Genomic DNA, 72089 nt, shown 5'->3' on the forward strand with positions numbered 1-72089 from the left:
GTGACATTTCTTCCAGTATGGTCCAGAGACTTTGCTTTTCCTCATAACGGGTCATTCAGTGTCGACATTAAATTTTTTTACTTTTAAGAGAGAAACTCCTCGAGAAAGAGGAAGAATCAAAAAAAAAAAAAAAAAGGGCAACAAAAAATAACATAAATAAAGAGTGTAGGGACAGAAAACGATAATTTAAAGGTCGTTTTCTGTCTAAGGTTGACAAGAAGGAAAGTGATAATGTTGGAAAGAATGTTGAAAAGTAATCATATAGATCTCTGTATTCTCCTTTTGAAAGGGTGTGGCAGTCCTCTTCTCAACGCCTGCCTTCTCTTCACCAACGACAAAACCCTCCTCCACATGATGCAGAGACCAGACTCCACCAATCAACGCTCAGGCCCATCTCAGACGCCACCCACCGCTCTCCCAGTCTATGGAGACGGGGCAGCGGGAGGACTGAATCATGACGCCACCTCTTCCTCATCCTTAGGCCCCACTGACTTTGCAAAGATGTGTCCGCACTGTGGGGGAGATCTCTGTCTGACTCCACCAGACTGGGATGATGCGGGTAATGCAACATACGTCAACGCTCTCAACACACTCCTCAACGCCCTGAGGACCGCCTTCCCCAATAAAAGTGACATGTCCAAAATAACGGGGTGCAAACAACAACCAGACGAAATCGTAGGAGATTTCCTCACAAGTCTGACTGTCCTGTTTAATCAACACAGCGTTATGATGCAGGCTGTGTCCACCCTGTCAAGGCTAAGCAGACAAGATAGCACTGCTAGCAGAGCCAACTTCACTGAACCAGGAAGAGGGGGGCGTGGCCGTGGGAGAAGCTTCTCTCGACGACCCAAAATTCACAAAGATGAGTGTTTCATCTGCAGAGGAAAAGGACACTGGGCAACGAAATGCCCCCAACGGCGAGGGGACGGGGAGACAAGAACTTTCACTGCCGACTGAACTTTGCAGAAAGTGAGGGGGGGGCAGACGGGGAGGAGACGTCCAGCCTACCCACCGAGGATCAGAGAAGGGAAGGGAAACCCACACACAGAAGCTCCAGCACACACACAAATACATGCCACTGCAAAGAAGTATCAGCTTGCATTACTAACCGCACACACACACACACACACACACACACACACACACACCAGATTACACACAACTTTGTGGTTCTTATGTTAAGTACAATAGTAATGCCTTTAAGAAAATGCCTTAACTCCAAGTTAACGGTCACAAACTTAATGTAATGGTCGACTCTGGTGCAGGTTATTCTGTGGTTAGGATGTCAGATTTGCCCACATCTCCTGAGCTGAATGGTCGCTTTATATTCTTTCAAATGCGCCGCTCAGTTAGACAAACATCCCATAAGGTTTGAACATGATTTTCTGTTGTCTACCTGTTGGCCAGTTAATCTATTAGGAAGAGATTTGATGATTGTGTTAGGCCTCAATTTAGTATCCTCCCCTGATGGAGTGACGGTTACACACAATTCTTCTTCACCCACCTTCACAATGTCACAGACCACACATGAGCAGCTGTTTGCATATCAGTTGCAACTTCCTATAAATGCCTCCACTGATCTGCTCTCCACGTCACACTCTCTTATCACCCTTTTTTCTGATGTTATGCACACGGATTCATTGCACTGCACTTCACATGTGACAGACACATGCTCATTTGTTGTGACTGAAAATCACCTTCATTCTTATGCGATGTTGACCAGCCCCTCTGATGTTTCTCCTCTACTTTCAGATCTGCCTGAAACATTGTAGGTAAAGGACAAATCTGATGTGGGCCTCATCAGAAACTGTGATCCAGTCAAAATCACTCCAAAATCTGATTATAGACCATGTAAACAACAATATCCACTCAGACAAGAAGCAGTGGAGGGTATAAGTCCTGTTTCTGAATCTTTTTTGCAGGCTGGTGTAAATGTCCCCTTCCCTGATGCACCGGTCCACACTCCACTGTTCCCAGTTAAGAAGATCAGAGACAAAAGCCTCAGAGGCTCACTATTCGTGTTATCCATGATCTCCTTAATTATTGTTTTTCCAATTATTTTGTCGAGACACCCTCCTAGAAAAGCTTCTGATGATCTAACAAACTCCTCTTTACCTACAGTGTCCTCTCAGACCCGTCCAGCACATGCAAATTTACTAGACACGAGAAAAGTGATTCAGGTCCCCTTGATCTGTAACCTATTCCACATCACTACTTACCTGGACACTGACAGCACAGATGATTCTGATGACGATACTCAAATTTAGTTTTATTTTACTCTTTTTATTTTTCATTTTCATTTTCATTTTTATGTTATTTTCTCCCTCCAGCTTGCTTATGTGTTTCTTAGTGATTTCACTAGACAACAAACAGCTACTGCAATTATCCTTTCAACTTCATATTTTCTGATGCCTTAATTTAAATCTCTGAATTTTTAAGGTTGATGTGTTACTTTATGAAGTTTGTACATACTTAATAATATATACATACCACTTCTGTCCGTCCTGGGTGAGGAATCCCTCACATGTGGCTCTCTCTAAGGTTTCTACTTATTTTTCACCCTGTGAAAAGGGTTTTTTGAGTAGTTTTCTTCCTTACGCTTTATGAGGGTTAAGAGCAGAAGATGTCACACCATGTTAAAGGCCTATGATATTTTCAACCTTAGATATACTTTATGTTGACATTTAACGTTTTATTACATTTTAATATGAGTTACTTTTGCCAATCAATACAGTGTGTTACATTTTGATAATGGTTAATGAGAAAATGATTTTGTTTGACCTGATTTCCTTCCATATTTTTTTCATTTTGGACGCTTGCTCCATTACAGGGAAAGAACTTTTTTTTTTTTGTTTCCTTTCCACAAAACAGCAGTGGCTACCTATTGTGGCCTCATCGCCAGTGATTCTGTATGTATGCAAGGTACCAGGGTTGCAGACTCGTCGATTTTTCTTCTATGATTTGATGTTTGTTATTGATAATGATTATGATGTTTCTTGATTATTTTCGTTAGTGATCATATTTTTATTGATGATCAAATGGGGGAGTGTGAGGGAAAATTCAACAGACCAGGTGTCTCACTACTGTGGCCTTGGCAAACTGGGAGTTTGCTACAGCGGACGGACACAGCAGATGAGCACTGAGGAGGATTTCATATCTTTTTCATATTAAGTTTTATGAAGCTCCTCTTTGTATTAATTCTGGCATGTCTTCTTTTTCTCATGCTGTCTTGTGAAACACCTCTTTGTATAAGTCCTGGCTTTTTCACCTTCGCAGCCAGTTGTTCCATCCTGAGCACCCGTGCTTGTTGTGTATCTCTGCAGAGATTACTATTATAAAGACTCAATGGCAACTCCAGTCTGATTTCATTATTTCAAATCTCAAGATGAATTTCCATCACAGACACAAAACCATGAATGAATTAATGCTTAATTAATGCTTAATTGCAATGTTAAGGGCAAAACTCGGACACTCAAATTGTAGGTCAATATCAGTCAGCAGAGTAAAAACCACAAGATGAGATGATAAACAACTTTTGAAAAAGTTTTTTCATCAGATTCAGACAGGATTAGATTAAGATATTTTTTTATCTCAGAAACCTACCAGGCATGTTTCTGCTCTATTGACTTTCTTGGGGATTTCTTGGCCCAGCTCACCCTCCGGCACTTTAAGATAATGTTTGGTATCATCTTCCTTCATGCACATCAAGTAACCGTCCTGAACACAGACAACCTGAATGCGCCATTAGAAAAGGGGAAACAAGGATAAACGTTTAAAACATTTACATCGTCGTTTAAAAAGTAAATAAAAGTAGAGACCACTAATGACTAACCAGTACCAGTAAAGTAGCTATACAAAAGAAGCTCCGTCACGTGACCTCTGGGGACCTTAAATACTAAACTGAGAATATCGATCCTAAACCAACATTGATGAGCAGACTTGTTGTAAAATTATCACAAGATCCCTGCCGGCCCGCCATCCATTTTAAATTGGCCCGCCTCAAAAAAATTTAAATTTTTTTTTAAAACTAATAATTTTGTAGCACTTAAATGGCACCTACTTATAGCACTTTGTAGTTTTGCTCTATTTTTGAAGAAATTGTACTTTTTTGATTCTTGTTGTCTCGGGTAGGGGAGAGCAGGGTAATATGAGAATTTTTTTACATTTGCTCCCCTCCAGGCGAGCTAAAATTATATATCAGTAAAATTTACACATTTCCCATTAATTCAGGATGTTTCCTAGCAATGGAAATTATCAGAATGTATTCAGGACAAAGGGCAGTGAAAATATGATTGTTTTTAAAAAGTGGTCTTGTTTCTCACTTTACCCCAGCTTAGGGGTAAAGTGAGACAGACCAGAGAAATCAAGGGGGTAAAGTGATCCACTTACTTTTTCCACTTAAAAACTACCATAACAACACATATTGTAATAGGTCAATTAAGCACATTTATGATTATTATGATTCATGTGATCTCTTGCACACCCTAGCTTACCTGCACATTGCTTCTCTGTCCAATTGGCAGGGACAGGGATATTGTTTTTCTCTGCATTTTCAAATGCCAGTTCACGGCACTTAACTGGAGCAAGGCCATGGAACTGGTCAGCTAGTTGTTTCAAGTGATTGGCAAGCTCCTCCTCCATCTCATCTGTGAATATTCTCTTTGCCTCAGTTACTGCACCCAAGGCTACTGATTTTACTTCCCCTTTCTCTTTTTTCTTTATGAATCTTTTGAGGGTTGTCTTTTCAATATTTCTATCCCGTCCAGCTTTTCTTAAGGACTTCTTTCCTTGCAGGACCTCAGCAGCTACACTCTCCATCTCTGCGAGGGGTGTTTGGCCCCAGGTTGTCTTCCTGGTGTAGTTTCTAGGCATTATGGCTTTTATACAATGTTTATGGCATTAAAAATAAAACATATGTAATGTAATATTACACTAAAGTATGTTTAAGACTAAACCTAACTTGTGCTACATGTCTCACCTTACCCCACAGCATTTGTCTCACTTTACCCCACAGCCAACATTTTAGAAAAAACAACATCTCTTAGCAATTCAGGCTAATCTTCAGCTAGCATCAATCAAATGATTTTATATGTTGGAAGTTCACCAACATGTATGATATAAGTTTTTCTACCTGAATCTATTTGTTTTGACACAACAGTTGATGCAAGAAAATTTACTTTTACATGCAAAAAGCACATTTTTGTGAAAAAACATTCTAACCACAGCACCTGCACCAACTTCTCCTTCATGGCAAGGGTGGAATGGGAGGGGCTTGAAAACATAATGATCACATAACCACAATTGTGTCCGTTGCCTAGATACAGGGGGTGTCTCACATTACCCCGCTCTCCCCTTCCCTTGAATGCATTGATTGCAAATCGCTTTGGATAAAAGCGTCAGCTAAATGAATTGTAATGTAATGGACTATGGCCGACTGTATTGTACTTCTCAGTTTTGACACTAGGTGGTGCCACGCCCCCCGCCCTAAGCAACGCGATTGAGGCGCACTTTCAACAGTCCGCTCCAGGGCAGGGGGGCGTGGCGGCGTGAGTGGCCCAGACCTTCACATTTTTTTTGAATGTGGCCCTCGGGACAAAAAGTTTGGACACCCCTGATCTACACGATCTTGCAGGGACGATCTTTAATCATCAAAAATCCATTCATCTCCAGAGAAGAACACTGCTTGGGGTATGTAGTAGAAGCCCATGAGTCTCCTGAGGTGAATTCCTCCTCTGCCACAGCTCTGCCTTCCGAGGAAAACACCTTCCTTGGCACATCCGCCCCCTCCGGCAGGCTTTTGTTCAGGTTGCCTCAAGGAGCGCCCCCCACTGTTTTCCACTTCCCGAAGCGCCCCAGGGCTCAGTTACCAGGAGCGAACACCAACGGCCACCAACTTTGAGGTTAGAGAGTTGGAAAGCATGCACAGCGTCCCCCCGTTACAACGGCCTCATCGCTTCCCGTGCAGAGGGAGAGTCGGCCCAGGTGGTACGGGAAGAAATATGAGCTCTATTCAACAAAAGTGCCATATGAATAGTGCCACAAAAGCAGAGAGTGGAGGATTTCTACTCAAGGTATTTCCTGGTCCCATCGTGGAGCTTCAAATTTTTAACTCGTATATCATGAGATACAGGTTTTGCATGCTAACACACACAACGCTGATACGTTTGATCCGGCCGGGGGACTGGTTCCCATCAATCGATCTGAAAGATGCATATTTTCACATTCCCATTTATCTTCAACACAGGAAATATCTGAGGTTCGCTTTTCAGGACACAGTGTACGAGTACCTAGTACTCCAATTTGGCCTGTCACTGAGCTCAAGGGTGTTTGTGAAATGTGTCGACGCCGCTATAGCCCCCCTCAGGGAGCGGGGTATACGCGTGGCCACTTATCTGGAAGACTGGCTGCTGCCGACGCGCTCATAGCAAGACGCTGCTGCACACACGGGCATTGTACTGACACACCTGGCCGATCTGGGTTTTGTGGTGAACAGAGAAAAGAGCGTGTTAACACCGAGACAGGACATTGCCTTTCTGGGTCTCACGTTAAATTCGCTGACCTACACGGCTCGCCTTTCAGCCGAGAGAGTGTACGTCGGGTCACGTATGGACTGTGCCTCAGGTTACTGGGACTGATGGCCTCAACAATATTGGTGGTGAGGCTGGGCAGGCTGTACATGAGAGACTTCAAGCATTTGGTGGCTTCTCTCGGACTGGATCCTGGGCGCCACAGACGCTGCAGTGTAACGGTTTGCACGTCTTGGGTCATTGCGCTGCAACCATGGCAACAGCCACCTTTTTTTACAGCAGGGGTGCGCATGGGCGCAATATCTGCCAGAAACGTGGTGACAACGGACGCCAGCCTGTCAGCCTGGGGCGGTGTGTTCGAGGGCAGATCCGCGAATGGGATGTGGAGCACGGACCTCAAACAAGCTCATATAAATTATCTGGAGTTGATTTAAGTGTTTCTGACGCTGAAACATTTTCTGCCTCTCTTCCGGGGACATCATGTGTTAGTAAGGAAGGACAATACGAACACGGTGGCAATCGTCAGGGGTGTCTACGTTCTTTACAGTTACGCACTCTTGCTAGCAGACTGTTATTATGGGGCGAGGTGCATCTCCTCTTTGTGAGAGCGACCAGGGTTCCCGTAATTGAAAATGTGGGTGCAGAACTTTTGTCCAGGGAGAATCCTTTCTGCGCGGAGTGGACACTTCACCCGGTTGTAGTATCTCAGATTTGGTCACATTTCGGCCTTGCGACAGTGAATCTGTTTGTGTCGAGGGGGAACGCACAGTGCCCACTGTTCTTCTCCCTGCACGACCAGAGCACACTGCTGGGGGTGGATGCGTTCTGAGGGCTTGGCCCCGTGAGTGGTTAAATCTGAGCCTGACTGGATTATAACAGAGTGTTGTTAACACAATTCAGAATACCAGAGCCTCAACCAGTGTTTGAGGATTGGTGTGCTAAGGCACAGGAAATCCCTTTTCAATGTCCAGTTGGTACAATCCTGTCCTTCCTGCAGGACTTGATTGATCAAAAGAGTGCATTTTCTACTGTCAAAGGTTACATGGCAGCTATTTCTGCTTGCCATGTTGGATTTGATGGAAAACCATTGGGCCAACACCCCCTGGTTTGTCGTTTTATGAAGGGTGCACGGAGGTATGCGGTTCACCCCGGGGAACATTGGAGTGACGCTGAGGCTAATCCTGCATTTGTTCCAAAGATTGTTAAACCATGCTCCACAGTGGAACTGTCAGCTTTTCAGCCACCTCCCTATGGTTCTGCAGAACAGAAGGGGTTACACATGCTGTGCCCTGTCCGTGCCTTACACACATACAGTGCCTTGCATAAGTATTCACCCCCCTTGGACTTTTTCCCATTATGTACTGTTACTAACTGGAATTCAAATAGACTTAAATAAACGTTTTCCCGTTTGATCAACAAAACATGCATAGTACTTTGGAGGTGCAAAATAAATTTTATTGTGACACAAACAATAATGAGAACAAAAAAGTTGACATCTGTTGGGTGCATAAGTATTCACACCCCTGTGTCAATAATTGGTAGAACCCCCTTTCGCTGCAATTACAGCTGCAAGTCTTTTGGGGTATGTCTCTACCAGCTTTACACATCTAGAGATGGAAAGGTTTGTCCATTCTCCTTGGCAAAAAAGATGAAGCTCAGTCAGATTGGATGGAGACCGTCTGTGAACCGCAATCTTCAAGTCTTGCCATAGATTCTCTATTGGATTGAGGTCTGGGCTTTTACTGGGCCATTTTAAGACATTAACATTCTTTAATCCAAACCATTCCTTTGTAGCTCTGGCTGTATGTTTAGGGTCATTGTCCTGCTGGAAGATGAACCTCCGCCCCAGTCTCAAGTCTTTTGCAGACTGCATCAGATTTTCTTCAAGGATTTCCCTGTATTTGGCTCCATCCATCTTTCCCTCTATTCTGACCAGTTTCCCTGTACCTGCTGAAGAGAAGCATCCCCACAGCATGATGCTACCACCACCATGTTTCACTGTTGGGATGGTGTGCTCAGGGTGATGGGCAGTGTTGGGTTTTCGCCACACATAGCGTTTTGCATTGAGGCCAAAAAGTTCAATTTTGGTCTCATCTGACCAGAGCACCTTCTTCCACATGTTTGCTGTGTCTCCCACATGGCTTCTGGCAAACTCCAAACGGGATTTTTTATGGATCCCTTTCAACAATGGCTTTCTTCTTGCCACTCTTCCATAAAGGCCAGATTTGTGGAGTAGACGACTAATAGTTGTCCTTTGGACAGATTCTCCCACCTCAGCTGTGGATCTCTGCAACTCCTCCAGAGTAACCATGGGCCTCCTGGTTGTTTCTCTGATTAATTTTCTCCTTGTCCGACTCTTCAGTTTGGGTGGACGGCCTCCTCTTGGTAGGTTTGCGGTTGTGCCATATTCTTTCCATTTTCTTATGATGGATTTTATGGTGCTCAGAGAGATGTTCAAAGCTCTGGATATTTTTTTATAACCTAACCCTGCTTCATATTTCTCCACAACTTTATCCCTGACCTGTTTGGTGAGCTCCTTGGTCTTCATGATGCTGTTTGTTCAGTAATGATCTCCAACAAACTCTGAGTCCGTCACAGAACAGGTGTATTTATACTGAGATTAAATTGCAGACAGGTGGACCCTATTTACTAATTATGTGACTTGCAAATGTGACTTGTGAATGCAATTGGTCGCACCAGATCTTTGTTAGGGGTTTCACAGTAAAGGGGGTGAATACATATGCACTCAACACTTTTCAGATTTTTATTTGTAAATAATTGTGAAATCCATGTAATATTTCCCCCCACTTCCAAATGATGCACTATTTTGTGTTGGTCCATTACATAAACTCACGATGAAATAAATTTTAATCTGTGGTTATACCATGACAAAATGTAGAAAAGTCCAAAGGGGGTGAATACTTATGCAAGGCACTGTATGTGGAAAGGACAAGGAGCTTTAGGAAAGGGGATCAGTTATCCCCTCTTGGGCCCTGCTCAAGGGAGTCTCTATACAAGACATCTGCGCTGCAACTAGCTGGTCTTCTCACCTCACATTTGCGAGGGTCCACAGGTTGGATGTTACATCCCCTGGCCTGACCCACGCTGTCTTGAGTGTGGCCTCCAATGTGGATCTCACTTCTAAGTGAAGGGGGGACTGGCGGACAGTCACCGAGATCAGCTTGTCTGGCAACACGGGAGTCTCCATATCCCATAGGGAGACATTGAAACGAATGCTAAGAAAGAGAACTTTAGGTTACTGTCGTAACCACTGTTCTCTGAGTAGCATGAGTGAGATGTCTCACCAGACCGCCCTTCTTGCTATTGGGTGAAGCGAGAAGAGGTGTGCTTGTTTTGAATCACGTGTGACGCCGCGTTCACCGTATTAAAGGTGCGGCACCTTAACGCGGACGTCACGACTGCCAGCTAATCAGGGCTGGCCGATTGGTATAAGTGCTTCTGTAAATACGCGCGAGGGGCTTATCCCATAGTGAGACATCTCACTCATGCTACTCAGAGAACAAGGATTACGACAGTAGCCTAAAGTTATCAAAAGTTAGGAAAGTTGATGTTGAAATCCGAGCCTTCCGAGCAGAGTGGATAAAAAAGTTTGTGTTTGTTCTTCGTGCAGTGAGCTCAACGAGACCGGTGCATCTCATTTGCTCTGAGTCGATTGCGGTTGTCAAAAGCGGCAATTTAAAACATCATTATGAAACCAAACACAGACACTTTGAAGACTCATACTCGCAGCTTTCCAAGGTAAGGACGCGGAAAACGAATGAGCTCCAAGCCCAGTATGAGCGATCTGATCGGGGTCCTCTCTCATTCCCTCTCCGCACAAATGCGGACATACAAGTGTTCGCTGACAATACAGTGGATTTTGGAATCCATAAAAAGCCCTTTACAGATGGGAGCATTGTTAAAGATTGCATGAATGCTGTCTCCGAAACAATTCTGGATGGAAAGGAAAGACGTGAACTGCCAGAAAGAATTCAACAAATCACCCTCTCAGCCACAAGACGCACAGAAATATTATGTAACCCACATGGGAACCAGACCCATGTATGTCATTTAGAGAGAGTTTAAGCACTTCTAATGTTGTGTGTTTAAATGGGTAATATTTGAATCAGGTTTGGTTTATCTAAATGTGAGTGCTATAATTGATATTAGTTTAGGATTAGTGGATTTAAATTGTTGTTCGGATTTTTGACCTAGAGTTTGAGTGAGATTTTAACTATTATCAATTAGTAGGATTAAGATATAGTGTAACCCACATGGGTACCAGATCCATGTATGTCATTTAGAGTGAGTTTACCGGGCCCCACCACAAGGTGGGGCGCTAGCCCTGCATTCATGGTCACGACCACAGAGCCCGTGCTCGTCCTTTGACTCACCTGAGAAGTTGACTGTGAGTGCCGCTCGTTGAGTGAGCTGACGAACCTGGGTATGAAACGTGATGTAAACCTCATAAATCAATGATTAATCCCCACGTGGTATATTGATAAATGTCTTGTTTATTAGGAGAGAGCTTTGTGTGTTGTGAGAGAGAGAGAGAGAGAGAGCGGAGCTGCTTCAGCCGTGTAAGCCTCTGTTGGACTCCGGTAAGAGCATTGCTACATGCTAAGAGGCTAAGCCTCGTTATTAGCTTGTTGATGTTAGCTCAGATGAACATGCTGCTTACTGAGATACTTTCGTAAAACCAATCGGAGTTAAAGGAATGTTTCCAAATGTTTTAACCCACCGTGGTACTATTGTATCATTGTGATATGTGGAAAATGACTTCTAAAAGATCGCTAGCTAACGCTAGTCGCGGTTAGCATTGCTAAGTTAGCTCAGATGTACTGTGGTGTTCCAATATAGCTAATGTGTAGCTGGCTAAACTACCATGCCACCACCATATTTAATGATAGAGACAGGGGGGACTATGATGTCAGGTTTTAATAATATTGATCTGATATAATTTACTGTGTACATAATGTGATTAATTCATGGAGGTCATTTAAATATTCATGTTGAGTAAAAAGGAGTGAATTGATACAGTTCATTTACAGTTAAAAATATAAATATTGCTTAAGAATATAAACACTGCTTATAGAGATAAATAAGTATATTTATGTTAAATACAAGTACATGATGAATAATTGTGTTAAAATATTTGTACTGTAAATGTGTACATCGCCATTTACAATGATTGGAACAATGTACTGCATTTGGTTATGTATATGCAGAGAATCAGAGTAAGAGTAGTAGAAGTCTAGCCTGGATGCCAGACGAATTTAGCCCCACCCACAACATTTTTGGTCGGGCAGTTCGGTCTGGAGTCGCTCCATTGGGAAAAAATTATGGGGCGTGTTTCAACTGACCAGGAAGTAAAATTCCTCTTCGCTCAATTGGATAGACCTACAACCAATCAGAGCAACGTAGTATGTGACGTATGCTAAGCAACGCATTGTGAGTTATTTATTAACGCCGGGTTCACACCGGACGCTTCAGCGCCAAGCCTTAAATAACAGCTGGCTCCCATCCACTCCCATGTTAAAACTTTGTGCCGGTCACACCGGAGGCTGAAGCACCGCGAGGCAGCCTTGGCGCAGCGCGGTGCTTCAGCCTCCGCTGTGACTGGCACAAAGCCGTGCAGCGATCTACTGGATCAACGGATATTATTAGCGCTGCCCGGCGGTTCAGCGTCGCTTCAGCGTCCGTTGTGAACAGCCAAGCGCCGGGGCGATAGGTATTAGCGCGGTGCTTTGGCGTCGCCTCCACGTTCTGAGTTCCTCTTTCAAAATGAATGCGCTGTCGATGTCTTCTAAAACAGACTCAATGGCAGCATCTACACATCTCAGCTCGCCAGCGGCAGGCATGTTTGTTGAAAACGAATTCAACCAAAGGGCACTTGATGACGTGGTTGATTACGTCACCGTTGATCATCTGTCAATCATCAATATAAAGCCCGCCCTGACAATCTGATTGGCCCGGTCGGGCCATCATTTTTTCCCAATGGAGCGACTCCAGACCGAACTGCCCGACCAAAAATGTTGTGGGCGGGGCTAAGTTCGTCTGGCATCCAGGCTAGTAGAAGTCATGTGATGAATATGGATAATTGAAATCTATTTTCTGCACCATGCGTGTAGATTGTTTTTTTTGCTAGATCAGGGATTGATCGGTATTCTGAACCTTTGGTGGTTCAGTGGTGAGCCAGGCGATTGACGGGATCCACTCCGAAGACCAAAGACATCTATTCACCTTCCTTTGATACAGATAAGAACGTTCACCATAAAACCTACCCGGGTAGTAGAAAGAACACAGGGTTGAAACCCCATCTTCTGATATAGAAGAAAGGACACTTTTCTTTGAACTTTATATTATTATTATATTTTTTTTGTTTTATTGAAAGAGCTCTATTTTTTAATTCCATGCACTGCAAAATAATAATTGCTTGTGAGGCAATAAATGATCACTGTTCAACTTCCAGTCAGAGTCCAGCTTATGAACCTAGGGGAATGTGGGTGGCTTTCTTTCATTAAGGTTAAAGGCGCTACAATTAGGAGAAGATGTTAAGTCACAGCTCACTGCTGCTATTACGAGTGTACCTTGCATAGCCTTAGAAAATGTATGAATCAACTGATATTAGTGACAATGCTCAACTTTCAGTATATGTCAGTTTTTACCACGCTGAGAGGAAAGATTTCTGTGAGGATATTTTAGGCATTACAGCACTTACAACGCACACCAGAGGGGAAGACATATACTTCGCTTTAAAAGAAATGTTAACAGAGAGGTATCCGTATGAAAGATTTGTGCATCACCACAGATGGAGCTCCCTCAATGATGGGGAAATAAAAAGGAGCAGTAACTTGAATGAGAGAGGACAATCCAGAGCTCTCCTCATATCACTGCATTATCCACCAGTCTGTTCTGTGCTCTACTCTTTCAGAATAGTATGCAGAGGTTATGAATACTGTGATGAAACTTATCAACTTTCTCAGGGCATCGTCGTCACATAAACATCCCCCGCTTCGAGAATTCCTCATGGGAGTTGGTGCAAATTCAAATGACCTACTGCAATGTTAGAGGGTTGAGCAAAGGCAGAGTTCTAGCACGCGTTTCGGCCATTCGAAATGAAATAAAAATGTTCCTGGAACAACAGAAGAATCACAAGGCCAGACAGATTGCTCAGTTTTTGGAAGATGAGAGAGAAAAAACTTTTTTATGGCCTTCTTAGTTCACATAACCTCACACATAAATCACCTCAACTTAAAACTGCAGGGCAAGATCAACTCTGTCTGTGATTTGGTAGCAGCTGTCCTTCCAGCGGAAGTTGGAGATTTTCAAAGTGGATCTTTAAGAGAACTTTACACATTTTCCAGCAATGAAGCAAATTCAGGGTGAGAGAAATATTTCTTCTCATGTTGAGTTCATACAAAAACTGATTGGAAACTTTAGTGATTGTTTTGATGACTTCTGCCTGGAAGAACAGGTCCTCCTTGGCTCCACATAAGTTGCGAATCCGCATTCTCAACATTTAACATTATCAAGGCCAAATACCGTTCAAGAATAACAATCTTTTACATTTACATTCCTGTTTGAAAATGAAACAGTCATTCAGTTCAACCTAAAGCACTTTATGTTTGTCTTTGAGGATGTTTCATCATTGATGGTTAAAAGTTATTTTGGCCTATATGCAAATTCCAAGACAGAATGTTTATTTAATTTTTTTTCATGTTTGTCCAGAATAGGCATTGTATTTTTGCCAGTTTGCGTTGGATTTTGTATTGTTACAAAAATAACGCTGTGCATAAAAATGTTAATTAAGATGATTTAGTCAGAGCCCATATTTGTATGTCTCTAATTATCCGGACCCCAGAAGGGGAGGAGGGTTGATGTCTGGGCCTCTTGCAATTTTAGTTGAAGACCCCTGGTCTAGTGTGTAAGATTTAGGGTACAAGGGATCTATGGGCAGAAATTGAATAAAAAAATAATCAGGCAGATTTTTTCACTTGTGTGTTTCATCTAAATTGTATGAATTGTTTTTTCAAACCTAGAATGGGCCTTTATATTTAAATATTACATTACATGTCATTTGGCTGACGCTTTTGTCCAAAGTGACTTACAATTAGTACACTCAATATTTATGAGGCGCTATTTAGGGGTTCAGTATCTTGCCAAGGACACTTCGGCATGCAGATTGGGAAGAGTGGGGTTTGAACCGGGAACCTTCTTGTTGGAGAACAACCACTCTACCCCGTAGGCCACAGCGCCCCTTAATACTTTCTATTACAGCTCCAGGGCTCTCCCTGTTGTTGCCTCCCAGGATTCCAGCATCCCCATACCAGAGTACTACTCCGGTGAGTTGGGGCCTTGCAGACGATTTTTGCTCCAGTGCTCTCGTGTTCGATCATAAATCCTGCATGTACAATTCTGATCGAGTTAAAATAGCTTTTGTCATGAGATCTCCTCTCGGGTCAGGCAGCTCAGTGGGCCACAGGATTCTCGCCACGGAGAGCGGCTTGAATACAGAGTGTTTTTTCCAAGGGTCTACTAGAAAATAAGAAAGATGAGCTAGCTGTCGAGGTTTCTGATATCCATGGATGGATTGGTTTCCTTAGCCACTATACGAGACAATCGCATTAGAAAGAGAAAGCGAGAGACAGCATGTTGCCTGCAAACCCCAGCTTCACTGTCTCGAACCCCACTATGTTCACTGGCCCCTGATCCAGCCCCTGCTCTACCTCTAACGAACCCATTGAGAAGCCCATGCAACTAGGGAGGGCTCGGCTCAAGGCAACTGAATGACAGTTAAGATTCAGGGAATGTCTCTGCCTTTACTGCGGCCAGCTTGGCCAAACTCTTGTCCAGTGCCGTAGCTGGCCCATCGATTAGGCTCATCAATCAGAGGAGGAACCCTGTTGAGGCTGTGACGACCCTCATTCTACCTGCCTGTGTGCCTTGGTCAGTGCTGGTAGGTGGAGCTTCAGCCACTTACCTGCCCAACTGGGTGGGCAGTCCCAGAGAGTATAAAGGACTGCTCTTCTGGGAGTGTCTCTCTCTCTCTCAGCAGGACCTGCTGCACCAGCCTGATCCTTTATCCTTTTGTCTCAGTAAAATAAATTCGATTTGATTTAAAGCTCTGTGTGTGGATCTCCCTTTTTGTTGCCATCCTTGAGCCAGGTGGTAACAAATGGGGGCTCGACCGAGATTGGAACTAATTAGTATTAGAGTATTAGTATATATAAATATAGCTTTTGTTAAAGGGAGTTTTGCCACACAAATGTTTGGTTGAATTGTAGTTTCCTGAAACTGCTGGGAGAGGTAAGGGCTGTTAATTCATTTGGAACCCTTTTCCCTGTTAGGAATAAGCAATGAAGGGCACTAGCTGTCTCTCATTGAACCTTTTTTAGTTTTAGTTTGTTATTTTTGTGCAGTACGTGGTTAGAGCAGTTGCTCAGGGGCACTTCCATGACTGTCTAGGTGACTTTGAGCGTGCTGATGGTTACCCGGGTTACTGAGTTTCGTGCTTAATTTATCCTGCCACTAACCTGCATGAAGACTAGGGATGAGTTACTTAGTTAGAACTGGTTAGGCAGTTAGTCAGAGGGATGGGGTTCCTTGTTTAAAGCAGCCTGTCACCCTGTTAGTTAGTAATTAGGTTTTGGCAATTGCTTGTTTGAGGTTGCAGGTAAACTGGTGAAATGGCTTCCATTGACAACTTTGTTAATTCTCCATGCGATGAGTTGCTTAACTCTTACAGAAAAGATCAGCTTGTGAAGGTGGCTGAACACTACGGTGTTGAATTTCCAAAAAAGTTTAATAAAGATGAATTGTTGACCACCTTAAAGGACCAATTGGTTGAGAAAGAGGTTTTGCCTGTCCCAGTGGGGAGTTTTATAACACACGTAGATAAGTATAGTGTTTTGGATGTAGACTCCACCAGGGTAACTGAGACAGTAAAATTGTCCAAAATGGCTCCTGGTTTGACTGGACTTGGTTTTCCATTTGAGGTTAACCCTATTACTTCAATGTGTGCTCACTGGCAAGGCCCAGGAGGCTTTATCAGCCTTGACTGTTACTGATAGTGGTAGCTACCAGTCGGTTAAAGCTGCTGTACTTAGAACATATGAATTGGTACCGGAAGCTTATCGTCAGCGTTTCAGATTACTCAGAAAAGAGAAGCAGTACACTGTACAGTGTACCTCTGTACACTGAGTTTGTTCGCGAGTTATCCACTCACTTTAGTCGCTGGTGTGCTGCTTCTCAGGTTAATACTATGGAGGATCTTCAAGGATTAATCTTGCTTGAACAGTTCAAAAATACTTTGCCTGACCGGGTTGTTACCTAGATTCAGGAAAAGCAAGTAAGCAGGGTTACAGATGCTGCTAGATTGGCAGATGAGTTTGTCCTGACGCATAAAGGTTTTTTTTGGTGAGAGCCGTGGTCGTGGAGATTCTGGCCCCCGAGAGAGCATTGTTGGAGTTAACTCCCGTAAGTTTTGGTCCGAACGGACAGAAAGAATTTCAGGTAAAGCTGAGCAGGGTTTAAGGGGAAAGCTGGACCCAAATCGCATCTGTAATTACTGTCATGGAAAGGGTCACTGGCGAAATGAGTGTCCAGCCCTGAAGAAAAAATCAATGCCTGTTTATTTCCCAGCAAAACCATCTGCGGCTGCTATGTCTCTTCATGCCGAAGAAAGAAGTCGTGTCATTGCCGCCGTGCAGGCACACACTAAACCGCCTTCGTTAAAGTCAATAATTGAGGTTCCGTTTTGGGCTCAAGAACAGCCGTGTTCCTCATCTCATGAGGACGTTAATCCTGGTTTTGCTGTATTTGTTTCTAAAGGTTATGTTTCACTGGTCGGAAGTGATAGAAAAGTACCTGTCAAGATATTAAGAGATTCAGCGGCTCTTGACTCTTATATTGTGGAATCTGTGTTGCCATTCTCTCCTGAGACAGACACTGGTTCTAGTGTTGAGGTCAGAGGGATGGGTTTGACTGTCTTCTCTGTTCCTCAGCATAAACTGACACTTGTCTCAAGTCTGGTGCAAGGTGATGTGATCATGGGAGTGCGTCCTTCTTTGCCATGGGGGGAGTGCAGGTCATCTTAGGAAATGACCTAGCTGGTGGTCGAGTCTGGCCTGAGGTGCCAGTGGACCCTCTATCCTCCCAGGTAGGAGAATCTGAGTCCCCCAAAACCCCTTCTGTGGTACTTCCCACCTGTGCAGTGACACACGCAATGAGCCGTGCCAGTGGTGATTTCTGTTCTGAACATTCCGAGAAGAAAAGAAAGTCTGTATCTTTTGTGCCTGTTTTCCCCTTGCCTGTGTCTTGCAGTGACCTTGTGAAAGAGCAACAAGATGACCCAACCCTTCAGGCTCTGTACAACCAGGTGCTTCCAGATGATGAGGTGGAGAGTGCAGCCCATGGTTATTTTCTCCAAGATGGCCTGTTGGTAAGAAAATGGGTTCCCCAGGGGGAATGTTTTATGGGGGATGAAACTTTACAAATTGTTCTGCCCTCTACTGCAAGACTCTCTGTACTTCAGACTGCTCATGATGGCGTTGCAGGTCATTTAGGGGTAAGAAAAACCTATGATAGAGTTAGGAGACATTTTTACTGGCCTCTTTTGAAAAGAGACATTTCTGCTTTCATCAAAACTTGCCATACAGTTAGGTCCATAAATATTTGGACATTGACACAATTTTCCTAATTTTGGCTCTGTACACCACCACATTGGATTTGAAATGAAACAATCAAGATGTGCGTTAAGTGCATACTTTCAGCTTTAATTTGAGGATATTTACATCCGAATCAGTGAACAGTGTAGGAATTACAATACATTTTATATGTGGCCCTCCCTTTTTAAGGGACCAAAAGTAATTGGACAAACTAACATAATCATAAATGTAATTGTCACTTTTAATATTTGGTTGCAAATCCTTTGCAGTCAATGACAGCCTGAAGTCTGGAACCCATAGACATCACCAGACAATGGGTTTCGTCCCTGGTGATGCTTTGCCAGGCCACTAATGCAACTGTCTTCAGTTCCTGCTTGTTCTTGGGGCATTTTCCCTTCAGTTTTGTCTTCAGCAAGTGAAATGCATGCTCAATTGGATTCAGGTCAGGAGATTGACTTGGGCATGGCAGAACATTCCACTTCTTTGCCTTAAAAACTCTTTTGTTGCTTTCGCAGTATGCTTCGGGTCATTGTCCATCTGCACTGTGAAGCGCAGTCCAATGAGTTCTGAAGCATTTGGCTGAATATGAGCAGATAATATTTCCCGAAACACTTCAGAATTCATCCTACTGCTTTTGTCAGCAGTCACATCATCAATAAATACAAGGGAACCAGTTCCATTGGCAGCCATACATACCCACGCCATAACACTACCTCTACCATGCTTCACTGATGAGATGGTATGCTTTGGATCATGAGCAGTTACTTCCCTTCTCCATACTCTTCTCTTCCCATCATTCTGGTACAAGTTGATGTTTGTCTCATCTGTCCATAGGATGTTGTTCCAGAACTGTACAGGCTCTTTTAAATGTCGTTTGGCAAACTCTAATCTGGTCTTCCTGTTTTTGAGGCTCACCAATGGTTTACATCTTGTGGTGAACCCTCTGTATTTGCTCTGGTGAAGTCTTCTCTTGATTGTTGACTTTGACACAGAAACGCATACCTCCTGCAGGGTTTCCCCCAGAAAACTTGCTAAGCCTGGTGGTAGGGCCGCTAGAGAAGCCGACCGGCGGCCGACAAAAAAATGTTCAAAGTTGACAGGAATTTTGAAATTATGACAATTGTTATTTTAAGACATTTATTAACAATACTTATTAATATTACATAATACAGTTTACAAAAAATAATAAATAAAATAAAAATAAATATTATCAATTAGTAAAATCTAAATGAATCTAAAAAAACTAGCCATTTCTGGTCACATTTAAAAGTAAAATAAATTAACATAAATAAAAAAGTGCAAACATGGCCAAGGGGGAACAGGGAACTCAGGGCCTGAAGAGGTATGCTGTGTGACCTCTTTTACTTCTTGCAAGTGATCCGTCTCGGCTTCTGAAATAACTCCTCCAGAGCCTTACTGTAGTCAAGATCAGCCATAGAGGGACCATTTATTGTTATACAGAGGCAACCTGTTCCTGAGGTCTTTGGGTTAAATCCACTACTTGGATGTTTCCCATCGCGACTCGCAGCAGGCTGCTCCGACGTGCTAATATCCGACATGCTAACATCCGCGCTAACTAGCTCTGGCTCTGCCTCATCATCGAGCCCACGGCTCGGTCGGCTCGCTGGCGATGCTCTCCGCTTGGCCTGGGGCTGAACGAGCGGCCTCCCCCGACTCCGGAAAAAGAAAGAGTCCAAGGTTTTTGTTACCCTTTCTCCGTGACATGTCGCGTGAAAGTTGTTGCGTGGTAGAGACGGGTCGTGGTTTTGGAGGTTCAGGTGATGGAAAATAAACCTGACCTCTTACCTTATGGGTTCACATACTGACCATAAGATGTCGCCATTGCGGTTTCAACCATATCACCAGATGCGGTTAAAAGCGCAATGCCGTCTTTGGTATCATGTTTCTGGTGCATAACATTTTTTTTTTTTTTAATAAATAAACAAGCGACGCTTAGCCTGGCGGGGGTGGGAGAAAAGCCTGGCGGCCAGCCAGGCCTATAAAGCACTGGGGGAAACCCTGCTCCTGGAGAGTGTTCTTGATCTGGCCAACTGTTGTGAAGGGGTTTTTCTTCACCAGGGAAATAATTATTCTGTCATCCACCATAGATGTTTTCCGTGGTCTTCCGGGTCTTTTGGTGTTGCTGAGCTCACCAGTGCGTTCTTTCTTTTTAAGAATGTACCAAACAGTTGATTTTGGCCACACCCAAAGTTTTTGCTATCTCTCTGATAGGTTTGTTTTGATTTTTTAGCCTAATGATGGCTTGCTTCACTGATAGTGACAGCTCTTTGGACTTCATAATTAGAGATGACAGCAACAGATTCCAAACATAAATACTTCACTTGAAATTAACTCTAGACCTTTTATCTGCTCCTTGTCAATGAAATAACGAGGGAATAACACACACCTTGCCATGGAACAGCTGAGCAGCCAATTGTCCAATTACTTTTGGTCCATTAAAAAGGGGGGTGCCACATATGAAATGTGTTGTAATTCCTACACCGTTCACCTGATTTGGATGTAAATACCCTAAAATTAAAGCTGAAAGTCTGCACTTAAAGCAAATCTTGATTGTTTCATTTAAAATCCATTATGGTGGTGTACTAGGGCTGCACGATATGGGCAAAATATGATATCCCGATATTTTTTGGCTGAATGGCGATATACGATATATATATATATTTTCTATAGAGTGGATTAGATGTTTTTAAGTCAAAAGCCACATGTGAGACGTTGCAAGCACTTTTAATAAAACACAGATCAGTATGACTGCAACATATATCAACATGTGATTTTGTATAGTCATTTTCACCAGAATGGAACATGGAACTCTGGCTGGCACATGTGCCAAGTGCAAGAAAGGTAAATTTAATGAACACATGAACATATGAGCAGAACAGTTTTTATGCTTCTTAACAAAATAAATAAAATCTTTAAATCTCTGACAAATTATGTGGTGCCAACATCTAACATTGTGTGAAATAACAAATATATTAAATAGTTTTAATTAAATGAAAAGGGTTAAGATTTTTCTTCTCCTACAGCTGTGCAAAGAACAAGAATGTAAACAGAACAAAATTACCAACAGAACAGGCCAAAAAAACGTTTCTCATTTGCAGTGCTCTTATATTTTACAGGTTTTGTGCAAGGAAAACTAGTCTATCAACCGCCTCAGGCTTCAGGGATGCCCTGTGACAGTTGACAATGTTGCCGCTGCAACTGAAAACCCTTTCAGAAGGGGAACTGGTTGCTGGTGCGCAAAGGTACTTTTTTGCCAGGAGGCTCAGTGCTGGAAAAATATCGGCATGCATCTTCCACCATTGGAGAGGATCTGTGTCGTGGTCGATGATAGCTGACTGTAAGTAGCTTGTAAGCTCACTTTCAATCGCCTCCCTCTGTGTCAGCCTGGTGTTGGTGGCTGTGCTCTGCTTGAAGAAGCTGGCCAGTGACTTCTTCTTTGTGGATGGTGGTGGCATTCCTGGTTCCTCTGGCACAGGGCCAGCCGGGTCCGGCTTACCGCCGCCCAAATCAGCCTGCAAGGCCTCCACCTCCAACACAGCTCTGTGTTTCAGTGCCTCAACTCTTTCACCTGGGATGTATTGGACCCTGAAACGTGGATCCGCAAGTGATGCCATATCCAAAAGGTCACTTGTGTCTGGGTCAGCATACTTGGCATTAAGGTAATCCAAGATTCTGGTCTTGATCGACCTACACAGCTCACTATCACCCTCTTCCTGTATTAGGAGACTTGAGTTGAAGAGGTGTAGCACAGGCCTGACGTAGGAGAGGGTGACATACTCTTCACCGGAGAGAGCGTCTGTGAAGTCATGAAGGGGCTTCAGGACTTTCTGGACTGCCTGCAGGACCTCTACGTCCTGCCAGTTAAGGACAAGATGTCTCGACTTCTTGTCAGCAAACAGGACTTTGGAGAGGGCTGCCTCTTGCTCCAGGACCCTGCTGATCATCTGCTGTCTTGATCCCCAACGTGTGGCTGACTCTGTGATGAGCTGGTGAGTCGGTAGACCCAGCTGAATCTGCACCTCAGCCAATTCTCTCCTCCGTTTCCAGCTATAGGAAAAGCTGCTGACCATTTTCTTGCACAGCGCAATGCACCTTGTGATGCGGTGATCATCCATGCCATGTCCTGAAATAAAATTGTTAAATATTTTAAATCATTTACTTTTTCATTTAACCTTTTAATTTAAACAATGTCTTAGAAACCTGTTAAGTAGAGTACGCCGTGTTATTTTATTTTGTTTTTGTATTCACTTTTTCAATTTTGTGTTCATGTTCTTTAATAGAAAACATTTAAAATAAAAGTATTTAAAAAATGTAATTCTTCTTTGATTTTTATTATCTAAAAAAGGAAGATCACCTGTGTTTAAGAGGGAGGTGTGTGATTTAGATTTTATGTCAAATTCAAACACCATTTAACTGTGTGAAAAAGTTGTTATGGCAAACAACCGTTTTAAAGCATGCACACATTTTCTCTTCCCTGTAACTATTACTTTGCCATTGTACTCACCAATGGCCAAATGAAGTCGGTGACCAAAGCATTGCATCCTCAGCCATTTTAGCAGTTGGGCCGCTTTAACAACGTTGCTCCCGTTGTCGGTGGTTATGGCCACCAGACGCTTTTCCTCCAGCTTCCAGTTTGAGAGCGCATCCTGCAGGGCTTCAGCGATGTGCTCTCCGGTGTGATCTTGAGGAAAGTAGCTGGTTTGGAGGCACGCCGACTCCATTCTCCAGTCCTCGATAAAATGAACTGTCAATGACATATACGGCTCGCAGGTCCTACTGGACCACATGTCGGTAGTGACCGCAAAATATTTTACTGTTGCGAGCCGGGCTGTCAGCTTTTGCCTGAGAGTGGTGTACATCTCTGGCAGCACTTCTTCAGAGAAATAGTTTCGATTTGGCAAATTGTACCTTGGGTCCATTGTTCGGAGCAACTTTTTGAAACCATCCTGGGCGACCGTTGCGACCGGGACCATGTCTTTTGCAATGTGGTAGGCTACCGCTTTAGTGATCTCACGCCACTTTGCGGTTTTCTTGTCATATGGCTCACCACGAGTGAAGGATTCTTGCAATAGACATTGTTTTGGGGCAGCCGCAGAAGATGCTTTCGCGGTCGGTGATGCAGCAGCAGCAGCACAGCCACGGAGTTTCACACATTCCTCGTATTGCACTTTGTGCCGCTGCTGCAAATGGTGGAAAAGATTGGTCGTGCTTCCACTTTTGGACGCAACTGTTTTGTTGCATTCCCTACAGATGACCTGCAGCTGCTGCTCATCTTTTTTTTTAAAACCAAACCATTTCCATATGATGGAGCCGTTGTTTCTCCTTTTAGAAACAATTTCGTCTCGCTCCGCCGTCTCGTTTTTTTTATTGGGATCCTCCATGCTTGATTTGTTGTGAGGGGGTGGTGGGGGCGGGAAAGACGCGTCTTTGCAATCGGCACGTTCGGAACGACAGAGTGGGAGGGGTCGCGGTTGCGCTCACAGTCTCCCAAGGCAAACGCAGACGCTTGAGGCGAAACTGACCATTTTAACGCATATATCGATATAAACGATATTGTCAAATCTTGTATCCCCGTGGAAATTATATCGATATATCCTACATAGCCGATATATCCTGCAGCCCTATGGTGTACAGAGCCGAAAGGATGAAAATTGTGTCAATGTCCAAATATTTATGGACCTAACTGTATATGTCAATTGACGGGAAAACCAAATCAGATAATTAAGCCTGCCCCTCTGTATCCCATACCAGTTGCTGAACGACCATTTGAGCATCTGATCATTGACTGCGTTGGTGATCAGCTGATGAACAGCCTACTTCAGTTAAATTGTTGTTTTCAATAAATTGCCTGCTCACAACTTTTTGGCTCTTGTTCCCATTTCTTCTTTTTGCATTTTGAAACTCTACTTAGAACCTTCCTAAGATTCAAAAGTGCAAAATGCAAATTCATGAAATTTTTTAACTGGTCTTAAGATTTTGATCAGGAGTGTATATTGTTGAACTGAGAAGCTAAATATTGTACATTGAAAATATAAAGTTGTATAACTGATTTTCTTTGTGTATATTTATGCTCGTACATTCAGCCGTTTACAGAAATTATAAAAATAATAAACATGACCCTTGTAAGTCTGGTTTTTGGAAGATGTCAGGGTGGTAGATCTTGGTTTGGGGTTGGGATTAAAAAATTATCTAATGCTTGAAAAGGTTGGTGACCACTGCAATAGACCATCTTCATCCCCTGTGGGGGCCAGTTTCTTCTTTGTTAAAAAGAAATATGGCTCCCTGCGACCCTGTATTGACCTTCGAGCCCTCAACAATCTCACCGTTAAAAATAAGTATCCACATCCCCTGATTGATTCAGCATTTGGTCCCCTGCATGAAGCCTGCATCTAGGCGGGCGATGAGTGGAAAATGGCCTTCAATACCCCCCTGGGATACTTTGAGATCCGGGTGATGCCGTTCAGCCTCACAAATGCCCTTGTTGTTTTCCAAAATTTTGTAAATGTTGTTCTCCGTGATATGCTTAATCAATTTGTGTTTGTGTATTAAGATGATATCCTCATCTTCTCCAGGAGTTTGCAAGACCATAAACAACAGGTCAGGTTGGTGCTTAATAAACAACCTGTTCTCCAACAGGTTGTTTATTAAGGCAGAGAAATGCTCTTTCCACACACCGTCTGTCACTTTTCCCAGCTACATCGTGGAGAGGGGTCAAGTAAGGGAAGACCCCACCAAAGTGAAGAATGTGATGGAATTGACTCATCGTCTATCTCCAGATGAACAGAATTATGATGTAGTTAAGCAGGAGCTACTGGTGGTGGTACTTCCATTCATAGTGTGAACTGATCACAAGAACCTGGCTTATCTTCAGTCAGCTTGTCCTCCGGTTATCACTTCCATCCAACAGGCAGACCAAGCGGGCCAACCAGGATTTGGAAGCGTGTTACGCTGTGTAACTGCCCGACATCCCTTATCCTGGAGTTTCCATCTAGCTTGGGTTGAATATGCCCATAATCCCCTCACCAGCTCTTCCACAGGTATGACTCCGTTCAACATTATATATGGATTCCAACCCCCTTTGTTTCCCTCTCAGGAGGAGGACGTGGCTGTCCCCTCAGTTCAGTCCCACCTAGGGTGACATTGGTCCGCACAGCCACCAGGAATGGGAGGATGGCCAACCGCAGATGCATCCCCGTTCCCACATACATGCAAGGACAAAAGGTATGGCTGAAATACACATCACTGTCAGCTAAAACTAGTTACTAGACTAGGGTCTAGTAAACTGACCAACACATTCAACAATGATATGGCTCACCAACAGCAGGGAGAGGGTGCATATGGGAGGAGGCACTATCTGGTTTGGTTTACCCATAACTTGGTAAGTGCTGCAAGTCTTACAGAAACTCATCACATCAGGTTTCATTCCTGACCAGAATAAATGCTTCAGGATCTGGTCATATGTCCTAGTGACACCTAGATGACCAGACAATGGATGTCCATGGGCTAATGCTAGCACTTGCTGCAAACAAACACCAGGAATAACTATCTGGTAAACTGTGTCCCAGTCCACACCTGAATCAACTGCTGCCTGACCAGACTGTGCAACACACTTGTGCATCAAAACATCAGATGAGCCTCACAGTGACACTGCAGGAGCAGTAATTGAGTGTCAATTCTTTTGGGTCTGTTGAGGTACTGTCCACTGACCAACTAACAGGAGGAGACTTGTCTTCGGACAAAACAGAAACAAAGAGCAATCCAATGAAGTCAACATCCTGAGCCATTTTACGGGCCTGGGCTCTTGTCAGAAAGCTAACGTCTGCATCATAGACGATGTGTCCCTGTCATGTGCTTTTGACATCCTTTGGATCGAGAGTCTGTGCAGAAGTGATCTTGGAGTGGAGCAGTGGTATCAACCAGTGGCAGCTTGTGATAAAATGTATTGGGGGGGGCATTGCTGGGGGTGTGGGGGTGCCTATTGGGGGAAAAAAATTGAATCCAGAGTCTAATAAAACAACCTCACACAATATTTCAATCCTGCGGCCTTCTTCGAACTGCTCAGCAATGCTAAGCCTGCCGCAAAATGTGTCTAAATGACTGTGGCAACAAGCCGTTTGCATTTTTCAGAGAGATTATTAGGTCTCATACTCACAGCAAACCGGTTAAGCAATAAAATACATCACTTATAACACATCCAGCTAGCCACCTCTGTTTCTCATAATAAGAGCAGGTGAAGCTCCGGGTTTAAGCTCATCCCTGATCACCTGCTGCTGATTCTGTAAATCTGATTGATCCGGATCAAGTTACGTTTTTTCTTAAGGCCAATTTATGCTTCTCCGTTTTGACGGACACGGACCGATAGGACCGCCTTCTTTGCCGTGGAACGCCTTCTCCGGGCTCCGCGGAGAGCTTTTCGTGCAGCTCTGATTTTTCTAACTACATGTCGGCATGGCGGAGAGCCTACGGATAGCCATTGGCTGTGATTGGTCCGCTAACGACAGTATTTCGGAACGACATCATTTCCGGACCTCAAACTTCCTGTCTCATTTCCTATATCACAATAAACCCAAACACAACTACGATTCTACGATTAATGTGACAAGTGTGTTAAGCCAGCGGAGTTGTCCGGCTGACGGTGGCTGGTTAGAGCCCTGACGGCATGTGTGTACGGTCACATACGGTTATAACGAACTTTCATAACCGCGCTAGCGTCCTAGCCACCATGCTAACTGCGGTGGTAACAGCGCAAAAACCTGCTGTCACGACTTTAATTCCACGGCTATCATGACACTGTTTCTCAAACACCGACAGGTTAGAAGCAAACACTTGGTAGTAGTTAGTATCGGGAGTCCCTGCTGACTGTGTGTGGAAGCTGGGGGGGGGGAGCTAGCTGCCTCCGTGTAGCTTCAAGCTGCTGAATTAGCAACGCAGTTCGGAAAAAACTAAATCGGGGAACCGTCAGCAACAGAGAACTATAAATCAAAAAGTGTCCGTCCGATCCGTCCGTCCGTCCGTCCTTAACGGACTCAGAGAAGCATACATTGGCCTTTAGAGTGAGCCTCTGAATTCGCTGCAGCTCCACCTGAAATGGCCGTATCTTTGTAACTTTTTGGAGTCAGCATAAATTATTTAATTTAAAGGTAATGGCTAAGTGTTGTCTAGGTTATAATCAATGCTGCTACACTCATGTGGCTCCAAAAAAAATCTTTAATCAATACATGTTGGCTCCTTAGACAGCTTTGGATGCATAACATTTATTATGTTCTGATTATATACATTATAAACAAATTACAATAAATAATTCACTATAAGAATAAAAACTAATTTAGTTGATAATAAATTTGATCTCAGCAAATCAATGGTAGTTGTATAAGTGCTTGTGCTTATAAAAATCTCAATTCATGAATCTCTATATGAGGAAGCTGGTGTGTGTATTTTGGCAGGCAGTAGACACACCCAGTGTTTGTGTGTAAAGGCATGGAGAGACACTCCCACTACAGACTCAGTCTGTCAGTCCTTAGAAAACAGAGCAGCAGTGTGTTCCCTTTCCTCTCACCCTCCTCTCTCCTCAACAGGGATCCTCACTCGTCCTCAGAGCCTTATAGCAGCGGCAGACATGGTGCTCCACCACAAAGAGTTCACAAGTGCAGGCAAGGCAACCGGGCTGCAAATTTGGAGGATCGAAAACCTAGAGCTGGTCCCTGTGTCCGAGAGCTTACATGGAAACTTTTACACCGGAGATGCTTATGTGATTCTCAGCACTGTTGCACAGAGAAACAGCTTCTCCTACAACCTGCACTACTGGCTGGGTAAGTGTCCCTGGACCTTCTCTTCTGGGTCCACTTCTTTTTCCATCTTTTTTTCCAGAGGTGAAATGAGTGACACTCAGACCTAAAAGCGTTTAAGGCCATTTGAATGCAATGGGAGCAAGTGGTTTGGAAAAAGTCCTCCAGGTTGAGAGAGACAGTGGCTTCCTCAGACTAATCCAAAGAAATGCAACATGGAGATAGTGTGACTAAGAAGAAATGATCGTCATGCAGTCCTGCTGGAGTGTATCTTCAGTGACTCGGGTTGAAATTTCTACCAAGAAGTGATGTTTGCAGCTAAGGCAAACTTTGGTGTCTGCTTTTCCAGTTTGACTGCACCCTCACTGATCCTTGGGATGCAGTCAGGGTGACACAACAACACACTGACAAGTGTCCTGTGAGCTGTTTTTACAGTTAGCTTACTTTGAAAGCAAATCAGCTCCGGGTCCGTGTGTTAGAACAAGTGCAGACTGTTTGTACTGTGTTACTCTCAGTGGAAAAGTACTCACCTCAGTTATTTGCATTACAAAACAAAAAAGGACTTCTTGTATAAAGATCATGCACATGTGATACAATTTTATTTGTTTTCACTAGAGCTGTGAAAAATAACGCGTTAACGCGTTATGATTAAATTACAGGATTAATTCGTTTTTTTTTTTTAACGCATTTAACGCATGCGCAGAAGGACCTTCCAATTCCGCCGCCTCTGCACTAGTCGCCGCTCTAATGCAGTCAGACGGCAGCTGCCATTCAAACAAACAAACAACATGGATAATTCTGATGAACCTGAGGACCTTCTGGACGGGAAGATCGTGTTCCAAAAAAACAAAGATCGAACATTCAGTAAAACCAAGGTGATATGCACACTCTGCGAGAAGACGTTATCGTTTCACCGTAGCAATACCCGCCTAACCACCGCAACGCGAAGCATGTGTTGCGGCGAGGGGCGTTCAAGTGGAATGCGCCAAACCAGACTCACTCGCCGGACACATTGTGCAAAAGAAGCGGTCAGCTTTACTGTCAGAGAATTTGAACAAGTTAGTTTGCCTCACCAACTGGCTAAAGACTGAGTAGCTAAGAGGGCCTTTAGAGGCATTAGATTGTATCATGGTGTGGTTAATGGTTGTGTGACAAAAAATATAAAAAATGTCAACCATCCTATGGCTAAGAAGCTCAAATAATTTCTGTTTAATTTAAAAAAAAAAGTTTTATTCAACCACACAATGGCTAAGGAACCCGAATTCTGTTTAGGATGAAGATTATATTAATGTTCCATATGGAAAAGCAATGATAACTGCTGAAGAACTGCTGAGTTGCAGCACAAAAGAAAAGTTAAATGTCATAAATCTTGTTTTCACAAAAATATTCCGAAAAAATCGGTAATGTGATTAATCATGATTAATCCATAGAAACCTGTGATTAATTTGATTAAAAATTTTAATCATTTCACAGCCCTAGTTTTCACCTCTGGGAGAATAACATCAATACAGCCAAGATGTTCACTTGCTCTTGTCTTCAGTCTAAGAACCCATCAGCATCAATCAATAACCATCATGCAAATGGAAATGCACCCTTGCTTCCTGTGTGAAGTCCCACAGGAAGACCAAACACTTTGCCCACAGCTGGTGTAAATGCATAGTGACTGAGAAAAAGCGGAACTGTGCTGAAACAGCAGTCACCCACAACCCACTAGCATCGTGGGCAATAGTTTCTGCATCATCATTTCTCCATTTGTCTCATAAAACTTCAGATGAGGGAATTTCACACAACATATTATTCACAATTATAAAGATGCATTCATTAAATCAAGTAATTTAAAGCTAGTTATTTTAAATGTATTTTATACTCTTTAGTTGATAGAATATGATCCCTAAGATACTTCTCGAAAGGAGATAAAAAAGAGGTATCCCTCAGCTTTACAATGACCACTGTAAACACACCCATCCCATCCTACCCCAGTCTCAACATCTCAAATTGATAACACTAAGTTGGAAAATTAAATATAATAGTCATTGAGAATTCTTGAGTTTTTCCCTTGAGCAGGAATATTATATTCACAGCACCAGTGTGTATGGGATTTAGTGAAATCCATTGGTGAGGTAGCCGATTGCAACTATCTGAATACCTCACTCTCCCCATTAGTCTATGCCTTCAAATCTACGGTGGCCTGCAGGGGCAATTAAAAGGTAACTGTCTAAATCTTACACACTGATCTTTTAAAATTATGTTTTCTAGATTCATTTAGTTTTTTAATGGAAGTCTAATTGTGTCTGCAGCCTCTGACATGAATTAAGCCTTATAGGTTGTGTGTAAGATTCAGGTGAAAGCCATGTTTTTTCCAGTAGGCCAAACTGGACAAACTAAAAACCTTTTGAATTTTTATTACAATTGGAAGCTACCACAGGTTTCTCATGTTTGGAAGGGGAGGGTGAGGTGAGGGGGAATCAGCTGCAACATACAAGTTCAAACTCAATTCTACACACTGAATCTTTAACTCAGGTTTTCCAGGTACCAGAGAACTGTCTCACTGTTAACCAGATAGGTCACCTTAGTAACATATGCTACCTGACTAACCTCCCCCCAACTTCAGAAGATTCGCATTAAAATCTGCCTGATGACTGACTAAATCTGATCAATGGAAAAACCGCATCATCATTCCTATGAAAAAAGTTAACAATATTTTGCAACATATATCTTTTATGGATAAGTTGAATGGATTCCATGTGTCCACTAACAAACTGAGAGAGAGTTTATCATACTCATAAAGACAGATAATTGGAAATTAAGTAATTTTGGCATATCATTTAATACTTTATCTTAGTTTTTTTCCAATATGTTAATATTCTGAATGAAGCCTTTTGGGTACACATGCAGCCATTTACCACCCATCACAATGCCCCATCCCCATGTATGTTTTTCTTATTGACTAGAAAATAGACACAGCATAGTATTTGGTGTTTTTTGGCGGTGGTGGTAGGTTTTTAAGCTTTGGACTGAATCTGATGCTGCATGGTCAGCACATAGCTCCATAACGTCTTTGTGTTTAAGGAAGTTACTAAGTACAGTGGTAACCAAAATATTGAGACATATTTGTTTGCGTTTGCATTTCTGGTTTTGTCACGCGGACAATGTTCCTGTTATTTCACTCCCATATGACAGTGCAGCTTTGTCAAACCCTGTTCGGTTTCTCAATTAAAGTGTGTGACCAATTAATCTGTTAACACTGCTTGAACACCAGCTGTTTTTATTCCTACCAAAAGTAACAAAGTTTTGTGTCTTGTCTCCAAAAAATACAAGAAATAAGGTCACTGCACAAGCTCAAGATCAGCTTCTCATATACACTGCATCTCAAGCGGAATCTGATTATTGTCCTCAGTTTCTGAGTGAGCCTGTGTTTGGTCTTTAAAGGAAAGGAGTGCAGTCAGGATGAGAGCGCCGCTGCAGCCATCTTCACTGTGCAGCTGGACGACTACCTGGGTGGAAAGGCGGTGCAGTACAGAGAACTGCAGGGTGTTGAATCCACGGCCTTCACCAGCTACTTCAAGGGAGGAATCACTTACCAAGTATGGATCCAATTTATTCTTAAAATCGTGTTAACTGAGAAGTGTGTTTAGCTGTGACTGAACCTTTTTACCTATAAGGCTAATGCCCCACTTGAACAGATACAATGTTCATTGCATTCCATATTACAAGTTTCAGGGTACACACTTAACCTTTTTATGGCAATCCGTCCATTGCATCTGAAATGCTCCAAGATTCGTGTCTGATGGTGTTGTTAAAGGAAAGGTCATCGGATTGCCATCACATCAGGAATACTTATTTTTCATTCTCACACAAAATGTGGCAGTCTAGACATTAGTTACTGAGAAATTTTCCTCATGATCAAAGTTTGTGTAAAACAGCACAGATTCAGATCTTGACAACTTAAGTGGGACTGTATTTTATTCCACAACTATTGAGGGACTGAACATACTCATGAAGACATGAAAAATCCTTAGCTTACCTTTCTGACTAGATGCAGTATGCAGCCTGTTGGCTGCACAAGTATAAGCAAGTTCAAGGGTTTGTCAGTCCTCCACTCTGATCTCTCAAAAAACATAAAACGGATCACAAACATTCACTACACCTTCAGGATAAATAGCTAAAGTTTGGGGTTCGCCCAAATTCTACTATACTTCCATTATCAGATTCAAATTTAAGTTTGTCCTTTGGTTGATGACAACCTGCTAAATAAATTTTCATTCCCATCAGTGCCTGCTGTAATCTGTGTTTAGCACCAATAAGCAAATATTAGGATGCTGAGCAAGTTTAAGCAGAATCATTAAGTTCATAGATCACCACAAATTAATAACTATCTTCATCTTAAATGCAAAAATCCTTAACATTATGTTTATTAAAGTTTGAATCAAGGTTGAAGCAAAGCTTTTCCCCTCCATTAATCCCATTACAGTATCATACTTGACTAGAGGGAACACTGACTCATGGGCAATGAGGGGAAGTTGGAGTCTAAGTGTCTGGGAGAAACTGAAAGCATTTTGTTTTTTCTTCCCCTCAGACAGGAGGTGTTGCCTCAGGATTCCACCATGTGGTCACCAATGACCTTTCAGCTCAGAGACTCCTCCACATCAAGGGCCGGCGCGTGGTCAGGGCCACCCAGGTCCCCTTCAGCTGGGCCAGCTTTAATAGTGGAGACTGCTTCATTGTTGACCTTGGAAATGTCAGGACACAGTGTTAAATATAAAATTGTAACATGTTTGCATGTTTGTTGATCTAAATGATTTTTAGTTAATGTTAATGTTTGTAGCGATTCCCTGTCTACCTGTGCACTTATATCCCTTTAGAAGATATATCAATGGTGTGGGTCCAAGTGTAACCACTTTGAAAGACTGAAGGCAGTACAAGTGGCCAGAGGAATCCGTGACAACGAGAGAAATGGCCGCCCGGAAGTGGTGGTCATAGAAGAGGGAAGTGAACCGTCCACATTAACTGATGTGAGTCTAATTTCACTCTGTCGTAAGTTCAGAGACAGGACTGTGAATATTCGAAGTGAAAGGTATTGACCTCAGCCACATCTCAGGCTTCCTCAGCAGATTGAGTTCTGTTCGACCGAAATACTCTTAAAAGGTTCATTTAAGCTTTTGTTAACTCAATCCAATGAGGAGCACCATCAGATCTGGAAGATGCTAAATGTTAGTTTTCGAAAAACCAGAGAGACGACCCAAAGGACCATGCTCTGTTCCTAAGCTAAAATGTAACAATGTCTTTAGCAAAAACTCTGAAGCGGCTGGTCGAACTAAACATGTAAAAATACATTAACCAGTGTCGAAATAGTTTTTAGAATAACCAGTGTGGTATTAGATACTGTTGTTTGGTTGCATAATATATATTTTTTTACATTTCTACTTCTGTATAGATTAAGTACAAATGTGTGTGTTCATATTTCTTTAGACTTCAATGACAGCAAGGCTCACCCTACAGCCTACGGTTCCCTGCCTCAAGTCCTAAGCTAGGCTAACCACATCCTGAATTTCAAATGCAGCTCATAGAAGTTGTCTCAATCTTTATTTTTCTTTTAAGCATCCTTTAAATCCTACCTTATCTTATGCCATTCACAACAAACTGGCGAGTGACGGCTGACTCTGTTTTTACAAATCAGCACTCTGGTGAATTTCTTTATTAACCAAATATTTTCCATTTGGCATTGTGGTGTACTTCATAGTGACCACTGCTGTAATATATTCTGTGTCAATGTATTTAACAGGTTATCTTAGATGGATTAATGTCTTATGATAACAACAGGTCCTTGGAGTCAAGCCAGAGCTGGCAGAGGGAGATGATGATGATGTGGCTGACATGTCCAACAGGAAAATGGCTAAACTTTACATGGTATAAAGTACACACACACACACACACACACACACACACACACACATTTAACTAAAGAGGCACAACAATCTTCTTTAATAATTACACTTCCTACATTTAACAGGTAATATAAAGTGAGTCATCCTATCAAGTCAAATGAAAACCTATAAACCATTGTTTGCTCCGACTATTCATAGATGTCATTCAGATCACTCATATATGCCTCTCAACATCAAATGTTGTGGAGATGTCAGATGTTTTTACAGGTGGTTCTCGAATGAGCACACTGTCGTGTTTGTCAGATATCAGATGCATCAGGATCCATGAAAGTTACAGCTGTGAGAGAGGAAAACCCATTTGACCAGAGTGACTTGCTATCAGATGAATGCTTCATCCTGGATCATGGCAAAAACAAGATGATATTTGTATGGAAAGGTGATCGGACATTTTCACTCTCTCCTTCCCTTTGAATGGCTTGTTGTCCTTGTGACTGCAGATTGGCTGTTTGGGTTTGTCATGTCCACAATGATCTCACCTCATGTATCTCCACAGGGCATAACGCCAACCCCAGTGAAAGAAAAGAGGCCATGAAAACAGCTGAGGGCTTCATCAAACAGATGGGCTACCCCGCAAACACACAGGTTCACTTATCTACTGTATTTCTATTATTTCACCATGTTTCCTTTTGTGAAATTTACAGCCGATCTATTATTAAAAGTGTCGCTGCTGATGGTCCTACAGATCCAGGTGCTGCCAGAGGGAGGTGAGACTCCCCTGTTCAAGCAGTTCTTCCTGGTTTGGAAGGACAAAGATCAAAGTGAGGGTTTCGGGAAGGTGTCTGTCAAGGAAAGAATCGCAAAGATCCAGCAGGTGGCGTTTGATGCATCTAAGCTCCACGAGTCCCACCAAATGGCAGCCAAGTACAACATGGTGGATAATGGGAGTGGAGACACACAGGTCAGAACCGTGCCAACGCTGTGTGGTTGACGTTGCTACATTTAATGACATTCTGGTGAATAGATAGCAGGATAGAGTGATCGTCCTGAACCTGAAAGTGCTGCTTATAGATGCACTGTATGAATGTGTGTGTGAATGGGTGAATGGCATGGTACTGTATAGTGCTTTGAGTGGTCATCAAGACTAAGCTTTTATAAATATGGACCATTTACCATCTATGACTTGCAGTCATGACTGACACAAGGCTCTCTGTGTCGAGGGTTCAGAGCAGCTACTGCTGCAAGGACTTTATTGAATTACAATAATTTTTGCGCATGATTGTGCCCAATTGACTCAAAAGTGCAGCCCTTCGGCAAGTTTTTATCAAAATATATGAAAATCATTGGGCATATGTCTCATGCCAAGACTGGATTAAGTGGTCATTTTTGGCAATTCACACAAATTTTTTCAGCGGGCGTGTACTGGTGAGGCATCCTATTTCAATGTTTCTGCGTGCAACAGGTCGTTGTTCGACCCGTTGCACGCAGACAAATTTCTATTAAGTACCTTAAATCAAACAGAAAGTTGCCCATTTTATTTCTAATGTACAATTCCTGCTTGGTTTTGGCTATTTGCTGGTATTCTACTTACATGAACTCCTCCTACAGAATAATATTATCAACTTAGTGCAATCAAAAGACATTGAAGATGTAAGTGGGATAATGTTGAAGTTTAATTAGTGAAATTTGTGCGAATCTTATGTTTTCCTTCAACAGAATGTCAATGGTCATATTAAGATGAAAGAGGAAGTCCCACTAATTTGACCATACAAACATCCAATCTTTACATGTAAACATGAACTGGTTTAACCACAATTACTGTAAATGACAACATTTTACATATCATAGCACCACCCGTAGGAACAGGATGCACACCTCAACAGGATGTGAAATTGAACTCCTTTATGCACTGTGTAAACACATAACGGTATACCAAGACAGGTAAACCAACCTACACTACACTGAAGCTACACCACAGCCTGACACGTGCAGACTGCGAGGGCCAGACCAACGCTGCTTGCAGCTTTAATTTATTAAGGTGTTGCTCTGAAGAATATGTCTAATATTTACTATTTTGGACTAAGTCACTCTCCTTAGAGCTCTGTTTTTTTCTCCACTGCAGGTTGATTAATCCTGTACAGAGTGTATCCCATCTCTTGACTTATGTCAGCTGGGATGGGCTCTCAAATATGCGCTGATAAGCACTTTAGATCAGAGGTCTTCAACAGGAGGTACTAGAGGGGGGTCTCGAAATATTTGGTTGATTAGACAATTTGTTATATTTTTTATAATTTTTTTTTTTTTTTTTAACCAATTTTTTTCCCACAACTTTAAATGTCTTTAAATACACATTAACATGCATCCTACATATTGAGAGGCTTATTTGACCCTCTGCCTGACAACCTCCATCCGTCCAAGGTTAGATAAGTTGTGTGAAACCCATCAGGGTCCGACTTCTCACTAATGTGGGAGTATGTGTGCCATCCACAAATGGCTTGAGGATTCACTGTCTCTTCTACATGTATAATTAAAATAAAAACATGAATATATGAACCTGTGTTATATTTGAATAGCTTAGTATTGAATGCACAATAACAGGGTAGCTATGTGTATATATGGCACTAGGCCCAGTTTAATATAAAACAAATGTTTACACAATATATATAGTAGTGGGTCCCTGCTCCATCTATCCACAAGTTTGGGGGTCCTTGGCCTGAAAAACGTTGAAGACCCCTGCTTTAGATGATGGATGGATGGAAACCCTAGTCTGTTTAACTGATTATATCTCAGTGTCTGTGAGGTCAGCAGTACCTGAAGACTAGCTTGAAGAACATCTAGCCTCAGAGATAAGTACATTGCATCTTCCAACAACAATCTAATAGTTTAGTGTTTTATGTCTTTATGTGAAATGACCAGGTGACTACCACGACAAAATTTGACGTTATGCTTAATTTGTGCTTTTTGTTTCTTGCAGATCTGGAGGGTGGAGAGCAGTGGCAGAGTCCCAGTTGACCCACAGAGCTACGGACAGTTCTACGGTGGAGACTGTTACATCCTCCTGTACACTTACGGGAAGAGGCAGATCATCTACACCTGGTACAACACCACCAGATAAATACTGAGCTGGTTTGGTCAGAGTGAGATGTGATTGACACTCTAATGCTCAGCTCCTGCTTTCATATTGGTTCATCTGTCCTGTTTACACAACCTATTTGATAGGTTCTGACTTTTCTAATAGCACGGCTAAAAGCTTCACAAAGCAGAACCTTTATAATAATACATCTTGTTAGAAAAAGGTGTCGCTATCAGTGAGAAACCCAGAGAGAATTATCATAAAGTTTGCAATTTTTTATCATTTTTTGTTTGTTTTAATCTTAAATAGTTGTTTTAACAAAACATTAACAAATTACTGGAGCCTTAAAACAGTACCACAGTTCATATATGTAATAATGCTAATGGTTTAGCAGCCAGTGTGCCTTTTTTTATATATCTGCTATTGGTCACTAACATCTGATAACGACAACTGGTAGTAGGCATTCATTGGTGTTGTAGAACATACCATAGATAATCTCCATCTTGTCCTATGTTGTAAAAAGGGACAGTGTTTAGTTTAAAAAGGAATAGAGGTAATGATGTCTGATCAACTGGGCTTTCATAGTATTCAGATTTAACTTTAGCCTCAGTGTACCCTTAAGTTCGGCCTGTATCATTGATTACATGGCCAAAACAGTTGATAATGCTAACGAGCTAAACTGTCCCTGTAACCTCTGCTAACATCTAATGGCATTTGGTAACTTAAATTGTGCAGAAGACCATCAAACGTACAAGGGATATTCACTGAACTCTCCACTGTGTTCTCTAGGTAGTCGCCATCTTCATAAGCGGTATGGTGCTGTGCATGTAGTCTACAGTGAGCCTCTCAGAGTTTTTACACCAAAAAAGCCCTGACGGCTCCTTAGGGATAATTATCTGGATTCTTCATGACAAGATACTCCTTTTACATTACAGATACTCACTTGACTCACTAATTATTTGAATTATTGATTAGTGCACTTGTAAAGTTTACTCTTGTGTGTTCTAAACATCCAGTATTAATGTCTCCTTGTGGCCTGTAGGCAGGGAGCCAGCTGCACTTTGGATGAGCTAACAGCCTCAGCGTTCCTGACTGTAGAACTGGATCGTTTACTTGGAGGGTCTGCAGTTCAGGTACAACCTGTATGAAATGAAAATGAACAGCACATGCAAAAGATGCCTGCTATCCCTTTGCTGATTAACATAACAACCCAGTATTATGAGCATATTACACTATACAAATATATGTATCTTCTTATAATAGTATAGTGTTTGTCTTGTGTACTGGGCTCACTGAGCAATAATATGTAATTAACCATCCATTGTAACTTGATAAAGTTGAAATAAGTTAGCGGTAACTTAGTAACTACTGACTTTTGATCTAGTGCAAGGAACTTCCTATCAATCTTAACTGTACTTTGGGTTGAGGGCTAATCAGCAAATATTATCATAATGATAAAGTTAACTTAAGCCAATGTTACGTTGAAAAGGAACTTTTAGTCCGAGCGTTTCTCAAGCAACGAAAAGGTTCTGGCAGACCATTGTTGTTCAACTGTGTTTCAAACACATTTTGAAGATGAGGGGAGATAGGATACATGTAGTATGAACAACCAACAGCTCAAGATGATGCCCGTGATAAACACAACCGGCTAAACATCAGCATTTCGTAATGTTGCACAATGGGTATTTGGGCAATTTTAAATATCAAAAAAATGGACTGTCACAGAGATATTTGTTTTTTTGGCTTCAGGTCAGAGTGTGCCAAGGTAAGGAGCCTCCCCATCTGCTCTGTCTCTTCAAAAACAAACCCCTCATTGTTTATAAGAATGGTACGTCCCGCCTCGGGGGCCAGGCCCCACCACCTCCAACCCGCCTTTTTCAGGTACGCCAGAATCTGGCAACCATCACCAGGATCGCTGAGGTGAGGATTTACCTTCTGTATGGACTGCATTCACCACAGGCACCTGTAATTGAATTGAATCATGCTATAATTCACGTATTCTTCAGGTTGATGCCAGAGCGACGAGTCTCAACTCGAATGACGCCTTCCTCCTGAAGATGGCTGATGGTCGGGGCTACTTATGGAAGGGCAAAGGGTCCAGTGAAGAAGAAGTAAAAGGAGCCAAGTACATAGAAAAAGAGCTCAAGTGCAGCAGCAACAGCATCATGGAAGGGAGTGAACCAGGTCATAATCCACATTTGACTTTGTCATGTATGTTGTCTGTTTACTTTCTAAGGGATGGAACTGCATGTGAACAGGTGATACACAGACATGAATACAAAATAAGCACTTATAATATGACTGGTTTAACAGACTTTGTTTCACACAACATAGTAACACCTTGACCTCACACACACACACTCACACACAGTTGTCTTCGGAGGACATTATATTGACTTACATTGATTTCCTACAGACCCTAACCTTAACCATTGCTACTACTAGCTTAACCCAAAACCTTACACTAACCTGAATCTAAACCTTAACCTCAACCTTAATGTCTTCACCTTAAAATTGTAATGATGTCATTCATGGTGAGATGATCTTTCTCCCCATGAGGAAGGGACGTCTCCATAATGTGACTGTGAGCCAATTAACGTCCCCACAACATGAGTAATACCTGAAGCACACACACAAACAGAGAGAGAGAGAGAGTTTATTTCGTTTTTGAGTCAAATTTTTACTTTAATATAACATGGAATATTTATAGTATCTTTTTCTGTCATTTCCAAAAGCTGTGTGTTTTGTCTGTTGCTCATCATCCCCTGCAGAAAATGGATCAAATCTCAGACAACATCTGAAACTGCAGCAGTCACGTTTGCAGGGATATGGCCATCGGGTTACACAGCCTCCCTTTGACTCTGACTTCTAAAATGTCACAGGATGTATTTTTCCGTTGCAGATGAATTCTGGGATGCACTAGGGGGGAAGACAGAGTACCAGACCTCAGAAAGACTAGAGAGTCAGATTATGACTCACCCTCCTCGTCTGTTTGGATGCTCCAACAAGACCGGCAGGTTCATAGTAAGTATTTGAACCACATTATTCTCTATTTACGTACAGTTATCCTCCATTTTGATGAATCTTGACTAAACTGCTTTGATTTGCTGTTTCTGCTTATCGTTATAATGGGATGTTAAATGTTTATTTTGCACACATTACAACCCACTCTTAAAAACTTAACTTATGACTTATTTCTTTAATCATCACTCTCTCGTCTAAATTACTGCTTCTTAACAGCTTATATTCTGCTAGCATGCGCCATTTCATTTGAATACCTGCAGTTCATCACAGGCACAAATCCTTATTTTCCAGTCACATGTCTTCACAACATTAAAGTTACCTGCTATACTCCTCATGTGAATCCAACTCGATCTGTGTAAGACACTACAGCAGTGTTAAATGGGATGTAGAGGGATAATATTGTAACCTGTGTCCTCGTGTTGTGTGCAGATTGACGAGGTTCCTGGAGAGTTTACACAGGATGACCTGGCTGAAGATGATGTGATGCTGCTGGACGCCTGGGATCAGGTACTCATGTTTGTAAGACATGTTGGACCAGTAATTTTGGGCAAACTGATCTCTAACATGCAGATTCCCTGTTGCAGGTGTTTGTCTGGATTGGTAAGGACGCCAACGAGGTGGAGAAGAGTGAATCTGTCAAATCTGGTGAGAAGTTGGAAGTTTATCCTTTCTTTAGAATTGCATTAGGTTTAATAGTGTTTCTGTGAGCAACAGAAATTGATCCTTCATACTTGTTTTCTTTTGGAATGAATGAATGTGTTTGTTTTAAATCTGTTTGTGAACATCATTCTGAGTCCTCCACAGTCTAAAATGTATATCATGGAAAGATATATCAGCCAAACCTGTGCACAGGATTTCTGTATAGAATTTTAATTACCTGCTACCGCCACACGGGGTCACTACTAACACGTGAAACTGTGTCTCCTCTGCAGCTAAACAGTACATTGAGACTGACCCGAGTGGCCGAGACAACCTTACTTCTGTGGTGGTGGTGAGACAAGGCCATGAGCCCCCCACCTTCACAGGGTGGTTCCTGGCCTGGGACCCGTCCCACTGGGAATCAGTCACCTGGAGTTTGAAGTCTATGACCCTTTAATGCAGATGTAGCGTTCCATCCAGAAACACTGAAATATCATCCTTTATGTAATCAGTGGGTCAAAAGCAATGAATGCAAGAATTAAAATTATCAATCTTTTATTGGCAACTGTATTAAGAAATGATTCATTGCTGTTATAATGTTTGTTGATATATGATCACACACATGAATAAAAGCCTTGCAGTGAAATTTTCAACCTTTAATGAATTTAGTGCCTGTTCTAAATGTGCCTGTTTGCCTGGCTTGTGTTAATGCTTCACGGCTACTTCTGATTTACTCCTTGTTATTTGTTAGTCCTTCTCAAACAGTTCTACAATATTCTCTCAGATCTTTTTTGTTGATGGACGTTGTGTGCAGAGCTTTTTACAATAATTTTTTTAATTAGTCATCCTACGTGGTTTACCTACATCTACCTTTTGTTAAATTTATATAATGTAGCTGAATCTGTTTTAAAATTGGTCATGTTGTTACTCATTGCACTTTGTCTATTTCAGAGGTCTGTTATGCAACTGACACAAACCTTAGATCCAAGTTCACAACATTTCAAAATTAATTTCATCTGTAAGTCAGATTACTATGCAGCTTAGCAGCAACACATCTAAGTTGTGCTTTTACTTTGAATATAATTGCTAAAGAGAAAGTGACACATCATTATTTGGAGGAGGAGGGGTTGTCTTTATGAGAAGAGGATTACATAAAAGCAACACATTTTACAAGTCTGAGATAGATCAATTATGTGTTAGACGTCCTTACTGTGCTTGCACAATGCATAAGCATTACATCCATATACATTTGTTATATTGCTATTGATAAAAGTTAAATTACGATAATCATTGATTTTGTTTTATTGCTCAGCCCTAATGACTGGGACTCTTGAAAAGAACAGAGCCAGAGTTAGTGGAAACAGGAACAACTGGGCCTTTCCAGGGAAAAGTCAGAATGTCTGCCATGATGCTCACTGTATATGTACTTTATATAGGATCATGACAGTTTTGCATTAGTTTAAGAATGCCATTGGTTACTGAATCTGTGTATGAGCAGATCATACAGCTTATACTGAGCCCCACACCAGTCTGCTTCACAACAGCCAAAATTAGTTTCCCAGCTGAAGTCTCTTTCTTATCTAACTTCCAAACACATAAGGGATAGTTCACCCAAACAAGAAAATCCACGAAACACTTTTGGATTTTGAGGGGAAAACAGCGTTGCAGCCAAATCCAATACAAATTAAGTTCAGGGTGACCACTTCTTTAAACGTATAAAAACGGCGTCATTTACACCGTGTCTTCAAAACCTAAATGTCAGCTGTTTTCTTCCTCCTAGTTACTGCTGCCGGTATCACAGGAACTTGTGAGTCTCGCGAGAACTTGTGATACTTCAGGTCTATCCCTTTAACCTACACCTCAGCTTGTTGAATTAGACACCAAACAAACAAAATGAACCTGTTTGCAGGCTACACAGCTGATGAGCTGTTCGGCTGCAGCACTGTGTGAAGCAGGATGAAACCACAAGCTGGTATAGTCCTTACTCACCTTCTGCGCATGACAGAGCAAGTTGGTTTACATGTGTCCACTGTGTAAAGGCTAATTTATGCTAGCTTTAGTTTGAAACATCTCTGTCCTTTATCTTTGCTCTGTGTCATGTTTGCCCCCAGTCTGTCTCTGTGTGTGTGTGTGTGTATTCTCCTGGACATGAGTACCCCCTCTCCCACTGTTTTAAAACTTCAAAGTTCTGCATTACAAACACTCGCCTAATTCACCAGACTTCCAGTCCAGACTGCAGATCGTCCAGTCAGCAGTGACATACGGAAGTCCAGGCCAGTGTCTCTGCCTTTGATGGTTTGTTTCCTGCGATCGTTTGTCTTTTAACTTTGCTTTCCTGTGCCTCTGGTCGTCTCCTCCAGTTCTACTGCTGTCAGACAATGTAAACAATAAAAGTTCACCATTCAGACGAGTGTTTTAGCTCCATATCAGAAATAATCTCTGTCTGCACGAACATGCTTGTTTTACAAGACCTTTCATGTTTATGCACATGTCGGAATGAACAGGCAGCAGATTGTCTAAGTGATGGCTTCACTCCTCGCCCCATCCTCCCCTACCTAGCATATAAGAGATCCAACAGTGCTCTTCAGATAGCATAGACTCGTAAAAGTTCCTTGATGAGGACCTAGCTGCTCCCAATGTTGATATAAAGGACTCATTCTCAGCTAATGAAAACGAACAATTTACTCAATTTAATATCAACTAATTTAAACATAATCAGGATTATTATATTCTGTGTCTACCAATAGATCTCCATAAATACTACACACTGGCACTCCGACAGCCAGCTGCTGTCAATCAAACACAACCAGTACTGGCATGTACCTCCAGTTGGCATATCAAAACTTTTTGAGATTATTTTTTTAAAGCTAAAAGGGAGGACTGAATAAATATCATAATTCGATTATTTCGCCTGACTCAACGCCTACTTCTGTGAAAATATAGATATATACTTAAAATAGAAAACTCAAACTTCCGTGTCACACACAATCAAATACATTTCTATTCTGAATCTATAGCCAAAGGTTCATAAAACCACCCTTATATATACCTTGTATAATGTTAACAATTTCTTCCTGTTTCTTTTTTTTTCGGGTGGCCAAGTTTGATCCAAAATGAAACATTCACAAGTCATATTACAAACACTTTCATTGTCTTGACCTCTTATTGCCACATGAGGTCACTGTGCAACATGAACATATTTCTCAGGTAAAAAAAAAGCTGTCTTTGTGAAATCAAAGCTAGTACCAGTATTAACCGATGGGATTTTTGATGATTCTTTGATCTTTTAATTTCATCAAGTTATATCGAAAAACACATTTGCTGGTACTGTGTGGGCTCTGTATGCAGACTGTGTATTGTGTCACCTTCCATTCACTTCAGTCTAGGATTGCTGTCTGAGAGATTTAGGGGTAACAGCCTATGTCCTGTGTTGATAGCACTTTAACAGTCTCTCTCAACAGGTGAGTGTCTCATCTGTCTGGGACTGGTCTGTAAAAGTCTAACATTAAGACCAGTGTGAGTTCAGGTCTGATGCAACACCTGGTGAAGTTCTTCTTCTGAAACAGCCTGGCTACAGAATAAATTAATAAAAAAACAGTACCTAACCACAAATCCTTCTCACACTTCTGTCTAATGACATAACATGTGTTAATTGGTGGCAGCATTATAAGTGCAGCTGGTGAGAATATTTTTGGATTGAAATAAATGTGTTATTAAAATAAACTGTTTGAATAAAGACAAGATTAAAAAAGGGTATTGGTTTATTCCAGTGCTTTTTATGAGGTTGCCGTGTTTTTGAGTGAGAGAAACAGGTGACGTGCGTGAGCGTGTGCTTGAATTGTGCGCGTGGCCGCGGCAGGCGTTGTCCACAAACCAATCAGACCGCGAAATGTAGCTGCATCAAGTTCACCACTGTCAGGAACCGGAAAACTAATCATCGTTCCGTCACAATAAAAGCATATGGCTTAAAAGCACATGGTGTCTACCACAATAAGTTATGGCACAGTTAGATTATATATTGAATGAAACAATGGAATCAAAAATGGAATTCAGCCCACATCGTGGAGTAAATGTGCTCGAGTCTTTTCCAGATTCAAACAATATTGGTTGAATAAATGTGTGTTAATGTGTATACTCCTGAATTGTGTAATTTCCATCTGCTCTGGGAGGACTGTTTTAGAAACCCCACAACCAAAAAACAGATGGAAAAAACATATTAAATGCAAAAACAATAATTATGAGACCAATAAATACTCAAAGTTTAATGAGTTGTTGTGCTTTGTCATGACATTAAATTGTATAAATAATAGAAAACATTTAATTGGATTAGTGATATATTTTATCGACAAATCAAGCTATTCAGCTGTGAGTTATTCCCACACTCTTTTCACAGTAGTTTGACCAAATAACTAAATAAAACGAGTAAAGGCATGGCAGTTTTATTTATAAACCACATTTAATATACAGTGCTGGATTCAAGATGCTTTACCAGGCCATTAAAAACAAAGAAGTAGAGAGATTAATCAAGGTAAAAGAAGGGATAAAATTGTTATTAATATATATAATTAATTAGGTTGAATGAGTTAAATGATAAAAAACGTATACAAAATACCAATAAAATCGATAGAAATGTACAAAATAATAAAATAATAATAGAATAAAATACAATAATGATATGACTGTTCATGGCACTTGGAGTTCAATGGCTTGTATTTAGCTATTGCACAGATCGTAGTTTATTTTGAAAAGCAGTGACGGAAGTGGTGGGTTGCCCTGTGCCAGCTGGACGCTGCTGTGGAGGACAGAGTCTCCAGATGAGGAGCATCAGTTGACGTGAGGACATGATCAGAGACACAGCAGAGCCTGGACACGCTGTCTGTGTGTCATGGATTAACATCAACATCGTGCTGGTAAGTTTCCTGTGATGATAACTCTGAAATGTGCCTTCAGTGGAGAAAAGCATGTCTACTGTTAAAATATGTAATTCATATATTTATATTTAAGCAGCTACAATGAACTGTTCCTTTTATGAAACAAACCGGTTGTCTGTGTTGTCATGTTACTGTCACGCCTCATGTCATGAAATCTAACTGTCACCAACACTGGGCCCAGTAACGCCAATTTGACTGGCGTGGGCTTTTAACACTTGTTGGCATCCCAGCCTCGAATGGAGCCTGAGCTCTGGTTTTAGCACAGAGCCAGGCTCCTAAATTAGGCGGCTTCATCCGTCGTGTTTTCTGTGAGTAGACACATTTGCTCCGTCGTTTAATTCGGATTACATATATTAGGCTACACAAATACACATTGATTTGTCTTTATTATTATTAAGTGTCCAGCTTCCACTTATTGTGGCAATTCACCTGTTAACGCAACCCTCAGGCTCCCTCCACAGACACGCAGCACACCAACGGAGAAAGTCGTTCATTTATTGCAGTTAAATGTTGATTATCATTATTATCGTTAAATCATGATTTACCAAATGTGTGTGTCCGCAGAAAGGCAAGGATTTGTGAATTTAAATAACATTTGTAATTCGCTTTATCCTCCTAGCATATAGAAGACAAGTCAGTGTGTGTTGCCGAGCAACATCTTCCTTTCCGTTTAAAGCCACTGTATTCCTCCCTGTCAGAGTGCTGTGCTACTGTTGTAAGAACAACCCTCCTCTGATCTGTCCCTGAAGATTGGATGATCAACTCAATCTGAGATTCCAGTGAAATTCAAAAGCCTCCATCCTGTTGTTAAGTGATTCACAAGCTGAATAGAAATTAGCCTATGAAATCCCTGGTGGCTGCTGTGGCGCTACATGTGCAAATGAGCTGTTATCCACCTTGCTGTTTTATTTCTCATTCATCTTTTATTTCTTATTCATCTCTCTGCCAGAATAATGTGAGGATGTGTAGTGTGGAGGGAGATGGGGGTTAGTTACTTGTGGGGTGCTTGGTCTTTTGTGAAGCAATGGGGTGGTGGGTGTTTGTGTGCTTTGACTCATTATGCATACTGTGTTGACCCTGCCAGGCTTGAGAGCTGCAGTCCCCCGGGGGAGTAAAAGCCGGCGTGCTGAATATTTTGGTGGAGGCTTCTCCTGCTGTGTGTGCCAAGATGGGGAACGGATTATCGGACCATCACTCTCTCCTCCCATGCCTCCCTTCCTTCAAGGCTCTTCACATTGTCATTTTAGGACTGGACTGTGCGGGAAAGACTACAGTGCTTTATCGTCTGCGTTTCAATGAGTTTGTGAACACTGTCCCAACCAAGGGTTTTAACACAGAGAAGATCAAAGTGTCAATCAAAGGCAGCCGGCGGACGGCGTCTTTCCACTTCTGGGATGTCGGCGGCCAGGAGAAGCTGCGGCCGCTGTGGCGGTCTTACACGCGCTGTGCAGATGGCATCGTGTTCGTGGTGGACTCTGTGGATGCGGAGCGCATAGAGGAGGCCAAGACGGAGCTGCACAAGATCACGCGGCTGGCAGAGAACCAGGGCGTGCCAGTTCTGGTGGTGGCTAACAAGCAGGATCTGAGGAACTCACTCAGTCTGGCTGAGATGGAGAGTATGTTGGCTCTGGGCGAGCTCAGCACGGCCACACCCTGGCACCTACAGCCCGCCTGTGCTATCATTGGCGAGGGGCTGCAGGAAGGTCTGCAGAAGCTGCACGCCATGATCATGAAGAGGAGGAAGATGCTGCGGCAACAGAAGAAGAAGAAGAGATGATTTGCTGAGAGTGGGAACTACAACATGTGAGCAGGATTCTGAGGCAACATGACAGAAGTTGATTGTGTTTGCTAAGAAAAGAGACAAAACTATTCCTGTCCAGTTGGGCTTCCCCTCTCAAGTCTGCCAAGCTGAGATTGAGCATTCCCGTGGAACTGTTGGAGTCAGCCATGGTTTGGCTCCCGAGGAGGACTGCGGGATTGATTTTTGCCCTGTGGACTCTCCCGTAAAGACAGTACAGTATAATGCTATACAGAAGAAAACTTTGAAGTTTACACTGAAGTCTTAGTGAGGGACAATGAGCTCTGAGTTGTCTGTTTTATGTAATTTGTTAAAAGACATGCTGCTTCTCCAGTCTTTGAATTTGTATTTAGTCAAAGCTTAAATTAAGATTACAGATTGAGCCATATTTGGAAAAAATGAAAAAACATCAAAGTGGCAAACGCCAGTGGACAGAGTACTGGATAATTGTACTTAGGTGAAAGTACTCATAACTTGTGTACTCAGATGTGGTAGCTCAGAGGGACTTTAAAGAGCATTATAGCTTTAAGGTAGAAAGGCATATACACTGTTCCCTTATGAGAACAATACAGAGCCCTTATGATACATTCCTTCTTTAAAGACACAGATTACACCTTCCTATGGCCTTACTAGAATAATCCAGAAAAATCTGAATATAAATAAATAGTGACGATCAATAAAGAAAATATATGGCAGGTTTCCATAAATCCAAGTAGAAACAGCAGAATAAAGCATCACTATGACCAAAAGCAATATTAACAATATAAGCTCTACAAACACATGTAAGAATAACAAAAAGAAAGTTTGCGCGGTCCTCCCAGACTGTGAAGTACACACGCACACAGCGCCACATTGCTAAGCAGCATAGTGATCTATGGTCGCCTCTTGACAGGAAGCTATGACAGTCAGTGGATTTGTTGTTGTATTTACTTGTCTGAATGTCATTATTTGAGCCGCATTCACTGTGAAGTCCCAAAAGTATCAAAGTAGAATACTTAAGAACAACATTACCCAAAATACTTACACAGTACACAGCAAGTGACTTCTTGTCACAGTCATTTGAGTAAATACCCATTACACCCCTGCAGTAAAGTCACAGTATTTTGTATCCATGTTACAGTGTGAGTCCAGAAGTTTACATGAAGATTGATGGTGGTGTACTTAATACAGTGATGCACAACAATCGACTAATCTGAGCAGAGCCACAGCCGAAAGTCTTCACAACACATCAGTGTTAAATGTCAGGGTTTTGGTGTCAGTCCTTCCGAGTGAAGAAACACTTGTTTTTAAACTCGTCACTCAACTCCGACATGAAGTACACAGCAGTGAGGGAAGGAGAGTCTGTTTTATTTTCACTGACAGTTGCAACAAAAGATCAGAGTGCAGTGCAGACACACTGCTCGGTTTCTATTAGTACAAGGCTGCTAGTTGCTCTGTACCAGTCCATGACCATAGTTGCGGTTGATGATTGAAAGTTACACAGTTTAAAATCATCAATATGGAAAGTCAGTTAGATGCCAAAGAATCTTGAAGTTGTTAATATATCACCTGATATATTATCAGGATTAAACTTGAAAACCTTAATTATTGACGCTAAACATTTAGTATTGGTAAAGCCATCCTACCGTGTGAGTTAACATTGTGTCAGCTGGCTAATTTTCAACATAACATAACTTGATCTAATGTTATATGTATTAACATATGCAGCCATACATTTGTTTTTTTATAAATAAAAGACTAAAATGCTCCTAATGATGCTTAAATCAGAATCTATCTGCTGAAAGATTGAGTAGTATGAATTTAACTTTCAGCAGCCTGGATTTGAAACCACTTTTTCATAATTTGCAATACATTTTGTAAAATTTGCTAATGCGCTAACATTAGTTGGCTCTCCCTGCAAGTCAACATTCCTTAGCTAACAATAGTGAGCTCATTGGTATAACCTACCACTGCTGTTTACAGTGATTCTGCATTAATGCTCGGTAGTTAGCTATCATTATCCATCAGTCTAATTTAATATAACCGCATTTGTCAATCATAGATTCAGCTTCAACCATTTCCCTCTGTCATAGTCCATGTTTCAGTTTTTAAGTCATGTAAATAATGAATAACAAACAATTATAAACTGTGATGAAAGATTTTGTAGCTGGATAATTAGATAAATGAATAAAAGGTCAATTCAAAATAGAGGATTTCAAAAACAGTGTAAGAGCCAGCAGTTGTCTCCTAGTGGCTGTAACAGGAGAGAATGATTGGCTGCTGGGAGAAGCTGTGACTTCATCACCAACACCGCTCCATGTACGTGTGTCTTGTGGATTTGTAAACGTGTTGATCGACAGGCTAAGCTGGCCCAGCAGGAATAGTCCCCTGTCGAGTGTCCGTCCTCAGATACAGGCTGGTGTCCGAGCCAGTCTCACCTATCTGACCACGCCGAGCCCGCGCCTGAATGCACTTTAGTGGTCCTTGTCCCGAGCCTCAAATGGACACTGACGAGAATTATGATTCTAGAAGTGAAAGAGGTTGAAACATTGCTTCAAAGGAAGCGTTTTACACATCTCACTGTTCCCATATTTCACTCCCCCACTCTTTTTGTAAGGGGTTTGATATTTATGTGTTTTGATCCACTTTGTTCACTTGGAATAAAAGCAACAACAGGTTGGTGACACAGGGACTGTTTTTTTTTCTTTACCTCACCGGTGCCCTTGATCAGCTCAGAGTACACCAGGCTCCAGGTTTCCTCTCCACATGTTGGTTTATGTGTAACTGACACAGCAAAAGAGTCGGGGCTGCTTTCTAAGGAAAACGAGGTCACTTTCTCCTACACTGTGCATCACTTTATCCTCCCAGCGCCCGGAACATAAGCTTGTTGCAATATGAATATTCAAACGAAAGCTAATGAGGGACAAAACACTGCATCTATTTATATTAGCTGCTAATCCTTAGAGATTTAAGACATTGTTGCTTAAAAGCCAAATGTTCAACAATTTACCGCAACGGTCGCTAAAAGAAATAAATCAAGAAAATTGTTAGATTGTGGTTAAAACATTTTGTTGCAATTTTGTTGAGCCTCTGTGATCAAGAAATCCATTCGAATTGAGCCTTTATCTCTTGATTTTGAAATGAGCATTTTAACCAGAATAAAAATATCTAAACTAAAGGTCTGCCTTCGAGTTTTTCTGAATATAACATTGTGTCATTATTATCAATATACTGATTTTGATTACTAAAAAAGGGAGTAAGTGGACCCTGAGCAAATGTGCTCGAAAGGAACTTTTAAGAATCCTATCTACTCTGCCTAATCTGGAATTTGTTTCTGTTTTGTATAGACAGATTGAAACATAATAATCAATAATATATACCAACACCAGAAAAAACATGACTCTGCCCTTTTCAGCAGCCAGTGGCATTTTAATGTTACTGAACTCAGGTTTTTGGAGTTGGTTCAGAAACATACCCTGTGAGAATTGACTTTGACATTCACCAGCACTTTTTAGCTGTAATCTCTGCAATGGTTTGTCTCATTGTTGTTTGCCAAAAAAAAACAAATCTCACTTAAACCTTACAATAATTGTATTACATGACAAAATATTAAATCCAGACTATATGAAGCCAAAAATAATTTTTCAACGCTATTCCCATAAATTCACCAACTAACTGTGATTGGCTCATACCTCATATCAACATATAACATTTAATATTATGCATCCTCACGTGTTGATAAATAGGTATAGATTACTTTTACAATACAAATATAAGGATATAAATTAATCCGGACAATTTCTCATCAAAATTATCAGCAAAAGGCATACAGCATACAGAGGGTTACATTCCCATGCTAGTTTTATGCACCTTTCTTATTCACTGGTGATGTGAAACCTACACATTTCTTGGGATTTGTAAAAGCTCCTTAATATGTGAGTATTAAACAAGCAAATGTTTAACATGTTCCAAAAAAAGTATTTCTAGACAAATGGAGTCAGCAGAATGACATACAGTTTAGTGAGGTTACAGTGAATTTAATTTACATGAGGTCCGTGCAGCGCAAATTCACAACATGATCCTCAGGACTAAGATCGTCCTGAATTATGTCTCCGAGCCAACAGGGACACATTGAATTCTCAGTAGTCTGATTGCCGTTTGGTGTGAATTCTGTACAGATTCTTTGGATGGTACACAAAGCAGCAAGTCTGACATGTGTCAGTTTGTGGTGCACTGTTAGTCCTGGGAGCTGTGCTCAGTGTGTTTCCAGAGAAGTGAGGGCAGCTCTGGCTCAGACGGGGTCTGCTTTGAGAACAATACCAGGCACAAGCACATGGAGGAAGGAGATTATGGAGTATGAGGAGGGGGGTGGGGGGAGCACACAAACGGTTAAGGTCTGATTTCTGTTAGACTTTTTTTCTAGTGGGCTTGAGGCTTAGTCATTTGGTACAGTTCCATGCAGGCTCTGCCTCCTGGCCATCCAGCCAGGAATAATGGGGTTGAAAGTGACACATACCGTAGCTTTTTCAGAGAAACTGAAATATGTGGGCAGGCTGGCTTCCCAGCATGCTCAGCTGAGTCCAACCACCTCAAAATGAATTTAAAATGAGAAGTTGTTCATGCCAATTCTAATAAGTTTGCAACTGTTGGATCCTTGCATAAAGTGGGGAGGAAAACATTGTATTGTTTTGATCTATATTTCATCACCATGGTTTATGGGTGTATCAGAATAATAATGATACATAGACAAGTTCAAATCCTCATTAGGGCTGACTATGCACAGAGCTTTCTGATGCCCCCCTCATATCAGCAGCATCCTTCCTTTACACCAATGTGTCTCCTGACCAGCGACACTATATTTTCCATTGCACAAAGCTCACAATGGGCAGGGTGGCATGCCAGGTTGAGCCCCGCCCTCCTCCCATGGCCCTTGGCTACAGGATATGACCAACACAGCTTCAGCACAGTGACAGAGGTTTTCAGGGGTCACTTGTCGCCAACATTTACATCAGCTGGCCTGATCTGGATCACACACACACACTGGTCGCAACTCTTCAGTTTGATCCAGGACTGATTAGCAGTTGATTTATAAGTCAGCAGAGGGACCAGCTTCGAAACAACCTCGATAGCACAATGGTTCTGCTCAAAATGTGTCGAAACATGGGTGGGTCTCTTGTTAGAACCAAAATAATAATTAAAAAAAACTCAATAGAGCCAGTTAAAGAACCAGAAATGATTTGGTTCCAGTGATCTCACTGAACTGGAAAAAAATTGTGAGTTATCAATGAGACCATGGATTTCTGACAACCAGAAAACATCCATGTTTCCTGGAGCACCCTGTTGTTTTCACAATCTCAACAAGACAAGACTCTAAAGAGTAAGCAGAACAAAGACTATCATTTGAGCGATGTAGGGCTTTTCCATCATAGAGGAAGTAAATGTTCAGAGCCATGATATGAACAGCAGTGAGCAGTTGACCCACCATGGTGCAGTGCACGTGTTATGACATGGCACAGCACTGAAAGGTTAAGTTGTTGGCCTTGATGGTGTGTTGGAGAAGTGCTGCTCACAAACCGAAACCACAGTCTGTGAACTGCAGCTCATCTTCAGCACACTGTGACTGTTTCAGTTTGTGCCATATCTCCCTTCATTGATTCGGTCTCATTCACTCACCAAATAGCACAGGATATGTCAGCACGTGGTTGATTGGATCGGATTTGACTGAATAATACCATTTGCTCAAGAAGCTCTGCTAACTTGGTGAAAACGAAACGTCTCCCGATTGGCAAGCTTTTAATGTGAAGCAGCCCAGCAGTGACTTAACAAAGCTCTAATACAGATGAAAATAATCAGTTGGGGTGATATCTTAAAGTAAACTATTAAAATGCACATCAGAGGGATTCAGAAACAGGCTACAAAACTTACTGAGACCTAAAGACAGCAAGACTTAAGAAAAAAACATTCTCTCTGGGGTGAACAGCACATTTTCAGATCTGCTCATATGTAGAAATGGAAATCTGACTGGAATCAGGCAACTGATCATGTGACTTAACACTCAACCAGGGGTCTCACATGATCAGGCCGGGAACAGAATGGCCCTTGGAGACAGTTTCTCAATGTCCGCCACATCTTTATAATTTGTAGTAAAATGTTTGCCTGTAACCCTAACTGTTACGGTTACTGAAGCCTGAAACATGCTTCTCCGACTGCGTCTGCGTCTTTTCACGCCGCTGTGGCGCAAGACTCGTTGTCATTCATGCTTCCCCAACCGTTGCGCGTCTTACAAAGCAATTCCGCGCCAGAACACTAGGCGGAGTAATGCTTTTTGTCGAAGACGACCTGAGAGACGCCTTCTTTGTGGGTGTGGCAATCGTTGTTGACTGTTTATTTACCTTCTACCAGTCGTGTTCTCCATTACAAACACACGGTGAACCATGGCAGAGAGTGTATTCACAATTCCAACCGAACAACAATTGATTGAGATGGAGCTGCTGGACATTGAAGAGCAACTTCTTATAATTTTAACTTTAAAATCTTCCGTTGTTTCTGCCTGTATTATGGGGCATGAAACCGGAAATGCAGCTCCAGAAGGGATGTACAGCAGACCAATCACAGCCTTGCGGGCTGAGTGAGCTTGCGGAGCTTTGCCGAAATTTTTTAAAAAGTGGGGCGACGCCCGTCAGCACGTAAGAAGTCTGTAAATCAAATACTTGTTTTCCCTTCCAGAATCGAATAAAAAAACAAAAAAACACAATCACGTAGTTACTTCACCAACATGAACAGTATATAGCTGGGTTTGTGTATTGCAGCCACACCCAGTGGTCCAGTCTTTGATGCCCCTCTTTCTTATTGCTGAGGAAATGGTCTATGAAAGCCCAACAATCCATCTGAAGAGTGTGTATCCAGCAGGAGGGATGTGAGGTCTGTGGGGTCTGTTCAAGCTGATCGATGACTGTGTGAACTGCTAATCTGATCCCCAGTCAGTGTGAGCTTCGAAGGGTGTAAACACTGCGATGATCATAGCGGAGGACAGGAAAGGAGATAAGGAAAGAGGAACCACTCCCTTTCCTGAGAAGAGCCGGGCTGTCTGCCACTGCAACCCCACCCCCGAAACCCAGCCGTACTCAACCCTCAAACACTGAGTGACGCAAGAGTGGGACAGTTATCACCAATTACTCTATTGTCTCCAATACTGCCATTGGGAAGAGGGTCGGTTGATCTGTCCGTCCAACTTATAACTCTAAGATACTTCTTGGCATATTGTCATGAACTAAAATACATCCACACTCCCCGGCAAATGAACCCTTCTTTATTTACATGACCCCATGACTTTGCCTGTAAGACTATCCTCAGATACATAATAATAGAATATCTCTAAGAATATCTAAATCAGCAGAATTCATCAATCAGTTCAGCCCCTGGGAACCTTTGACAGGTATTCAGACCAAATACAGCTATATGTTTATATAACTTAAGCTGTTTTCAAACCAAACTGAGGACTGCATGTCTTCGGTGTCCAGCAAAATAAATGAACCTGCATGGCTTTATTTACAGAGCAATGTGATGCCATCCACCAAGACGATGTTCTGGCCAACCAAACGAAACTCACATTCCACCTACACTACTTTTTCATGATGAAAATCATATATCTGCTCTTTAGCTCTTAGTCGCCATGGTTAAATATAAATAGTGGAAAAGATGCAGGACAGTCAAATCCTGCTTGATTATTACAAGAACCTGTGCAGTGCTGTGGAGCCTTGGATTTCTTGTCTCACTTCACACAATATGTCCCGACCAATACAGGCCACTGTGCAGCAGTGTGTTGAGCCAAATGTTCCCAGTGACTAAGTCAACTCACTTTACAGTTTAGCATATTCACAATCTTAGTATTTACACATGACAATATTTGTGAATTAGGAATAAGCAGAGCTGATGCTGGCACTTGACCAAAAGCAAAACATTTTACACATTTTAATTTTGATCAGATGAAGGAACTTAGCAAATGTATTACCATCTACCATCCATCAACACAGAGGCCGTTCTGTACCTGCTTTAGGAAATATATGAACTATATTAAGATGGCTACTTGTCAGTCATTCAGTTTTGTGAGTGTGTGAGTGTATGTGGAAATCATATGTTTGGAACAGGTTAGATGAATACAGACGCAGACCACTGGAACAAAGAGATGATTTTGTGTTGGGCCCATATCTGGGATTTGTTCAACCATTTATATATATGATATCTATTTTGTGTGTATCATGCTATTATTACAGACGGCTGTAGCATTTCTGATATGAAGATGTCCCCACAGTTTAAACTATTACACAAAGTGTTATACAGCTATGATTTCAACATGAGTCACTCCAGCTACCATCATCTGCAGGCCAGCTGTGTTGATGTTGATCGCTCCAAACATCCAGAGAGCAGAGAGCAGCCTGTGCCGGGACATATTATATAATCTCGACCTCTGCTAGCCCTTTCCACTGTTGCTCTCTTTTATCTCTGTTTAAACAGAAGCAGCCATAATCTCTGTACTGGAATCAAAGGAACTTTGAAGTTTTAAAGAAACCTCAAATGTGCCCAGCTTGTTTATTTTACCTGCATCGGAAAAACTGGTTTCTCTCATCAAGAACATAAATGTGTCTCTCTCTAAATCTCAGGAATTCTCCTTCTGGTCATGGGCTAGTTAAATGAAGGTCTAAAGTCCAAGACGTCATAGAATCTGTGTTAAAACACCACCACCTTGTTCTTGGCTAGACAAAAAAAAAGGCTTCAATTGATCTGTGTGCCACAAATCTCATCGGCTACAAATCCTAGCTCACACTTCAAAGACATTCCAAATGTAATTAAACATGTTTAGGTTCTGTAGTTCTGAGGGGCAAATCTCTGTGATCATTGAACATGATGTGGGGATTTGCTATGCACATTTTCTTATGAATACAGTATCTCTGTGTACAGAAACTGAGGAAATCTAGTTACTGTGAATATACTGTACAGTTAACAATGTTCAGTTTGTCATCCTTCATTTGGCAGATAGAGTATCTATTCAACTTTATACACATGGGGTCCACACATATGAGGCAACATTAATTGTATATCACAGACCTTTGGACACATTTGGGTATTTAGGTCAATCCCACAGGAAATTATCATTTATCTAACAATTAAATGAAATTTGACACTGTAGGGCAGGGTAAGCTATTCTATTACACAACTTTAAGCATATTATAAATGCAATTTGAATTTTTAAGTGTGTGTTACCATTTGGAAGGTTAAAGACACCTGATAAGTCTGCCCTGTTTGTTTTGATCAGAATTGCCCTTTACAAATACAATTTTTAATTGAATTGAATTTTATTTGTAATAAAAGGATTTTACAGATCACTGATTTAATATATGATAAACTCCATTATGTACTAGTGGACGCCTAGCATCAGTGTGGATGTAGCCTAGATCATGTTGAATGTGGTCTTGATTCCGATAAAGTGGATTGTGGCAGAGCTGCTTGAAGTCCAGGTGTTGTAGGGGGTTGGAGGGAAGGGAATGAAAAGTTCCCCTAAGTTTTCTCAGTTGTTTGAGACAACATGATGGTAATGGAACAATGGTGATCTGCACCCGCTTTTCCAGGCACTTGGTGATTGAGGGAAGTGCAACTTGCTGTAAGTGATTAAACTGTGATCGGATCAGGGTTTTCTTTGGCACAGGATTCATGCTCGACGTTTCCAGAGGGTGGGAACTGTTGAAATCCAGTACAATTCACAGAAGAGCGAATGACGTACAACAGAGAGCTCCTTGGCACAGGCTCGGGGCCTTGAGCTCAGCTGTTGTCCCGGGTGTGGTGAAACCGGGGCTGGTAGAGCTGTCAGCAGCTCCTCTGCCTCGGCGGCACAAGTAATGATGTCACAGCAGCCAGAGAGAGAGGGGGGAAAGTGACAGGGTCAGTTTCTGTTGAGAGGGGGGGATAGTTGTACACAGATGATGATCTTTCCTTTTATAAATGTTTGTCTTGACATGTTATCTTAGCGTTACCTTTGTTGAAGCCATTTTTTGGCTGATCATGAATCTTAGGGGAGCCCAGGTTGTCATGCCCATAAAGTGCTTGGTGGTCGTGGTTTCTTTTACTATAAAAAACGTACATTTATCCAATAGCTGTGTCCCAGTTCAGGGGCAGCCTTCATAGGAGAAGGCAATTTACGTGGCCAACAAAGGAGGCGGCCATTGGAAGATTGTTCTCTTCACAACAGCAACAAATCCTCCAGACGAGTTAGGTAAGGTAGAGGCAGGATGTAAAGTATAAATTCAATCAAATATATTTGTTTGCAGCACATTAACACCTTTGTCTGCAATTTATCACCAAAAGCTTTCTTGATGTCTTAGTTGCCATCTTCTACGTGTATGTCAACTTTTTTTTCCTTCTGAGATCTTAGCTCTTTCATATATATCATATATATATTTTTCTTTTTTGAGTCAAGTGTTCGCTCCCCCATCAAAGTCCCCCCGCTCACATCAGATTCTCCTGACCGTCTGCTGACTTTCTACGAGGCGGCCAGGCAGAGAGAGTCAGGAGATAATCTGGAGGCTCTCACTCTGACCTCACAGGGGTCAGTAAAGTGATGCATTAGCAAGTCCAGACTAGTACAATACAAGTTGTTTATTTTCCTTCAGGCCCAACCCATTGAAATAAAATACTGGTGTGGAATGAACCTTAAAGTGTGTCTTTCTGGGTAAAACTGTTTTAGATTTCATGCAGCTTGCGACCTCATTTATCATGTAATATTCAGGTCCACTATCTTGGTGAACTCACAATCTGGCATCCTCTACATCAGATTTGATCAAGCCTTATATACAGGGGCGGCTGTGGCTGAGGGGTAGAGTGGTCGTCCTCCAACCTGAAGTTCGGCAGTCGGATCCCCAGTCTGACCCATCTGCATGCCGAAGTGTCCTCGGGCGAGATGCTGAACCCTGGATTGCCCCCCATAGAACAACATAGTGCTGCGAATAGATGCACTTTATGAATGTGTGTGTGAATGGGTAAATGTATAACTGTACTGTAAAGAGCTTTGAGTGGTCATCAAGACTAGATAAGCGCTATATAAATACAAAACCATTTACCATCTTTTTCAGGTGTCTAGCAGAGTCAGACGTATTAGGTAATTATTATGAAAAGGTTAAGTGTTATGTGTTCCTACTGCCAGCAGCGGGAACACCTTCCTTCAATCACACAATGTACTCGTCCAGTCAAAATATTATTCCTCCCAGATGCAGTACTTGTGATCTGGCCAAGAGCATCTGGACCCGACTGCAGGCCTGTTTCTTAATGTTCCACAGCTGCCTCTTGCTGGAGCCACGTCGACCATTTGTACAAACATCAAAACACAGAGGATGACACACTGTAGCTAATCTGACTGCTGCAGGCACACACACTCACACAGTTTCAGGACACAAGATCATTATCAATTGAGATTGAGCTTTTATGCTTCTCTCCTCGTCTTTGTGTTGGGCTGTTAATGTACTGACCATAATACGGCTCCAGTCGGTCTGAATTGTTATTGGGATCATGTGGTCCATTGTTTGAGGAAAAATGAATGCATGTATATTTGTGGTGTTACGGTTCCGAGTGCTTAGAGCAGGAAAAAAGACAGAAAGTAAAACATTAAAAGTTTAATGTTACTTATTATGGACGTTCTATCTGCTTTCCAAGACCTTGTAGAGTGTGAAAGAAATATTAAATATATGTTTTTTGAGAAAATTTATGGGAAAGTCATCATGGTATTCATATGTTGATCCTATATGATATAATATATGATAATATATGATATAAAAACAAGTCATTGAGAGGTGAAAAATGAATTTCCCCTCACTCTGGTTCAATGTGACCCTGACTGTCTATAGTGATTTTTCAAGTGATTTTATTGAAGATATTTGAGTAAATGAAAGGGAAGCAGCTAAATTTTCATTATGGCATTTATAACTTGTGTCCTATCAAAAACTATTATAAAAAATCCTTAAGAGGTGACAAAGAATTTTCTCCCCAGTATTGTTAATGGCGACCCCCACTGTCCGCATGTCTGCCTGCTGCTCCCAGCTGCTTCTCCTCTTTCCTGAATAATATAAGAAGGATTTGTCGCTGTTGTGAATGCAGAGAACCTCCCGCTGTGTTGACCATGTGTGAAAGGCTAACTGCGGGTTAACTCGATTGCCAAATCCCTGGATTTTACCCGCAGGTCATGTCTGCAAAAGGCTTAAGTGTCCTATTGACAGAAATAAATAAATAAAGTGAAAATCAGCTACACACACACGTCATTGCTTTCAATTCGCTCTAGTATTTGACTTGTCAATAAATCTGTCAAAGTAAACATTGACAGGCGGGATTATGCTAATCCCCTAAACCAATGTAAATTCCCAGTCTCAGTAGGAAGCCCCTCTCCCCTTGGTGTCATTCTTCCTGCGCTGCACGACCTCGACACTGATGTTAATGACCTCAGAGGGAGAAGAACAATGGCTGGGCGGAATGTGTTTTCCTTTGGAAAAAGGGAGGAGGACACAAGGAGGTTCACTTTAGCTGCAGTCATCAAAACTACAAAACATCTTCTCTGACCCACAAATCAGCAAAGGCCAGGTCAAAGTTAGCTTTTTTCTAATCATATGAAAAAATGATACGCGTACAAAAACTTTCTCCCTGAAAATTTAAAAGAGCTCCCTCTTATGCAGGCTGAGACTTTCTGAGATTTTCTAAGATTTTACTTCATACTTAACTTTATTTAACTGTGTGATGTACACCCTCATAAAGTATGTCACTCAGTAGCTTTACAGACACATAAGCCCGAGATATAACAGGTTAACAGGTATACCTGGTTTCAGTATAAACATGTTTCTATGTACATGGTCAGCTGCCTGGTTCTCGGTGCAGAACTGTGTATGTCATTTTTACTGAGGTGCATGACTTTATCAGTAACGGTCTGTCCTGACTACATATGACCCAATACTCATTTTAGTTCTATTTTGACAGTTTTTGTACCACATTGTCCGTCATTCAATGCACATTGTGGACCTGAGTATAAGTAAGTGGAGCAGTTAATATGTGATAAGTTGCAGAAAGATCAATGCTACAAATGAGAAAGCAGCAATGGCAAAAAGCAATAACAGGGATTTGCAAAACATGCTATTAGAAATTGTAAATGATCTATAGAGCATTTTTAGTCTTGATGACTTTGTACATGGTTATCCATGTTGCCTTCTTCCAGAAGGGGGTCGTGTGATAGAAGCCTTACAAATCAGCAAGGTTATGTCATGATCGAAAACACCCAATCAGTAAGCGGATGTTATTATCTACATCATTGCTTCCAAACATCTCAGTTTCCGTCTCATTCAGACTAAAACTCAGAGCTGGGGTTTTTATACAAAAGCGGGGCCAACAGCGTTTCCAGACTTCTTAGCAGCTCTAAAGCTCCGTAATGTGGACAGAAGGCATATCAGTAGCATTTTCTAACAAAAACGTTTTCAACTAGTAATACAATGAACAATGATGGGTCAGCCCACTCTTTTTTGGTGATCAGTACAGTAAGAGGTGGATTTTTTAAATTAAACAAAGTTTTGTCTCTCCTTGGTGCCACTCCTACAGCTAGTCCAATAGGTGCCGTATGTCTTAGAACAGGTCTTATTGGACAACATTTTCCAGACTTTTTCTGCAGCAGGAGAGTCCTCACGCAAGAGACAGGATATAACGTTTAAACTCCATTGAGGAAATCACATGTTTTCAACTTGCGTACTTTGTGATCCCGAAAAGCTCTTGAATGTTGTTGTCTTTCCAAGTTGACACATTTGTTGGCATCATCTACATGTATGGCCCCTCTTTTGCACCCTGAGGTATTTGTTCTTTTTGTTGGTTATTTTTCAGTTTAGCATCCCAGGCGACACGCTCACCCGCTCACTGTGAGTTTTCTGGAGATGTTCTTCCTGTATTCTCACATGGAGTCATTCAGACATTTTCATTTTACTACAGGCCTCAAAGGAAAAGTTCTGAAAAATGTCTCGAATAACTGACTAAGATATTTGCATTCTCACCTACAGTCCCTCCAGCAAAAATTTGGAATATGTCAGATCAGTGAATGTCTGAAAGCATCTTTTGTTACATCATCACATTGCATTTGTGAGAATATCACGATGATATAAAAAGTGCAACAGAACATACAGTACAGGCTCTCCCACTTCAGAAGAAGGGTGGCTCTGGGGTTATCAGTGACCACAGAGTGCCGTTATCTGTTTCCTGCTGTATAGTGCCCGGCTAAAGCCAGGACTTAAGTTAGGGCTCTTTGAGCTATGTATCGTATTGAGTCTCTAAATTAATGAAAATTCAATGACAGGCTGATTATTTTAATTAAATTTTAATCACTTTTTCCTTTGACAGTGCAATCTCATCACCAGGTCAATTTCACAGCAGTATGGAGCTTTTGGTTACATGATATGAGTAACACATAAAAAATTACCAACAGCTCATGCCATTCTTCAGCAGGCTTTCCAGGGACAGTTTTCAAATCCCAGTGGTTGAACAACAATCATTAATTTTGTCTCATACAAAGACAGATATGCACCTATTTTTGAATCTGGAAAATATCATTTTTTGTTACTCAGACTGTTATCATGCAGAGAGGCTTCATGTTGCCCTACATATTCTGTTTTGAGACTTCCACCGCCAATCAAAGATAAACTGTGTCAGAGTTATTTCAATTCTGAAACAAGTCCCATGGCCCAGAAAACCTAGGGACAACCCTGTGGCATTGATTGTGGCAATAAGGTCAAACAACGAGATGGTGAAGTGAGGAAAAGGCATCAATAAGAATTTTACTGATCCATTTGAACAGTTACTATTCAGACCATATTAAGACTATGCAAATGCACAAGTGGAGGTATTGCCCTTTATTACCTCAGTGTCCGTTTTATGCAATGCATGTAGGCTCTTAGATGTTTGTTTGTATGTAAAATGCTTACTTCTTGAACAATACATTTGCATCATCTGTTTTCACTTGTTTATTGCTAAGGGCCCAGGGGAGTGTATAGTCAAATTTGACACATGTAATGTTTAATATTAACTAAATTGGAATGAACAGTTAAACAGCAGCTTACACTCAGGTGGAGCAGGGCTTAACAGACATGTCTTCTTCTACATCCTCTGATAAACTAGAGCGTCAGTGGGCAACCGGCAGTTGAATTACCGAGCTTTTGTTATGAAAATTGGGTCTGAAGATTGTTTAGGTCGCTAAAATAAAACCTCTGAAACAGATGAGATTCAATGTATGGAAAAATAACCCAAGTTAATTCAATCATTCAAATCAAACAAGCATGTAAACAGTGATGAAGAAAATTTATTTCATGAGAAACATCCAGTTGATTATGGAAGCACAATGGCTTCATTGCAGATAAACCAGGTAGGATAAAAGCTAGGTTTTCTAAATTCACTCTGCACTATAGACTGTTTGTAATAAGCTCGGCACACTAAGCTCTGTTTGTACAGCATACCTCAAGATTGTCACAACAAAAGATAAGATGGTGATAACTTTCCAGATTTGTTCTCTGTGTGAGTTTTGAACCACGTGCAATCAAATCTTCTCGTTGGATCCTTGATCTTCCTGGATCAAATTCCATAGCCTGTATGAAGATGCAAGAACTGGGATGTTGGAGCTGAGAAGTAAACAGTGTTCACATGTTCATTGTATTCCAGCCATATTTACTATTTTAGATCCTTTCCCTGACATCAACACTGAAACCTGTATAATTGTAAAGATTTACATCTCTTCTTCCACCTCTTGCTTGCCTTTCTTCGGGAAACAGCATGATAGTAATATTAATATCGTATTACTGCCATCATCTGGTAAGGAGTGGGACTGAAAGGACAGCATTTTGATAAAAAAAAATCTGATATCTAACTTTATGTTTAATAAACCAGCCATAAAATATTCCACTCCACTGCTTTACATAAGGAAACTGGCATTTACTTAGCAATAAAAGATCAAGATCCCAATATGAGGAGGGTCAATCCACTGAAACTGAAAAACTATTTAAAAAATGCATGAAATTATGAACTAAAAATACTCCCCATACACACAGTTCCCATTTCATGTTTTTACATATTTACCAAAAATATATCATGTATGAAGCAATTTATTTGTCCTGGACAGAGTCACTGTTTCCCCTGGTTTACAGTCTTGGACCTGAAGACTAAGCTATTTACTAAAAAGACAAGACTATGGCATGACTCTTCTCATCTAACTGCCTGCCAGATTAAATGCACTTCCCAAAATGACTACCAATAAATTTCCTCCAGTGCCAATTTCATGTCAAACAGATACATGTATACATTAGATGTGAAAGAGATCCTATATTTCAACACTTTGGATTAAAACATTATTTGCTTTCTAAAAGCGAGGTCAGAGGATTGACATCAATCTTAAAGGTTCAGTGTGTAGAATTTAGTGACATCTAGTGGGGAAGTGCTATGTTGCAGCACCTCACCCTCACCTCACACTCTTCTTCCAAACATGACAGAGAACCTGTGGTAGCCTTCAGTTGTCACAAAAACTCAAAAGGCGTTTAGTTTGTCCAGTCTGGGCTACTGTAAAAAAAACATGGCGGCCTCTGTAGAGCTGACCCGCTCCCAAAGTAAATACTAAGTATTAAAATATAAAGGGCTCATTCTAGGATAAAGAAAAAAACAATTCATACAACTAAGATTAAACACACTAGTGAAACATCACTAGGAATATTTTATATTCAATTTCTGCCTTTAGATTCCTTTCACCTAAGTCTTACACACTGGACCTTTAAGAGCTCCCAACTTTCCTTCCAGTACCACCATTGCCACATCTCTGGTTCAAATTGAAATATTTTAAAAACTATTAGATGGACGTTCCTGTTCGGGATGTGCTCTGGTGAGACATCATCAGATCAAAATTTAAGACCCAACTGCACCTTGTGTTATCAGGATGTACGTAGACAGCATGGATGTAGCTTGTATTTGTGCCAAAATATTATATACCCAAATGACACTACTAGAGTTTCATCTGACCTACTTCCGTTAAATGCTGCCACATTTCTGTCTGAGTATCTGCACAGTATCTGGGAGGGGGAGCATGAAGAAGTTTCTGTCAGCAGGCTAATTTGAGGAGTTGTGCGACTCATGTATACAGCAGGCTTCTCCTCTGTATTCATTCAAACACACTATGTCAATGACATCTTCTCTGAATGTCAAAGGGCATGCAGTGAAATTAATGAGTCTTTTAAACAGCCTTTTTAAATAGCTCTTATGTGCCTATAGTTACTTATTAATGTACAGTGTTTCACTTCAGTGTGTTTGTTTTGACCTTCCACAGCTGCTCTGAGAGGAGCTGACCGGATGGATGTCAGAACATAATGGCCTGGCTGCTCACCAAAAATAAAGGAGTATGAATGACAGGAAAGGAATTGTTGCAAAGACAGGAAACCAATCAGTCTGGAGGAAACAACACTGCAATGTTATCTATGGCTGCCTCACGTTTACTGAACATTGACCACAGGACGAGTCTGCTTTTTCATCTGGCACCTTGAGACTTAGAAGAAATTAGAAATAAAGCCACAGACAGTTTCAGCCCAGAAACATCACCTTGAACCCTGTCTGAGGTTTGAAAGTCAACTACAGTATCCTATTAGAGATAGCATCATAGATGTGTTCAAAATTGGCATTTGCTCCTTAAAGGGTTCATCCTAAGGGGAGTATGAATGTGAATTTTCTGAACAGAATGACTGCAGAATTATCACCTTTTCAATCTATGTGGCCTTCAGGTCTCCAAGTGGGCCCTGGACATTCTACTTCTAGCAACGCTGTGCCAAGCGAAGTCATGATGACATGCATCCCAGCTCCAGCCTCACAACAGGGGGTGGACGTCTCATGTTACCTTGCTGTAACTTTGCTTTCAGGCAGAGCCAAACCAAGCCACAACCCCCTCTCAACAGAATCATGTCACCAGAGCCAATGGACTCCGGTCACGCCACACCACATTCGGAGGTGGTCCGGGCCAAGTGAGTCATGTGTTGATTTGTTTGAAACCACTGGCACAATATCAACACTGATCAACACATAATGATCAAATCTTTCTTCACAGCTGCTCCAGATTCCTTCAGGCTCTCCTGACTCGTCTCTCCTGACTCTTTTGCTCGCTCGTGGTGACACCCACATAGTTAAGACCCAACAATGTTGTTTGGAGCCAGGCTGAGTTTACAGATGTGTGCGATGTAACTAACACAAATGACGTACATGTTAATTTGCATATGTAGCAGGGAGTGAGATTCGATCACAAGTGATTACAGCAGACACATTCTGGACGATTTTAATGCTGTGAACAGACGTATTTAAAGGGGATATATTATGAAAATTCCACTTTTGTAGGGCTTCTACACGTTAATTTGGGTATCTAGCATGTCAACCGTCCCAAAAACTCTGTAAAAAAACAACCCCCCACCATCATCTCACCAGCTCCGGGGAGAGACAGCCCGGCTCCCCGGCTCCACCGTCTCCCCGTCTTCCCGGGGAGACGGTGGAGCGCGTTAGCTCGCGAGTGTAACGCTAGCGAGCTAACGCTGCAAGCTAGCGTTAGTTCGCTGCTGCTACCTGTCAGACATCTAAGTGGCCGCATAAACATGCCGATCGTCGAGGCGGAGATACCCGGGACACCTCTAAACGTTGACTCAACAGTGTGGAAGGATGCTGCTGCTGCGCCAGCTCCAGCTCCCACTGCTCCCACTGCGGGGCTGCGCTGGGGAGCTGGGGCGCTGGGGCTCTCGCAGCCAGGCTTCGGCCCATCTGTCTCTGGTTAAAAACGATATGGTTGTAAGATTATATCTTCGTCTCCAGTAGCAATATTTCTACAGAGGTAATGGATAGCTAAAAATCTGGGCACTTGTATCTCGTGAAGGAGGGAGGAGGGGTGAGGGGGAGAGGGGGAAGGGGGGGCGGGGCACTCAAAACAGGTCAATAAGAGGAGGGCTGTTTTAGACAGGGGAAAAGGTTGCTGTTTTAAATTATCCTAGTGGTATTTTGACCAAAATATGTTACAGACATTTCATTAAGACCCCAAGGAACCATATCAACTATGGTAAAATGGGCATACGATGGGTCCTTTAACAATGGCCACTTGTGATTGGATCTCTCAGGACAGATGTTAATACCAGATATGTTCGGGACTATGTCACACGCAAAGTGGTAAATGGTAATTTACCAACACTATTGACATTTTAATGATTACATATATTTGAAATGAGAAATATAACAATAAAAGATGAAACAACTATATAATATGTATAAAACTAATGATGACCCAGATGCTACATTAGGAGGAATCAAATGCACTTCATATAACCGATGAAGTAGATGATCAGGAGGACAGTGGTAAAAGCAAAGGTGAGGTAAAGAAGAAATAATGAAAACAACATGGTCAAAGTCCATAAAGATATTGAGTTTCACAAAAGATCCACAAAGTAATAAGTAACAGTCAACAACAAAACACTAGCTCCAAACAGGGCCAGAATCATTATAATATTTATATTGGCTTCTTAAGTCCAGAAACTACCACAATTGAACCGAAGTTTACGCAGACAACATTTTGTGTGAGATGTAAAGCTGTGATTGTTGATGTTAGTGTAGTATTTTTATGTGCAACAGAAAATACCTAATGCTAAATAGAATGCAAAAAACATCATAGCATGTTGACCAATAGTATGTGAATTGCATACTATTTAGAGGAAAATATGACTGTGCAGGAGCTGAGGTAATGTCAACAACAACAACATGTAACAAAATGGAAGTGTTGCACCTAGAGAGAGTTAAGAACTTGAAAAAGGAACCCTTGAGTACTCGTGCCAAATTCCAGGAAATATTGGTTTAAATGTTAACAGTACTCAACCCTAAACATGTTGTGGTTGGTTACCAAGGGAACTGTCGTATTTGCTGCTGACTGTAGTTAGACGACCTGGTTAAGACTAACTTTAGGGCCAATACAACAAAGACTTGCTGTGCCACTACTTCACGAGAATAAGCAGCCATGAAAGCTGACTGAGAAAATCGTGAAGGCATAAGAGCCTGGACAAATAACTTTTTGGTTCAAGTTGCAGCCACTGATGGAGTTGACCCTCGTCTTGGTGCGAACCCTAAGGCAACACATTTATTAACAGATGCTCCAGTTCTCAAATGGATACATCTTGCCCCCTATCAGATACACATTTGTGAGCAGTCTTCACAAATCCATCATGATTTATGCTGTTATATGACAGAAAAATATGAAATTGGAAATTCAGCTATTCATTTCATGAATGGATTTTCTAAGATCTCAGACAGAGCTTGAGCAGAAATTGGAGGAAAACAGTCTGCTGGAATCTAATTTCCTCAGTTTTATGACTGAGGTCTGGAGTCAAGGATTGCTTTGAACTCTTAATGGAAAATGGAGAATGTGATGATACACAGAGAAATGCATGGCAGTGTAGCAGCAGCTGTTGAAATATGTTGCTGTGAAACAATAGAAAATCTCGATATGTCTTAATCATCCTATGATACTTTTTTTTAAGAACAGTTAAATGACACATTTATGTGTTAGGGTTTGTGGTGGTGTTCGGACCCCAAAGCAGACACGGAGGAGCAGGTAGTGAAAAGGTAACAGTTTATTGACTGTGTAGGCAGGTACAGGCTGGAGCGGCAGGGTGCAGGCTGGCTGGAGGATCCACGGAGAGGCGAGGATGACAGCAGAGCGAAGAGGCACACGGAGGTTCTGCGTGGAGCAAGCAAGAAGCAGGAATTTAGTCCACAAAACGAAACGAGACGTGAAGGTCGAGAGCAACAGCGAAACAACTACCATGATATATGGAATAATCTGGCGCCGGCCTGTTGAGCGGACCAGATCTTTATAGAGGGGATGATTGGGATTGAATGCAGGTGCACCTCTTCCGCTGCAGGGAACCAGCCACGCCCCTAGCGCTCACAGCACCTGCCAAGGGAAACAGAGAAGGGGAGGAGGAGAGACGAAAACAACAAACAAACAACTACACAAATCCTCACAGTACCCCCCCCTCAAGGGACGCCTCCTGGCGGCCTACCCGGTCTATCCGGGAACTGGGCGTAAAAGTCTCGGAGGATGGAGGGATCAAGGATCAATGACCGGGAAATCCACTGTCTCTCCTCCGGCCCATACCCCTCCCAATCCACCAGATATTGGAATCCTCGGCCTCGCCGACGTACATCCAAAATCGTATTAACCGTGTAAGCCGGGTGGTCGTCAATGTTCAGGGTGGGAGGAGGAGGCTCGGCTGGAGGGCACAGAGGACTTGAGGACACTGGCTTGAGGAGGGAAACGTGAAATGTAGGGTGAATTTTTAGAGAAGGGGGAAGCTTAAGTTTAACTGCACAAGGATTAATGATCTGATCTATAACAAACGGTCCAATGAATCTGCGGGTCAATTTACGGGACTCTGTCTGTAGAGGCAGATCACGAGAGGACAACCAAACCTTCTGCCCTGGCCGGTAATCCGGAGCAGGTGTGCGATGGCGGTCAGCGATACGTTGATTGCGGGCAGAGGTCCGGATGAGGGCTGCCCGGGCTTCGCGCCAAACCCGGCGAGCGCGTCGAAGATGTTCCTTGACGGAAGGCACTGCCACGTCAGTCTCCTGGGAGGGAAAGAGCGGAGGCTGATAATAGCCATAAACGGGGACATACCTGTGGCGGAGCAGATCAGGGAGTTGTGTGCATATTCGATCCAGGGAAGGTGTGTGGACCACGAAGCCGGGTGTTTCGCTGTCACACAGCGTAGGGCTGCCCCCAGATCCTGGTTAGCCCGTTCTGTCTGGCCATTAGTCTGAGGGTGGTACCCAGAGGAAAGGGTGGCCGACGCCCCCAAAGCCTGGCAGAACGCCTTCCAAGTCCTGGCGGCGAACTGCGGACCCCTGTCAGAGACAATGTCAACTGGGATTCCATGAAGGCGAAAAACGTGAACAACAAGAAGGTTGGCGGTCTCGAGGGCGGACGGCAACTTCACAAGGGGAATGAAATGAGCCGCCTTTGAGAACCGGTCCACGGTCGGTGCGGGATGGGTAGGGGGCGCAGCAACCCTGCAGGAGCCTGGTGCGAAGCCTTGCTTCTGGCGCAGACAGAACAGGCTGCGACGAAATCCCTAGTATCAGCAGCCATGGAGGGCCACCAAAAACGCTGTTGGAGGAGGCCCAGGGTCCGACGACAACTGGATTGGCAGGCGATCCGGGAAGAGTGTCCCCACTGAAGGACTGGGGACCTGACCGCCTGGGGAACAAACAGCCGGTTTGGTGGAATTCCTGGTGGAGCTGGCTGATCCCTCAGGGCCCCCTGGACCACACCTTCGATCTCCCATCCTGCTGCTCCCACCACACAGGCGGATGGCAAAATGGTGCTCCCGGATGTGTCCTCCACAGGAGATGCAAACTGACGTGACAGCGCATCCGGCTTAATGTTTTTCGACCCCGGTCGGTAAGTGAGCGTAAAGTCGAATCGCCCCAGGAACAACGCCCATCGAGCCTGGCGTGAGTTAAGCCTGCGGGCAGAACGGAGGTAAGACAAATTTTTGTGATCAGACCAAACTATGAATGGGTGAGTGGAACCCTCAAGCCAGTGTCTCCATTCCTGTAGCGCCTGCACGACCGCCAGCAGCTCCCGATTACCCACATCATAATTCTTCTCCGCAGGGGAGAGTTGGCGGGAGAAGAAGGCACAAGGGTGTTGCTTCTGGTCAGAGACGGTGCGTTGGGAGAGCACAGCCCCCACCCCGGAGTCAGAGGCATCCACCTCCACCACGAACGGAACACTAGGGTCAGGATGAACACAGGTGCAGAGGAAAATAATAATTTAAGACGATCAAAAGCCCCCTCAGCAGCCGGTGACCAAATAAACGGCATCTTAACTGAAGTCAGCTGGGTAAGCGGTGTGGCAACTCGGCTATAGTCCCGGATAAACCTGCGGTAAAAATTGGCAAACCCGAGAAATCGCTGAAGTTGCTTTCTTGATGTCGGAGTGGGCCATTCGGCCACTGCCTTAACCTTGGCAGGGTCGGCTTTGATCTGCCCCTTCTCCACAATAAACCCAAGAAAACTAACCGAGGAGACATGAAAATCACATTTTTCCGCCTTAACATAGAGTCTATTCTCCAGGAGCCTCTTTAACACAATATTTACATGTTGTTCGTGCTCTGGAGGTCACGGGAAAAAATCAAAATGTCATCCAGATAAACGAATACAAAACAATTTAACATATCCCTTAACACATCATTTATAAGTGTTTGGAACACAGCTGGGGCATTTGTGAGGCAAAAGGGCATGACCATGTATTCGAAGTGACCCAGGGGAGTGTTAAACCCTGTCTTCCACTCGTCCCCCTCCCTAATCCTCACCAAATGATATGCGTTGCGGAGGTCCAATTTGGTAAAGATAGTTGCCTTGTGAAGGGGACCAAAAGCAGAGTCAATGAGTGGAAGGGGGTATTTGTTCTTTACAGTGATGTCATTAAGACCCCTAAAATCGATGCAGGGGCGAAGTGACTTGTCCTTCTCAACAAAAAAAAATCCTGCCCCTAAAGGTGAAGAAGAGGGGCGAATGAGTCCGGTGGCCAAAGAATCCGTAATATATTTTTCCATGGCATCTCTTTCCGGTTTGGACAAATTGTACAGTTTACTGGATGGGTAGGGGGCGCCAGAGATCAAGTCAATGCCGCAGTCATACGGTCTGTGGGGCGGAAGAGACAGAGCTCGATCTTTACAGAATACTTCCCGGAGGTGGTGATAAACAGAAGGAACGAGACTGAGATCAACTGGTTTAGGAGGGGAAGGTGTGGTGGCTAATGTGGAAGGAATGGCAGAACGTAAGCAGTGTGAATGACAAAATAAACTCCAATTCGTAATAGAGACGGTAATCCAGTCTATGTGGGGATTATGCAGTTTTAACCACGGGAGACCCAACACAACTGGGGAACTTGGAGAAGGGATCAAAAAAAAAGAAATAGCCTCATGATGGTTACCGGAAAGTTGCAAAGAAACGGGAGTAGTGTGATGAGTGACATGGGAAAGCAGCCTACCATCCAGTGCAAACACCTTCCTTGGGTGAGGAAGGAGCTGAGAGGGGATTCCTGACTGGGCAGCAAAATCAGAGTCAATGAAACTATCATCTGCCCCAGAGTCAACTAAAATAGAAATAGGCAGGGAGGTCTGAGCCCATGAAATGATACCTTTAAGGATAAGGCGGAGAGGAGACGAAACAACAGCTGAATGGCTCACCAATGCTCCTCCCGTGGTTGGTGAGCCCCCCCTTTTGGTAGGGACGGGCAGTGTTCCAGCAGGTGTCCGTCCTGCCCACAGTAGACACAGAGTCCGCTGAGAGGACGACGTTGACGTTCTCTCTGAGTGAGTCTTGTCCTCCCCAGCTGCATGGGCTCCTCCGTGCTTAGGGGGGGAAGATCGATCCGCGGGGGAATCCTGCTGGAGCCTGCCTGAGGCAGCGGAGAGGGCGCAAACCCCCGATAAAGGGGGTTCATTGTCCGAGTCACGGGAGGGGCGTGGCCAACCCTCCCGGATCTCTCCCTGCGCCGCTCGTGAAGACGATTATCTAATCTTATAGATAAAGAAATAAGATCGTCCAGCGAGGTGGTCTCATCACGAGCGGCCAGTTCATCCCTCACTTCATCTCTGAGCCCCCTGAGAAAAAACCCCTGCAGTGCCTTCTCGTCCCAC

The 72089-nt window shown here is 42.4% G+C and overlaps 2 protein-coding genes across 2 annotated transcripts; both read left to right on the top strand.

Annotated features, from left to right (window-relative positions):
* Positions 1–27707: 27707 nt before the first annotated feature.
* scin (scinderin) lies at positions 27708–41266 on the top strand. The gene is made up of 16 exons (XM_053447491.1): positions 27708–28026; positions 31432–31586; positions 32579–32740; positions 32865–33014; positions 33823–33909; positions 34191–34323; positions 34441–34529; positions 34630–34845; positions 36859–36980; positions 38000–38090; positions 38707–38877; positions 38964–39141; positions 39860–39981; positions 40411–40488; positions 40566–40626; positions 40914–41266. The coding sequence occupies exons 1-16, from the start codon at positions 27834–27836 to the stop codon at positions 41075–41077; spliced, it is 2172 nt and encodes a 723-aa protein (XP_053303466.1). The 5' UTR covers positions 27708–27833; the 3' UTR covers positions 41078–41266.
* Positions 41267–45389: 4123 nt separating this feature from the next.
* On the top strand, positions 45390–50506 carry arl4ab (ADP-ribosylation factor-like 4ab). The gene is made up of 2 exons (XM_053447492.1): positions 45390–45530; positions 46636–50506. The coding sequence occupies exon 2, from the start codon at positions 46720–46722 to the stop codon at positions 47326–47328; it is 609 nt and encodes a 202-aa protein (XP_053303467.1). The 5' UTR covers positions 45390–45530; positions 46636–46719; the 3' UTR covers positions 47329–50506.
* The last annotated feature ends 21583 nt before the right edge of the window (positions 50507–72089 follow it).

The sequence above is a fragment of the Pleuronectes platessa genome, chromosome 18 (genome assembly GCF_947347685.1).
Source record: "Pleuronectes platessa chromosome 18, fPlePla1.1, whole genome shotgun sequence".
In the NCBI taxonomy this organism is placed as follows: domain Eukaryota; kingdom Metazoa; phylum Chordata; class Actinopteri; order Pleuronectiformes; family Pleuronectidae; genus Pleuronectes; species Pleuronectes platessa.

What these genes read in the sequence shown, in the direction of transcription:
- arl4ab (XM_053447492.1), top strand. Translation starts at nt 46,720, where the DNA reads ATGGGGAACGGATTATCGGACCATCACTCTCTCCTCCCATGCCTCCCT.
- scin (XM_053447491.1), top strand. Translation starts at nt 27,834, where the DNA reads ATGGTGCTCCACCACAAAGAGTTCACAAGTGCAGGCAAGGCAACCGGG. An exon ending in AAATGGCTAAACTTTACATG is followed by an intron (nt 33,910 to 34,190) that starts GTATAAAGTACA and finishes CGTGTTTGTCAG; the next exon opens with ATATCAGATGCATCAGGATC. An exon ending in ATGGGAGTGGAGACACACAG is followed by an intron (nt 34,846 to 36,858) that starts GTCAGAACCGTG and finishes TGTTTCTTGCAG; the next exon opens with ATCTGGAGGGTGGAGAGCAG.